Here is a 71,681-nt window from a genome sequence, read left to right as displayed (position 1 = left end):
TAACTAGGGATAAACTGCGGCGTCACATGCGTCAGTATTTTAGAAAGTCGGGTTATTGGCCAGTTAATAGTCTAAAATCTTAAGTTAGTGCTCAGTAATCGTAAGGGCGAAAGGCTGGTGTGGAGCCACGGACACGACGATGCAATCGATATCAGTTTCTTAGGCCCGTTTCACATGCGTCGGATTTTCGCCTGCGACACTGCGAATTCCGTCGGTCTGCGACCGGGGAGGGCCGTCGGTCTAGCCGCAGACGGCTTGCGATCGAGTTCCGTCCGGTTGGTACTCAGTAGTCAGCGTCGACGTGTTCGCTCTGCGACTGACCAATGGGGAGCGCCGAGACGGCGTGCGGTCACGTGGGAGCTGTTGCCGCGGTGGCAGCAAAACTGTTCATCCTGATCAAAACATACGGAATAATGCCTTGCATCTAAAAATACGCTGGTCATAAAATCATCAACACATTCTGTGTGATGTTTCTGCCGCGTTTAAGTTTAATCATGGTTTGCCTATGCAAACATCAAGAAACCTTGCCTGTTCCTCCGTTGTGTCGGTGTCGCATGTGAAAGCCCTGACCGAAAATCGCACTGCGGCCTCACCGACTACACCGGATATTTTCGGTCCAGTCGCAGCATGTGAAACGGGCCTTAAACGAAGAAAAATCTGTTCTCCGAAGTCTTGCACCGCCAGATAATTGAATTTTTAAAAATTAAAATTGACCGCATGAAGTGGTCAGGAAACGCCTTCAATGCGGTATCATGGCATTCTTGTTAGTTTTGGTCATTGAGCACTAACGACATGGATAACAATTAATAGAAAGATGAGCAATCTAATGTGTAAACCGTGGTATCAGTAACGCAGACAGTTCGAATTGGGCGCCGTCGGCACTGCCACAAATCACCAGTGGCAGCTCCGTTTACAATGAACATCTTGTGCTTTTCATGCGATTCGCTTCGGCATTGTGCGGGAAAAAAGTGCCAGATTTTCTCGAATTTTTTCCGTTTCTTCTGCGTACTGATTGCTGGTCTGGCAACATCTGATCGCTGACGTCAGAGGGGCATGCCCGCTCCGCGTCATCTGCTGCACGCTGTTGAGGTGCTTGCATGCACACCGTAGACAGCGGTCGCTCGAAAAGCTTTTTCTTTTAGCCTAACGAAATAAAACGCATTTTCAGTGATTTCTTTTCGGAAGCCGTCAGCTTACTACGCGACCTGAGTGATCCTTAAGAAAGCGGACTTGCTCGTGGCAACACTTTTCTGATTGTTGAGGAAACAGAAATCGATGGAGCCCTGCTTTATTACTCACGCTTAGAAGCATGCTGTTCGCATGTTATGAGTGTGGTCTCTTTTGAGCAGTCAAGTGCTCCCGTATGTGAAAAGCGGTACGTGCCGTACATGCCTTCGCCTATGTGCGCCGTGAAAGCCGCGGTGCTTTGTAGCTGGATACCAGTTTCTTGTCCGCAATTCATCGGCTCGATAATTACTCAAATTATCACAAGGTGGCACTAGAGTAACCTTGAGGCACGAAAGGAGCAGAGAAAAGTGCCGAATGAGACGACTTTCCCGCTGCATGTGAGCATTTGTAAGTCGAACATACATTCCCTTCGGCTCGTAGAACCCTGTTGCAGGAACCAAGCCGCTTGCAAAACCCTACGCGACTCGAATGCTTTCACTGCCCGCACCGATGAATAGTCGCTGCCGTCTAAATGAGTGCTTGAAAATAACAGTAGGTCATTTAGCGTTTACTGTGCGTGCGCTTTGTGGCCTAGGAATGCGACGATCACGACAACTGCAGCACCGCGCTGGGGTTGTTTACATAGCTGTGCGAAAACAGTACGGCTCGTTTGCTTGGCATAAAACGCAAGGCGGGCTCTCCTTGTTTTAAATATTACGTAGTATTCCGCACAAATTGTATTTTTACTCATTTACACAATATATGATAACACTGCAATAAGCGCCGCTGATCCTTATCGCCTGCTTGGGAAACGCTTCACGTAGGGCCGGCGCTTCCCACTAATTGTATCTACTTCCTCTTATGTTATCAGTATTTGATTTTAAAGCGCTCTAGCTAAAAATACGTTCGGACATTATTTTAATTAATGAAGACAACCAGACTTGTTGTCCACAGTCGACGCCGACGGCTGCTGCCGGCTGCCTTGAGCACATGCTGTGCAGACGGGGTCACATATCGGCACTTCCCCCTTATTGTACTCGCGCCCTGCGATGTAGGCAGTCGTCGCTTTGAGGGAACTGTGGCCAAAACTACGCTCGAAAGCTATTTTCAGGCGCAAAAAATAGCGAATTCGATGTCAGTAATCGCCGAAACCGCACACACGAATCCTGCGTACTCGCTAGGCCTCGTCACGAAAAGGGCCGGAGGTCCGCCGTCGGACGAAATTCAAGCATCTGGCAGGATTTCCCCGCTGAATACTAAAAAAGTGTGAAGATATGAAATGCAGCCGCTCGTTTCGGTTTTTTCGATAAGGATAAGGTACACAAGCGCAGTTTTTCGGGCCGTCTATTCACCGGGCGTTAAGCTTTCACTCGGCCGCACAAGCTGAAGAGACGGCGACGTGCGGCACCGTCGTGCGGCGTTTTCTGGCCGTGTCGCTCAATTGCCTCGCCGATAGGTTCTATGCGCAGGCACCGAATGAAAGCGCATATTCGCTGGTGCACGCACATCGCGTATGTCGCCGTGGCTAGCATCAGGTACAATAAGTTTTAATATTCTTAAGTTTATAGAATGTCATACCAACTAGCCTCCACCACATTTTACCGGTTCCCACTAAGTTCACTCTTTAGACTACTGCGATACGGGGTCGTTGGTCGTGCTGGCATCGCCGTCGGTCTAGCTTGATAGACCAGTGCGTCAGCGATGCATTTGCATACCGACCAGCCAACCGACCGCCGATCGCCGTCCCATCGGCCTAGTGTAACCGGACCTTATACCTATACTGAAGAATAACTGCGTTACTTGAATTGAATGTTATGGAGTTAGAGGCACAGCGTTACTCTTACTTAAATCTTACTTGTCCAATCGAAAACACTATGTCCAAATAAATGAATACAAGTCAACTCTTAGAACAGACACCTGCGGAATGCCCCAACGAAGTATCCTTGGACCATTGCTATACAACCTGTATATTAACGACATCATTAATGTGGACAATAACGTTCGCTTTATAATTTACGCTGATAACACCGGTTTGTTTTTATTCGACGGTTCTGGTAGTAAGTTACTGGAAAATGCAAACACACTCCTGGAAAAAATAAAGACATGGTCCGATAACAATCTTTCAGTTAATGCAACAAAATCTAAGGTAATACTCTTTCATCCAAAAAACAAAAAGTGCAGTGAATTCGCTGAGCTCCGTTAAAACCGAGATCAGATTGAGCTAATAAAGTCATTCAAATCGCTCGGTGTAATATTCACCGAAGATATACAATTGGACGACCACATAAATCATATAGCAATAAAGACATCTCGAGCCATAAAATTTATGACACGTTTTAAATGTTGTCTCCCACAAAAGGTAAAACTTCTTTTGTAGGGTGCATTATTTCGCTCACATATAAACTACTGCTCATTAGTATGGGGTACTGGACAAAAACGTGTCTGAAAAAACTTGCTGTTCTTGAAAATAGGGCCCTTAGAATTGTTCATAACTTGCCAAACAGATACTCAAATAAAAACCTACTTTCCAGGCACTAGATTATTAACGTTTTCAACCTCTGTGCTTACAGACTATTGCGCACCTATAAAACAGAACAAAGAAGATGCATAACAAATATATCTGACTTAGTCCCGATTCAGTTATTTCAGTGCACGTACCCACGCCGTCGCAAACCACACTGTGCAGTACCTGTAGTGAGAACATACTATGGACGCCGAATGGTAACATTCCAACTTTCCTCCCTCCTGAATATATTAATTGCGGCAAATATTTACATAGGCAAGATTAGTTGCTTTGACCTCCTCGACTACTTTATTTCTGAAGACACATTTGCCTAGTATTTTTTTTTCAAGTATTGGTTGCTCTTGTTATAATCTTTATAACGGCATTTTTTCATTTTTTGTTGCTTTTATTTTGTAATCGGAACGTTAATGACAGAAACAGTAGGAACAACAATGCTTCATCCCGTCAGTAACAAAAGAGGAAGTAAAGAAAGCCTTAGGAAGCAATGCAAAGGGAAAAAGCAGCTGGTGAAGATCCGATAACAGCAGATTACTAGGGTACTAGAAATTTGGAAGAACACTAACATTATATTGATTCAAAAGTAAGGAGAGGCCAATGACTTGGAAAATTACAGGCCAATCATCTTACTGCCCGCTGACTACAAGGTGTTTACTAAGGGAATCGCTAATGGAGTCAGGGCAACTTTAGACCTCAATCGGTCCCGTTTTAATAAGCTTTAAAAGCGTGCGTTGATACACCCACTGCACAAAGAAGCCTATATACTATATTGAGAACTTCTGGTTCAAATTTTTTTCTAGTGGGCAATTGTTTATAATTCGATGTCTCGCATGTGGTAAGACTGAAAAATATTAATCAATATATCCGCATATCCCCTCGGAATGGTTGGTTGTTCTTGATATTTATTGTTAAAAAAGGGCACGTATTCTATTGGTTCTCAATCGCAGTCTTAACGGACGCGAGCGCAGAACAAAATTAGAAAGCGAGTTTTTGCTATACGCCAGAAGAAAAGGTTATTACATCAATGAGTGAGTCAAAATTAGTCGCGAGCTGAAAAGAGTGAGTGGTCCTAGTTGAGTCGTGAGTCTGAGCGAGACGTCAGTCGCTAGCAGTTGACCCCGGCTGACGGGTGAGTCTGAGTGAGCTCAAGTGAGTTGTGAGTCTAAATGAGTTGAAGCTCATGCGTTCGATTGAACCCGAGCTCTTGTGAGTTTGACCAAGCCCGTAGGCTGATCACACTTTTCATTGCGTAACCAATTCGTTCAGCACTCTGCTAGCACCAGCTGCTTTAGAGTTTAGAGGGCACATAGCCATCGGTCACCGGTGTCTTCACGCTTAAACGGGTTAACGCAAGACTCTATCGTCAGCGTTTACCAGCACCAGTGGTCAGAAAAATCCCAGATCGCGTAACCGTGATATCAAGTTGTTAAGTGGAAGCCCACAGGGACGATGGGAACCCCCCCCCCCCCCCCCACCCTGCACCTGTTATCAGGAGCGGTCATGCCAGGGGGGGGGGGGGGGGGAATCGATGAATGTATGTCGAGGCGTGACGCCCGCGCTTAGGGTGAGCTGCGGCACTAATCCTTTCTGTTCCGGCGCCCAGTTATCCTTGTCCCGCGGAAGACATTCCTTTGCTGTCAACGGAGACGGCAGTTCCGATGCGTGGCAATCGGTGGAATGCGCATGCAGCGAGCTGCCTACGCGGAGTCACGCGCCCAGCACGTTCCAGGAGGAGCGAGGTCCACTGGGCTCGGACCGGCGAGCCCTGGGCTCCGCCCACTTGCACATACGGTTCCACTGCACTGCGGTTGGTTAAAATTGGGCGAGAGCTAGATTACTCAAGCTCCGCCCAATTATCGAAGGGGTTAAATCCCGTGGGAAACAACGTCTTGGGACGAGCGCGCCGAGTCTGAAGCTCGGCCGTTTTTAACAGCCTTTTTTATCAGCCTTTTTTAAACAGCCTTGTCATCACTGCCTTGTATTTCGGTCCCGTCTTTAATAAATAAGTTTTGCTTTGAGAAGTTGGAATTGCTGCCCCAACCAGCAACGTGTCGCCGGACGAAGACCTGAAGTGCTCTTCGTACTGCTAACCGCCGTTCCCATCCGTAGGAGGGCAGGAAAGTTTAACTGGTGCCGTGACCAGGATCGTCTGAGCGGCTTCCTGCAGAGCGGTTGGAGGCAGTACCTTCCGGATGGTTGACGGGAACAACATCTTGGTGAGAAACCCCGGGGACCAAGGTCAAAGCGAGGTGATACCCAGGTGTGAGGCCTCGGAGTCGAGGCTCCACGTCAGCGCTGACAGCGAGGAAGCGGACCGACGGAGCGAAGCGGGGCGACTTCGGCGGCATCTGTGGCTGGCGACTTCATCGGCCTGGAGGACGTGACGGGCACCGCAGTGGGCACCGGTGGGACTCCCACCCCTTCCGCCACCAGCTCAACGTGAACAGCGGAAAGACAGACACCGACCCAGCGCAGCACGATCAAGAAGTCTGCAGAACACAGGTGGGCCCTTTCCCGTTTTCTCCGGGAACGCGATGTCAGTCACTACCCGAGCACAGAAGCTGCGCGTGGGAAGTCAAAACGCTAGTGACACGGACTCTGCCGGGGAAGACACGGAGAACTGGACGATTATGGATGGGCAGAGCGCTAACACCCCGGCGAGTGACAGCAGCCAGGGTAGCGCGCGCTTGAGGGAGCAGGAGCTCGAGATTGAAGCTCTTAGGCTAAAAATTCAGCTCCAGACACTGATTCAGAGAGGTCAGGGCACCTCGGGAAATGGCAGCAGAAGGGAAAAATTGGGTCGGCACGCGGATGATCTAAGGGCAGTCCTCGCGCCAATGCCACAGTCGGAAGACCTCATTCCTGCATGGTTCAAAAGCGCCGAAAATATGATAAGGGCCTGCGAGATCCCGAATGACATCGCGGGGCCAATTATAATGCCCTTCCTGAATGAAAAAACTCGGGCACTCGTGGCTAACCAGTCGGTCGACACGGTAATGAGTTTCGAGGAAATTCGGGAGCTAATACTCGCGGAGCTCAGATTGACTGCTGAAGAATACAAGCGGAGGTTCTACACTTGTAGAAAAGATGCCGAAAGCTGGGGTCAGTTTGTCGCCCAATTGGACGTAACGCTTGGATACTACTTGCAAAGTAGGAAAGTGAGAACATTAGAGGACGTTCGGGCCTTAATGGTGGCAGACCGCGCTAAGCAGACTATGCCGGACAAAATGCGCGAGTACATTCTCCAACAGGAGACAGATAAGTGGTTGAAACCCAAGGAGCTTGCGCAACTTGCCGAACAATATGAAGACAGTAGGCGCGGGCGCCGTCAAGGGGCTGCAGAGGAGCCGAAAAAGTATGAGGCAAAGCCGCGCGAGCCACGGAACCAAGGAAATCGATCCAAGGACGAGCACAGGGAACCACCAAAATGCTATGGCTGTGGTAAATTCGGTCACGTGCAGTGGAACTGCCCACAGAAGAGGCCCAATGTAATGCCTGGTAATGAGCTAGGTCGTCACCAGCAGGACGCAAAGATGACAGCGAGAGCCACGGTCGAAAACGTAACGCGAGCTGATGTTATGTATGGGCGCATCCCTCAAGGCCCATTAAGCATCCTTCAAAAGACATGGACAGGGAACTGGACACCACCTACGGGCCTAAATAAGGCTACGTCAGAGTATCTTATCAAGCTGCGGCAGCAAATGGCTGAAGTAGCAGAGAGGGTAGATCACCAAATCAAGCAGCTGCAGAAAGCGTATGCGGAGAAATACAATCTAAGGGCACGGGCCAAAGGGTTCTGTGAGGGTGAGGAAGTCCTCGTGTTAGATACGAACCAGCAGAACAAGATGCGACCTAAATGGGTGGGCCCAGCAACGATTAAAGAGCATAGACGACCCGATAGCTTTGTTGTCAAGTTCAGAGATGGTTCTGAGCGGTGGGTGCACGCCAATAGGCTAAGAAAGTATTACGCCAGAGTGAACAACGTAGGCGTAATTTTTGAGTCTGACGGAGAGTTTGGAGATATAAAAGGTGTTCCGGAATGGCATAGTGGGAGTTACACCTTTGAATCCACACTACATGAGTCCACGCATCTGACCCAGGAACAAATCAGGGACCCGCCTGCGCTAGGTAGATGGATCACACATCGCGGGCCAAGGAACGTACGGGACGGTGGCCCAACCTGAGTGTGTGTGTGTGAGTGCTTGTGGACTGCCATCTCAAGTGAATTAATGATATGGACTCCTTGTGTGATGAGTGTTTCGACTGTTATTTGCTCGCAAAGAGAAAAATATGTATTTCTGAGTGTAGATGCATGTAACAAGATATCCTTGTGAACATACTCTTTTCGCTATTGCCATAAGTAGGATGTGAAGTGCCCCTCCTTGGTTTTTGTTTTTTTGTGCTGGTACAGCGGCCAGTGGGGGCCCGGACCCTTGTGCTTTCGCGCGTTTTGTATGTTGTTGAAGGCCGCATCCTTGGTGCTATTGTGGGCTTCGGTATGTTGTGTGTACAGCAAGTGTCCCCCCAACATTCTTGGTGGGAAGGTGTTAAGTGGAAGCCCACAGGGCCGTTGGGACCCCCCCCCCCCCCCCCCCCGCACCTGTTACCAGGAGCGGTCACGCCCGGGGGGGGGGGGGGAATCGAGGAATGTACGTCGAGGCGTGACGCCTGCGCTTAGGGTCAGCTGCGGCACTAATCCTTTCTGTTCCGGCGCCCAGTTATCCTTGTCCCGCGGAAGACATTCCTTTGCTGTCAACGGAGACGGCAGTTCCGATGCGTGGCAATCGGTGGAATGCGCATGCAGCGAGCTGCCTACGCGGAGTCACGCGCCCAGCACGTTCCAGGAGGAGCGAGGTCCACTGGGCTCGGACCGGCGAGCCCTGGGCTCCGCCCACTTGCACATACGGTGCCACTGCACTGCGGTTGGTTAAAATTGGGCGAGAGCTAGATTACTCAAACTCCGCCCAATTATCGAAGGGGTTAATAATAATAATAATAATTGGTTTTGTGGGAAAGGAAATGGCGCAGTATCTGTCTCATATATCGTTGGACACCTGAACCGCGCCGTAAGGGAAGGGATAAAGGAGGGAGTGAAAGAAGAAAGGAAGAACAGGTGCCGTAGTGGAGGGCTCCGGAATAATTTCGACCACCTGGGGATCTTTAACGTGCACTGACATCGCACAGCACACGGGCGCTCCGGGTTCGAACCCGACCGCGGCGGCTGCGTTTTTATGGAGGAAAAACGCTAAGGCGCCCGTGGGAAACGTCTTGGAACGAGCGCGCCGAGTCTCAAGCTCGGCCGTTTTTAACCGCCTTTTTTATCAGCCTTTTTTAAACAGCCTTGTCATCACTGCCTTGTATTTCGGTCCCGTCCTTAATAAATAAGTTTTGCTTTGAGAAGTTGGAATTGCTGCCCCAACCGGCAACGTGTCGCCGGACGAAGACCTGAAGTGCTCTTCGTACTGCTAACCGCCGTTCCCATCCGTAGGAGGGCAGGAAAGTTTAACTCAAGTTAAAATAAATTTTCTTCCGATGATATGGCGTACTGAACCCTGGATTTTCAGATTGCAAGGCGCACACGAAACCCCACTACAAACCGGCGTTGGTTCTTGGCGGACAAAGCTGAACCTACTACACGCGTTGGTTCTTACAAGTGTATGCTATTAAGTATAGGTGTGTAATCACAAGGAAATAAATTTTAGAAATAAAAAGAAATAAGTGTAAAGATAATGAAAGGTAAAATGTTGTTTTCGCATTAAAAGCACATAAAAAGTATTAAGTGTCCTTTGTAGTTTTGTATGCATCAAGGGGAAAATGGCAAGAGCCCACTGTGGGGGCACCTTTCCTTTACATCTCTCCTTCATGATGGTTCTCACGGTTGAATGAAATTTTAAAAAAAAGTAAGATGCCGGAGGGATGGGGAGAGATATTAGGCAAGCTGCAGCCTAGCGGCAGCTTGGATTTTGTGGTAATTACTATGCAGCCAGCAGTGTGAAGAAAACGAAGACGTTAGTGAGGCGCGTACTCGAACTCTGATGTTAGCGCAACGTTGCATTAACCGTCGTGGGGATCTTCAAACAAACCGTCCTTGCAAGGTGGCGTCCTGGTGCTGCACTGCTGAGGGCGAGCAACAGGACCTCTAACACCAGGAGCAGCTTTTGCGTGTTGAGGTCCACCATCTGCGGGAGCAGTCCCGACCGCCAGGACAGCTGCCACCGTTTGCTCTCGGCAGGTGGGACGCCTCTTTCATATCGAGCGCAAACATTCCTTCTCAAACTTTTCCCACGAATTGCAGTTGCCGTTCAAGAGAGTGAGGAGGAAAATGCAAGAAGAAGAACCAAGCAGCGGCCGCTCCTCGCGGATGGATGATATCAGTCCCAACATGGAGCTGCAGATGGAGGCAGAGCAGCTGCGTACAGAGAAACTGCTGAGGGAGGAGGAGCTGCAAGGGCTGGAGGCGGAGTTCCACCGCGTCCTGAACGCCTCGGAGGAGGCCTACCTGGCTGCCATGGACGAAATCATCAGGAAGAACGCTTTGCTGCAGCGCGTCCTCCAGGCCCTAGAAGCAGAGATCGACCTGGTGTCTGACCGCGCCGTGCTCATGCAGCTGCTGTGCAGCCTTCGTGCCGAAGTAGGTTCAGGGTTGGAAGCCACTTCTACTGGTGACACACCGCCCAATTCATAACCTGGCGGCGACCTCGTTACTCTCAAGATTTCCAGTGCTCCCTAGCATCGCTCTTTCAAGGTTGGCATGGTTCGCGTGGCCACAAATAAACCGCTTTTCAACGCTAGGAGAGACCTCCGGTCCGAAATATTTTTCTTTATAAGCCACTGTCGACACTTTTAGTTGGTAGATGCATAAGCGAGTTGATAACGCCGCTGTTTTGTTTGATTTATTTATTTATTCCTTCAATGCTCAATCGTATATGCTTTGATTATTTGTCGCGCTTGGCAGAACATTTAGGTGGCCCGCATTGCTTTGGATAATCACTAACACAAGGGTGTTCCAGTGAAGTCTTGAAAGATGTGAAGCACGGGGTCCTCTAAAAACAAAATATAATCACGGAGAAACCGGGCGTCACATAAGCGCCAGTTATTTATATATTCATAGCTATTAGCCAGCTGATATTTTCAAATTTTAAATTCGCAGACACTGGGGCTTAAGGACGGATGGTGAGTGCGTATATAGCCACGGACAAGACGATGCGATCGATATCACTTTCTGAAATGAAGAATAATCTGTAGCCCTACAGCGCGAGGAAATAAAATTTGGAAGCGAAAAGCTTCACTACGCTAGTCAACACCGCGCTTCGCGCGAGCCGGCGTATGTCGGAGTACGAGTGACGTCACGTACGGCGCAGGCGGCAGCTGGTGAGTTATGCGCATGCGCGAAAACGAGTGACGTCACGCACCGCGCAGGTGGTCGCTCCTCACCGCTGTCGCAGCCTTCGCCGCCGCCCACTCCGTAGCCTGACATTTCGGCGCAGCCGCGCGCTACTGCACATGTGCGTCATGTGCATGCGCAAGGAGGCTATATAATGCGCTTGCCAGAGAATAGGCGTGCGCACTCGACATGGAAGGGAAGGAGAGTGCAGCTGCTAGACTACGCAGAAAAGCTGAGATACGAAATTCGTCCGATCCAGAAGTACTCGCTTGGGAGTTTGCTGCACAATAGCGAAACCATAGAGACAGCCGCTTGCTACTACTCGAATCACCGGGATGTCTTTATGGCTGTAGAGAAACTGCAAGACAATGTGTAAAACAATAATAAAGAAGTTTAATACTGTCGCTTCTGTGTCTAACTCGTAAACATATGCCATTGAGTAAGCAAGTCTACGCCTATGGACCTCCTTCACCCCGCGACGTCACGAAGATGCGGTGGCGCTGATGTTAGCAGCGACTTTCGCATGGTAGGCAAAACAGGTTCCGCTTGCCCGTGCCTACCGCAGCTGCCGCAGCTACCGGCGGCTGCTTCAAGCCTGTGCACTGCAGAAGCAGCATATACTGACCAGCTGCGTCACTGCTGGATCCGCGCAGTAGCATAAAAAATATTAAATTAGCCTCGATAGGTTTCTCGCGCATAAATGCCGCATTAGGAAACTGGCTAACAGACATTGGGCCACGGTAGTAAAGCGCGAAGTCTGGGAGTCGATAGGCCCTGCCACTCAATGCACTTAATATCATGTAAGTTACTGCGTTCATTCACCTGAACTTCAGGATAGTAGGCTGACAATTGCTCAAGGAAAAAAGACATATGCAGCTGCACACGTACTTATCACCTTGAGCCGGAGTGCACGGGGCGCCGACAGGTTCACTCATCCCCAAGGAATGCGTTTTTTTTGTTAATAGCACCCCATGTTTTAATGGCGCGTTTTATGACATTTAATATTTACTTGAAACTGTTTCTTGATATGACGACGTAATTATTTCATTCGAGTAGAAAGAAGTCTGGTAAGTTGTGTCAATCTTGCGTGGTCGCGTTAGTGTGCTTAGAATAGCGTACCATAAGTGTGCTAAACGCCATATGCTTTTTCATTGCATCATGCATGTGTCATGTTTCATGAGGTAGTACATGATCGCGAAGCTTGTTTGGAAAGAAGCAGCCGCAGGCGTGCTACTAGCAGACACGTGGCAAGATTGAAAGGGGACGTGACAATGAAAAGTGTTTTCGTTATTCATGCATGCGATATGTAACTAAACTTGGTGCAAATATAAAATTCCTACGCTAGTTTCAGTAATTCCTTTTATTTATAGCTATACCTGGTGCAGTTCTGGGTAATTATAATTAACACCGTCAAGTCCCCCCAAGGTCTCAAATAATTGAGTAGATAGTGCGGCAGTTTTTTTATGCCAGCATGTACATAAAGCCCTGTTCTGTACGATGACGCGATAAGTTCTTTTTCTATATGACAGTACATATGCATGCATAGTTACATGAAAGCGTTTCTTACAAGAAATAACTAACACAGTACTGCACGTGTAGGGAAAAAAATCGAGATTTATTACGCTCCTCAAGGTCTCAGGAATAGTTTGCGACAAATGGAATCATTTGATTTTCATGCGAATTACGAAGGTGAGTGATCCAGTCGCAGAAAATGTGAGAGGTCACAAAACATACCTTAAAGTTTATGGCATCTTCGCTTTCGCTTTGGTCAAAGAAATGCGGCACTGAAATCAAATAAATTACCTCACAATTTTGGACGACCACACTTCTAAAAAGCGTAATTTATAAATTTGTACTCAATATTTTGCTATAATTTTTCGTCACGAAACGACTTCAGGGCTAGGAAAGAAATAATTTTAGAAATAAAAAATTTTCACCTAATCGACCAGCTTAACAAGAGGAAAAGTCGGCTTGGCTGGTGCGTGGTCATGCGGCTAAAAACAGCGCTAAGCGAGACAGGAGATCAGAGACACGACGCTGTCCCCACTTTTCGCACAGCGCGACACGTACGCATGCCAACAGATGATGAGCGCACGTCTGCTCCGACGAAACAAGGCCAGCACTTTCCCTCACTATTGTCCCGAAGTAAAATCATTCCGGCTAGTGCAGAGTGTCAAAACTGGTTTTATTCAATGCCTAGCGCATAAATAAACGGCAGGAACGCTTTCTACATGTTTACTACTAACCATATATACAATACAGTGGCAAACTATTTCTCTTTATAGGCCGCACGTGGCCAACGCGAGCTCGTGAACTTCAATGAATTACCAAGTTGGAAGCATCGACCATTGCTATGATTCGCAGAAACTGGAAACGCGCCTACAAGCCTTGAAAGCCCGCGCTCAACACCTATCCGCGACGCCACTCCCCGACCTTTTGCCTAACACGAGCTCGCTAGCGACTGCAGCGCCACCTCGTTTGTTTACAAACATGCAGGAGGTTCATAGATAAACAATGTACACAATACCAGCTAAGCTACGAAGCATAACCATGACGTCAAACCAAGCATAACTGAAGATTTTCGCTTGTATATCCAGGCTTAACCTGAGCTAATCCGCTGCCTAAATTTCTTATTTTTTTAACTGATATTGAGCGCATGAAGAGGTAGGGAAACGCCCGCGATGCGGTATCATGGTATGCATGTTCTTTTGGGCAGCCGTTTGCTGCAGTAAAAATGACATTCATCCCCAACGACATGATCACCAACTATTCGAGCGATATACAACGATAAAAACTAATGTGTAAGGCATTGGATTGTAAAACATTTTATTCGTCGTAAAGAGCTTGATGCTAAGAGGTGACGTTAAGTGCTCGATAGATCATAGCCCTCGACGACATTGTCAGCCCATTCTACCTCCAGGGAAATTAAGTAACACAGGTTGTTGGGCTAATTGGTGCATTATATTAAAAAATTGCCAGGCTTAGCTTGGTTAAGCCAAGAATGCGTTGCATATCTCGATGGAGTTCCGTGCTGCTCCGTTGACTCGATAGGCTATTGACTCGATCGCCATTGAAACTGCCCGTGTAGCAGCGCTCGATCGCCTCTGAGTCGATAGACTATCGGTTCGAGGGCCCTCGAAATGCCCGTGTGACAGGGGTATAAGACTGTCCCGGCGAAGGAGCGCAGCTCTTTTATACATATGCCGTGACGTCAATCATAGCGCAGCGCCCCTAGCGGGAGGAGCGAGAGTCAGGTGGCGGCCGCGCGCGACCGCGCCAGTTGGGGCCCAGCTTTTCCTCCGTGACGTCACGCGCCGGCGCAGCGCCCCTAGCGGGAGTCAGGTGGTGGCTGCGGCCGCGCGCGACCGCGCCAGTTGGGGCCCAGCTTTTCCTCCGTGACGTCATGCGCCGGCGCAGCGCCCCTAGCGGGAGGAGCGGGAGTCAGGTGGTGGCTGCGGCCACGCGCGACCGCGCGAGTTGGGGCCCAGCTTTTCCTGCGGCTGTCGTGACGTCACGTCACGTGGTTTGGTGGCTGCCCGGCCGCGCCCAAGGGCTGAACTGAGTGATTTCAATATGCAACGCATAAAAACTAAACCAGCCAAAAGACGCACAGAGGAAAACTGAGGAGAAGACAGGAAAAAGGATGGAATACCAACTATTTATTCGAAATTCTGGGGCTCAAATATACACATGGCACTTGAAAATGCGGGGTTGCAATGCTCTGTTGTGTCTGCCGTAACAGAGGCCCTATCACAAAAATTGAATTGGAAGAAAAGTGCCAGAGCCAAGCATCGACAATGGAGACCACAAGTGGTCCTTTGTACGCACCGTGTTGCCCACAGCCTAAAAAAGGTGGCTGTCAGGTGTGACGTGCTTGTGTTCTCAGCCCCAAGAAAGCTGAGCGGCTTGTGCGCATGTATCGGAAGAACCAAGAGGCCCCAGTGCGAAAAGAGGCATGGCAATCCCTTTGTTGAATGTGCTGTTGGTGTTGTATATGAAATACCACTGACTTGCGGCGCTGTCTATATAGGCCAAACGGGTCGTTGTATTAACGATACAACATGGGAGCACCCTAAATTTTTAGAAAAGGAGAATGGGTACAATTTTCCTCTTCATTGCAAATAGGGCAAATGTGAGCCGGTGCTTGACGGTATCGAAATTCTTGAAAGGAGTCGCGATAAGACAGCTCGGGAATCCCTAAAGGCTCTCTAGATTACTATGAAAGGAGACGCATGTTGTGGTGATTGCTCTGTTGCACTTCGGAGTAAGGAAATCGCTTTCATGGATTCAGTTTCATAATCGCCATGCCTTCACAGGGAATGTGTGTCTTCTAATATTCGAAAATTTCGTTCGGCATGTTTTTTTATTGTTTGATACTTATTCGGCGAGAGCGTTTTTTATTTTTCTCGTGTTCTTTTATTCTGTGTGACTGTTTTTGGCAATGATTATTATGACACTGCTTTTGCTAAGATGTTTTTGTACCAGAAGTAGCCACCGGTAACTGGGAGATCATTCGTAAGATAGAAGGTGTTGCCGTCACTGTAAATTTTGTTTCCATGCTGGAAGGTTGATGTGAAAGCTATTGTGAGTGGGTAATGTGACTGTGATTGAGTGTCCTTTATATACTTGAGTTGCGGACATTCTAATAAATATTTGGCAATCCATTCTCCTTCCTATCTTCTCAGTTTTCCTGTGTGCGTCTTTTGGGTGGCTTCTTTTTCTGAATTGAAAAATTAATATGCAGAAAACCAAATTATTGCTAAAAACCTTGAACGAAAACAGCAGTTCACAAGTGGCAGCGAGATGCAGGAAGTGGTAAGGGAATATGTTGACTTAGAGCAGGTGGTGGTCGCTGATCGGGATAGGCAAATAATTAGAAGGATAAAAATGGGGTGGAGCGCATTTGGCCGGTTCTCTCGGATCAGGAATGCCAGTATACGAATGTCCATCAAGCGAATTGTGTATAACAGCTGTATCTCTCCGGCACTCACCTATAGGGACGGAACGTGGAGGCTAATGTTCAGCTCAACTTAATTAAGGACAGCGGAGTTATAGCTAACCGCATTGATAGGCGTAGCATTAAAGGGTTCCTGAGAAGGGTGCTTGAGGTTGTCTACACAATGGTCACATTATGTAGAGTACACAGCAACGAGCGTTCATGCCGCGTACAAGACCTGAAAAGCGAGCCGATAATTTACAATACATGTTTTAAAACTCCCGCTTCCGCGCATAGCGGCAGCATGCGGTGCTGGGCTTGCGCCCCAATCAGCGCTCGGGACGCCACCATCCTCGCTCGTTACGTCATGTAGCGCTCATTACGTCATGTAGCGGAATGCTAGCATTGGTTCGCGCGCGTCGGCAGCCGGCGGTGAGGGCGAGTGCGAGGGAAGGGCGGTGGAACGCCGTCATTTTAGCGTGCAAAAAGTGCCGAGAGGAGAGGGAAAGGCGCGAAGACGCGGGAATTCAAATTTTGACTATACATAACTCAGCTTCCACGAAACACATCTAAAAAATTCTTGCTTGAGGATATTTGTGAAGGGGCGTCCTTTAGCATCCCAGGCACACCGCATCTTTGTTGAGACGACTTTTCACAGCCCCATTAAGAGACCGGCAGCGAGCAGAGTGGGTGAGGGAGCAAACGCGAGTTAATGACATCCTCGTCGAAATCAAGAGGAATAAATGCGCTTGATCAGTGCATCCAACGCGAAGGCCAGATAACCACTGGTCGTTAAGGGTAACGGAGTGGATTCCAAGAGAAGGCAAGCGTAGCAGGGGGCACCAGAAAGTTAGGTGGGCGGAGGAGATTAGGAAGCTCGCAGGCCTAGGGTTGGTGCAGCTGGCAAAGGGCAGCGTTAATTGGAGAGACATGGGAGAGGCCTTTGCCCTGCAGTGGGCGTAGTCCTTCTGATGATGATGATGATGGATGCTATCAGCTTATGTAGAATGGTATCTTCGCATGCGTTCCTGACCTAAGAAAAGCTAATTGCAAGCACTTTGTATTTTTGGACAACCTTTACCTAACCCAAGCGCATGTGGTCCTTGAAGTTGGGAATTCCCCTCTTGGGATCTGGAGAGTGAACTTAGTAATGCTACCAGCTCTGCTCGAACGGAAACTCTCTTCTTTATGGAAAATGATATGATTTCATAATTGTCACTGACGTAGGAAGCCTCCTCGCCATGTAAATAAAGCTAAGTCCGTAACAATGTCATAGTGCGCTTGGACGCTAAGTTTACTATAGCGCACTTACGAGGGCAACAGGTTACGCTTGTACTAAAGCCGTTGTTTTTTTTGAAATTTCTCTCCTAAAGTTGCATCAGGAGTCGCTGAAAACGAGGACATGAAGGGCTGTTTTTCTCACCATTTTTTTTTCTGCTGTGCCCAAATTGAGCAGGCCCCGGTCGGTGACACGAACCTGATTGCGCTTATTGCTGTCAGAAGGCTTTTCAGGCGCTATTTACTACTTGTTGTATTCCTATCTTTTTTTCTTTTTGAGAGGTAAGTTTCGTCATGAAAATCATCTGCACGGGCACTACTGAATCAGCATCGTGCCCGGCCGATCATTAGAAATTGACAGCGGGCCGCGGTCGCGTTCGCAGCCCGGGCGGAAGGGGCAACGAATAGTGCTGGGCCCAGTCCAGATACGGGGCCATGCAATCTTTTAGCGCCGGGTATAAAGATACGTTTTGTAACTTTGCTCGAATCTAAAGCCTGCGTTTTGCCATTTAACCATTCAAGTTAAGCGGTTGCGCTATTTATGCAGAACTTAACCAGCAACGCTTTCTTGTTATATAATCACAGCGTCCATGTTCCTTATTTATGTCTCGTAGAAGAAATGGACTGATTTGGTGGAAGGGGCATTCAAAATTTTCTCATGGGACCGGCAGTTTGAAGAAACTGAGTTGAGGGCGGTAGACGTTGCTTACTGTATTTTACTTTTTTTTATTAAAGATGGTCAGCTGATATGGAGTAGTTTTATGCATGCCGTCAAGGCGAAAGTCGCATCTATCACCGCGTGTCTGGCGCACGGTTGAAACGTTGGCAAGTCCGAGCAAGAGAAACATCCCGAAGAAAGCTTCTATAGTTTGCGCGCTGCCGACCCCTTGCCATCTCCGTCTCAATCATAAATTGACTCGATGCCAGAAAAGCAGGGGCTTGAAGTCAAATTGAACATAGCATACGTAGTATTTGCATTTTCTTTAGGAGAACTGCAGATTGGGCTATTTGTTGTCGATGCATAGTGGTGGTTCAACAGCGGAAACACACACAGACCAAGTAAGAGACGAGACACACAAACCAGCGCTGCACTTAAACTTGCGAAGTCACCGCCTTCTGCTTGCTCTGCGCCGGATTCTTAGTGACGCTCTCGAAGTTGTTCATAACTGCTTCATGGGCGTTTTCAGAAAACTGGTCCTCTGACATTATAACAAAGAAACCCTCTTTATCCTACTTTACTGTGCGCAAGCGGTTATCGTACAGATAGTGACTATAATGAACGAAACTGCTTAGACTTCCCTTTCGAACTAACGCGTCTAGAAACGGCATCAATGCACTCTGACTCGCTTTTTGGTCGATCTGCAGCTGGGGCTTGAGAAGACACATCTCGTGCAAGCGCCAACCTTTCGACAGTCATCATGCCCAATTTTAGGCAAAACTTCGGTCCAAGACGTAAATTGTGCATGCCTTGGATCCACGGCGATTTCTACAAGTACCAAAAGCTTCCCTCCCGCAGAAGAATGCCTCTTGGCTTTGGGAAGAGAAGGCCGGACGAAGTTCCACAGGAATTTTGTAAGCTTGTCTGTAGTACTACACCCATCACGAAAAGCCCGCTGGTTATGGCGAGGTGTCCCGCTTCTAGATGCGTTAGTTCGAAAGGGAAGTCTAAGCAGTTTCGTTCATTAGTCAATTATCTGTACGACAACCGCTTGCGCATAGTACAGTCGGATAAGCAGGGTTTCTTTGTAGTAATGTCAGAGGACCAGTATTCTGAAAAGGCCCATGAAGCAGTTATGAAGAACTTCAAAAGTGTCACTAAGAATCCGGCGCAGAGCAAGCAGAAGCCGGTGACTTTACTTCGGAAGTTTAAGTTCAGCGCTGGTTTGTGTCGTCTCTTACTTTGTCTGTGTGTGTGTGTTTGCGCATTTGAACCACCACTATACATTTTCTTTATTGCTGGCAGAGTGTAATTATGGCATCACTGTTCACTGAACATCGGATTCTACTGAGCCATTCTGTGGACGGAAAGAGGTTTCCTCGATCCCACGGCTCCCAGTGTTGCGTGTACTGTTCGTATCATTCGATGCCGACCGAACAGTACCGGAGAGGGCGGGGGGGGGGGGGGGGGTGGACGTTCGTCGCATGGTGTGTCCCCTTAACCTGAGCGAAGGAAGGAGAAGGGGGAAAAAGAACCTACCTGTCTATGGCGTGATTTAGTCCGCTGAATAACACGGACCTATGGTACACGGCATCGCTATATAGGGCGAACGCATCATATCGGAGGGGTAGAACTGTTACTCCTGTGTGCTTCAAGGACACCTGAAATGTTCAGCCTTTTGTTCAATATTTGTAGTTCCGTTGAAAACATTTGACTTTCGTCACCTTAGAGAAAGGTGTGGGAGGATGTAGCAAGGGCCTTTTTTTGTCTCTAAGTTCCCGAGGGGCACCGTACTAAAAGCGTTCCCAAAGCACCTGAAAACACAGAAGCCATCACGAGAGACATTATACAGGAACGACGAACTGTCGCCGCTGCAAAAGAGCCGAGCGCGGTCGACAGCCTCTGGCGACATTGTGAAACCTGATGGCGCTGCGGACAGGCAGCCCGGAGGTCTCCCAAAAATGTTCGAGTGGTCGCCTTCACTGTCTTGTCATTTGTAACGCCCCTTCGGTGGCCCCGAAAATACGCTGATGTCTTGAGATAAACAGCAGCTTGGGAATAGCCAGCTTGGTACTCAGTGCCTCCCGGCTTCAGGAATGGGCGCTTGTCATGGACGAGAATTTATGATCCTGATCATAGTATGAGCAATTGAGGTATGCCCTTAGATTGACAGTCGGCGGCCACTACACCTGTGGTTAGTGATGTCGGGGTAAACATCGGCGTCGTACACTGTGCATCGGGGTCACTTTGCATCCAGGCGGCGGGGAAGGTAAACTTCCGTGCCCGCTACACGCAGGCGTTACTCGTACGCGACACGTTTCTCCAACCCGTGGTGCAGAGTCGCAGACATGGAAGGGTTCGGGCGAAATAAACCACGGCAGAGCACGCTACGAAATAGTTCATTTTCCTAACGCGAGGTAAAGCACACTGCGGAAGGATGTTCTATCCAATTAAATCGAGCTTCGAAAAGCTCACCACGTCGTCGTGGTCGACCGGCGTTGGGTCCGTGGATCGGTGGACAGAAAGGGTTCCCTCGGGACAGGAGGGTAGCAGCAAGAGAGCGGTTTTCCTCCGCGAGCTTCTTTCTAACCACTCTTACATTGCCTAACTAGGAGCAATAGGTCACTCATAGGGATATACCCTTCCCTAACCAGCGCGCTGTCCTGACGTCACGTCAATGTCGGGAGCAGTCCAGTATAGGTTAGCGGACTCACTCATGAGTCGACTCACTCAGGCTCCCTCGGGCTGGATCATTTGAGATCATGACGTGAGTCGAGAATGATCCCGAAATTACGTTCACATCATGATTGGAGCAGTGGTGAGTGTGGGCTCCCTTTCAGATCGTGATGTCCTTATGGTCAATTCGGTAAACTGTAGTCGGATCAAATGAAATAAATCTATGATGTGATGTTGAACAATCCCATGATACCAAGTGAATGCACGATGCCCATTGGACGCAAGGTTGTAATGTACATAAACGCGTTTCCCGCTGGCCCGTAATAATGAACACGCTCTTGGCCGAAATTTTGAAGTAAATGCATTTCATTTTCGTGGTATGTCATTGTAGTGGCTCGCATCACCATGTTTTTAACAGCTTTTCTGGAGTTTTAAGAGGGTAACTTGGGCTGTTGGGCGTAAAACCATTAAGCTGTCGTATGTGTGACCTTGTAGGAGTACCAACTGAAGATGAGCCTGGATGGGCCATGAGTTAAATGTGCGAGCGAACGCGATTGAGTGAGCAAAGATGACTGGTAAGTCGAAATGAGCGAGTCCAAGTGAGTCGCGAGCCGAACCTCGTGAGCCCAAAACATTCGTGAGTCCAGGTGAGTTAAGAGTAGAAATGAGTGAGTCCAAATGAGTCGTGAGCTGAAATGAGTGGGTCCAAATGGGTCGCGAGTCTGAGGGAGACGTGAGTCGCTAGGAGTGGTTGACCGCGGATGACGGGTGAGTCTGAGTTAACTCAAGTGAGTTGTGAGCCTAAATGAGTTTTAGATCCAGTGTTCGAGTCAGCCCGAGCTTCTACGTTTGAGTTCGACGGAGCCCGCAGATTGACCATACTTTTGATTCCGTAACCAATTCGTTCAGCACTCTGCCAGCGCCAGATGCTTGTCGAGGACACAGAGATAACGGTCGCCTCTGTCTTCTTATAGAAGCGGGTTGGCGGAAGACTCTCTTCTGGCGGCGGTAGGTATGACTCGTCGGAAATAAAGCCTGCCACCACGCTGACCAGCAGCAGTGGTCAGAAAAATCCTAGATGACGTCACCATGGTAACGAATTAAATTTTTTCCGAAGGAGTGGGGTATTTAACTCCAGACTTGCAGATTGCAAGGCGCCCACGCAACCCTACCACAAAGCAGCCTTGGTTCTTGGCGAACAGAGGTGAGCCTACTAGATGCGTTGGTTGCTACAAGTGTATGCTAATGAGTAGCTCTGCAATTATAAATGATGAAAGAAATTGAGAAATAAATTGTAAATAAATGGATATGTAGAAAATAAAAGGCAAAATAATGCCTTCGCTTTAAAAGAGCATAAGTAGTATTGGGTGCCCTTTGTAGTTTTGTTTGCACCAAGCGAAAAATTACGTGGAACCGCTGTGGGAACACCTTTCCTTTACTTCTCTCCTTCACAATGGTTCTCACGATTGAACAAATGTTAAAAAAATAAAATGCGGAGTGGGAAAGAAATTAGGCAAGTGGGCAGACTAGCCGCATTTCTATTTCTTTATTCATAGTTAATATACCTATAATAATTGTTAAAAGGTTGGACTCTTCTTACTTCTGAAAGCATAATTAAAGTAAATTATAGGCCTTCTCGGCCTTCGGCTACAGCCTAGCGGCAGCTTAGATTTTGGGGTAATTACCATGCAGCCAGCAGTGTGAAGAAAACGAAGACGATAGTGAGGCGCGTGCTCGAACAGTGATGTTAGCGCAGCGTTGCATTAACCGTTGTGGGAATCTTCTATCTAACTGTCGTTTCAAGATGGCTTCCTGATGCTGCACTGCTGAGGGCAATCAACAGGACCTCTAACACCACGAGCAGCTTTTGCGTGTTGAAGTGCACCATCTGCGGCGGCAGTCCCAACCGTCAGGACAGCTGCCACCGTTTGCTCTCGGCAGGTGGGACGCCTCTTGCATTTCCACGGCAAGCATTCCTTCTCAAATTTTGCCCACGAATCGCAGTTGCACTCAAAGAAACTGAGGAGGAGTATGGAAGAAGAACCAACAAGCGGCCGCTCCTCCAGGACGGACGTGATCTATGTCGACTTGGAGCTGCTTTTGGAGGTAGAGCGGCGGCACATAGAACTGCTGCTGAAGGAGGAGGAGCTGAAAGAGCGGTACGTCCAGTTCCACCGCGTCATTAAGGCCTCGGAGCAGACATACTTGGCAGCCAGGGACGAAATCACCAGGAAGAAGGCCTTGCTGCTACGCGTCATCCAGGCCCTAGAAGCAGAGGTCGACCTGGTGTCTGGCTGCCCCAGGCTCATGCAGCTGCTGTGCAGCCTTCGTGGCGGAGGAGGAGGAGTAGGTCTGGAAGCCACGTCTGTTGGTGACACACCCTCCAGTCCATAACCTGGCGGCGTTCTCGTCAGGATGGTTGGATGGATGGTTGGAAGGTAAAAGCGTCGCCTTTTTAACGCAGTGATGGCGGTTGCCACAATGCTCAGCTTTCCTCGTTTATTTTTGTTTAACTTTGTTGTAATTTATTAAAATTCGCCATTTTTTTAAATGCGTCTCCCTACACTCTTATGTCACCTCTCTGATTTTGAGCCACCAATCTTCCAATGGCGTTTTACTAATTTATACCGCAGATTTATTTACATGACTATTGGTACTTCTAAAGCCTAGGGCGTCAGGAAGAGTGACTGTGCCTGCATCGACATCATGATGGATACCATCACATTTTAGCATAAGGTGTTCTATTGTTTCTACAGATTTACCACACGCAGCACATGTGCCATCTTCTTCGTTAAATTTCTTTTTATAGCTGCGCGTTGTAAGACCTCCTGACCTGGCTTCAAAGATTAGGGCACTGCCTGTTGAGTTATCATAAAACGCTTCCTTCCTGATCTGCCTTTCCCAGTATCGATATAGTTGTACACTATGCTTCGTTTTCATTGAATATATCCAAGTTTTACCTTCCGCGTTTTTAAGCTCACGTTTAAAGCACTTTCTTTCTCCGTCCTCGTGTCTGGCATACTTACTGGCTAGGTTCCTAGTTCTTTTCCGCCATTGTGAGTCAACGCTCGTTCTGTATAGGTATTTAAATACCTTAGCTGCGGACCTGTTATCGTCCACTTTCCTCAGGAGTTCTTCGTGTAGTATTTTACTCTGAGCTTCCGTGCTTCGAACGATGCCCAGCCCATGTCTTCTTGTACTGCCTTGTTTGTGGTTTTGCCGTGGGCACGTAGTGCTAGTCTTCCAAAAGCTCTCTGATTTTCTTCTAAACTCGACTGAACTTCTGCCCTAAAGCCCAGAACCGCATTCCCGAAAGTGAGCCTCGGCACCATTATTCTTTTCCAAATACCTCTCAGTACTTCACACCTGTTGTACCCCCACAATGCCCTTTATTTCATTATCCAGGCATCTCTTCGCCCTTTTGCTATTAGAGACTGTTCGTGCTTTTCCATGTACATCTGCCCTTCGTTTATCCACAGCCTAAGATATTTTTATTCGGCCACTCGCGGTATTTCATGGCCTTGTATTGTAAGCTCCTGATCAGGTTATGGTTGAAAATCATCACACCTGACTTAGTTGCACTAAAACTGAAACCTAGACTGTCTCCTTCGTCTTCACAGCAGTTAACCAGAGTTTGCGAATCTTCCTGTCTATCTTCTCACAGTGCAATATCGTCCGCATACATTAAACCCGGTAGTCGTTGCTTAACAACCCTTCCGCATAATCTGTATGACAGATTATAACCTAGATTGCTTCCTTGTAGCCTTCTTTCCATGCTTATCATATAAAGCATGAACAGCAGCGGTGATAGAGGACAACCTTGCCTTATTCATCTGTGCGCCTTGACAGTTGTCGTACTCTTATACACGCTAAACAATTCCTCACCCATAAGGGTGCAAATCAGCTGTCCCCAGACGAACACCCTTTTGGATGCTAAAAAGGGTGCAAAGATCAGCACCCTTCAGGAAGGGTGCACACCATGAAAGTTTAGAGGGTGCGCATCAAAGGCTTTTGCTTCAGTGGTGGATCAATGTGGAGCACCCTTCCAACTTGCATTCGTAGAGGTGTTACGGAAAAATAGTACCCTTTATTGAGGGTGCAACCATTACATTCTTTAAAGTATTATTAAGTGCACCCTTCCTTAAGGATGCTGATCTCTGCAACCTTTTTTAGCACCCAGCAATTGGAAATGGGTGTTCGTCTGGGGACACCTGATTTACATCCTTAAGGGTGAGAATTTGTTTAGTAAAAACAAATTTTCCCGATATATTTCTTGTGGAATATCAATAAAATGACGACCGATACCTTCAACCTTTAGTATCTTCCACAGGAGTTCCCTGTTCACGTTGTCGTATATACCGCTTATGTCCAGGAAGGCTAAATACAGAGGTCTGTTTTCCACCTTACCTATTTCTATGCACTGGGCAAGCCCGAACAGGCTATCATCTAAGCGCCTAGCACTTCTGAACCCGTTCTGAATTTCTCCGAGTATTCTATTACTTTCTACCCATGACTGCATTATCTTCACCGCCTGCATCGCCAGCCTGTATGTAACTGATGTTATCCTAATCGGTCGGATGGATTTTATGTTCGTCTTATCACCTTCCGCTCTAGAAATCAAATCCACTTTACTCGGTTTCCAGCAGTGTGGAATTTGCTTGATTTTTATGACTTCCTCCAATGCTTATATCAGCGTTTCCTTGCCTCATGCGCCAAGTTCATTAATTAATTTGATTGGAATTTCGTCTATTCCTACGGACGTGTATTTTAGAATATTTGCTTCCGCCTTTTTCTAGTTAAGATTGGACAGTCCTAAGCAGTTTTATGTTGCACTATACTGTGTTGCTCCCTCATTTGGGGCGATTACCCTATCGTCTTTCTCAAATGACTCAGCTATAACAGATGCAATGTAGTTCACAGCGTCATGTCCTCCTAAACCTTTTTCCTCGTCATCGTGAATCTGTTCCTGCTTTCAGTGATTCGCTTTACACAGCCAGCTTATATGGTTCCACAATTATCTCGACCCCCTTTTGTTGCATCGCGAACTTCAGGCAGCCAGCGATCCCAGTACTGCTTTATGTTAGCCTGGACTACGACCTGCACTTCCTGTTTCTTTTGTCGATAAGATGCTTGTCAATAAGATTCCCATTTTCGGCCTATTTCCTCTTCAGATAACTGGGCCCTCTTCCCTTCTCTGTGTTCCCGTGATGCCAACCATCGTTGTTTGATGGCCTCCCTAATTTCCTTATTCCACCAACTTCGTGGCTTCCTCTTTCCTCTTCAGCGGTTTACTCCTTTTACTTGTTTTATTTTTCTACTAATGAGTAGTTCTAACTTATTATAATCCCTCTTTTCCATGGGATGTGTCTCTATTGCTTCCTCTATGCCGGCCGCTATTTGCGCTATTTTTTCGTCATTTAATATTGCGTACTCTTTTTGACTTCCCGGCATTTCTCTTTTGAGCAGGGCTCCTAACTGTAGACTAATACGCTTATGATCACTTCCGAGGCTCTACTTCCCCTCTTCGTCTATTTACATTATTTCGAGCTTGCTATACACCCTCTGCGAGATTAAGCAGTATTCAATGGTCGTTTTCATGTTACGGTACTACCCCGTGATTTGTCCTTCACATTTTGTTTCTCTATTTACAGTCACTAAGTTCCGCGGCTCACCGAGTTCTAGCATCAACTTCCCATCACAATCTGTGTATCCATCCAGATCCTCGATGTTGCCATTCATGTCACCCAGCAGAATAACATCTGCGCCTCTCCAAACTGCTTTATCTCGTCATCAAGACACTTAACTCGATCCTTGTTTTCTTATCTGCATTTGTGCTGTGTCCCTAAATATACTACCTCTAGCCACGTTCTTTTACTGGCACTTGTAGCTGATACCCAGACATGTTCAGAATAACGGCTTGAGGGGCGAGTTGGTGCATGATGAAATGAACGGCGGCGCAAACAAGGACACTAACAAGAAAGAAACACCACATGCGCACACTACCAACTGTTTATTGCGCGGAAAGGTGGCATATTTAAACAGTTCCGCTCAAGCATGTGACATTGCATTATCGCTCTGAACCCTACACGTGGAAAAAAGCATCAACATCAGGAAACGAATAAGAAAAATTTTAACCTTGCAGAAAAAGTAAACGATTCTAATAAAAGGAATTAAAAAGTAAAAGGAGGAGGCCATCTCTTAGCCAAAGCAGTGTCACACAATCGTAGCAATAGCAGAGTCATACGTGAGAAGCAAAATGAGTGAGACAGTAAAAAACCAAACACAAATAACAATCGCAGCAAACGCAGTCAAACAAATGAAGCAAAAGCAGTCAGAAACCGAAAAACAACAAATACTAAAAAGATAAAACGAATAACGAAAATTCTCCTACAAAAGCACACAACAGACGGCCGCTAGAAAAGGAGGACTGAAAAATTGCACTGAGCATGATGTCACAAAAAACTATCAAGAAATGAAACTTCATTTCTACGGAAGAATACCGAAGAGTCGCTAAGAGAAGTGCTTCTCTTCTTTTTAATCATAAAAGCCTCAAAAATTTCACATGCCACCTGATCGCGACTCCTGCCCAGAATCCTTATTCTATTAAGCTTACATCTACAACGAATTAACTAAGAGCATTGTATTAATTCAGTCACGAGCTGATTTACAGCCCAGTCCCGAACCACAAGCTGGCTCCTCGCGGGATGTTATTCAAGATTCTTCACTCACCGTCAATAACACACCCTAGGAATACGAGAGGGGAAGTAGGAAATTGTCTCCGTCCCGCAGCATATCTGTCTTACAAGCTAATGTAAGAAGCATTATTAACAAGCGTGACACTTTGCATTCCCTTATTGACACATGTAATGCCGACATCATCGCGCTCACCGAAACATGGCTTCATTATAACATCACGACAGCGAAGTAATAACTGATTTATCGCAGTTTTCCGTTTTCCGTTGCGACCACACGCAACGCCGAGGTGGTGGTGTTGTGCTGGCTATTTCTACAATTCTAAGAATATTGGGTCATATCCGATACACATTGATACCAACCTTGAAACCATCTGGGCATGCGTTAAAATCCACCACCGTAAAATAATCCTTGGTCTATGTTATCGCCCCCCGAACTTCACATCAAACTTCTGCGAACAGTTGCACGATGCTAATAGCGCCTACTTCCGGCATCCTAATGCTGATATTTTTTACTCGGTGACTTTAACTTCCCGAACATTCCCTGGTCTTCCAGTTCGCCTACTCTTAATCCGTTCTCTTCTGTCAGTAACGATTTCTTAAATCTTTGCTCAGTCTTTTCGTTATCTCAGTTATTCACTCAACCTACTAGGTTAACGCAAGCTACCGCAAACACACTGGATTTAATACTAACATCACGCCCCGATCTCGTCCCGCATGTACTATACATTCCCGGGTTAAGTGACCGTTTAGCTATTCATTTTGAAATATGTGCCCCACCCCTTGAAACTAACAGGATAAAAAAAGTGATCAGGGACTACAACAAAGCTAATTTCGAGGTCATTAACAATGAGCTGTCTCTATTCCTTGACACGTTCCTTGATGGTTTCGAAAACCGGTCAGTAGAAAACAATTGGAGCATCTTCAGTAACAAAATCCAAAAACTAATCGATAAGCACATTCCCCTACGAACCATTTCTTGCAACTCAAACGCACCTTGGTATAACCTTCACCTCAAAAGATTATCGAACAAAAAAAAAAACGCCTGTTAACGGAGTGCTTCACGATCCCCTTCAGACGCCCGATGGAGCGCCTATACGGCAGCTAAAAACGCATATGTAACCGCACTCAAGAACGCCAGAACCAAATTCCTCAATAACACCTTACCCTCTATGCTTACGAATGATCCCCGTAAGTTCCGGCGCGCAGTTAACCCAAGAAAAGTCGACTCAATTCATTTAACAGATCCTGACGGACTCCGTATACCGGATGCAGACTGCCCCGATGTATTAAACAAAACTTTCAGTAATAACTTTGTTTATTTTTTTATCACAGCATTACCACCCTCTCAGTCATATGCGTACCCAATAATGGACCCCGTCTGCACTGATCCTAGCGGCATCATGAAATTAATTGACAACCTTAAAACATCATCTAGCCCTGGCACTGACCTAATTAAAAGCAAATTTTTGAAATGCAACCGAACGTACTCATCACTTATGCTTTGCAAGATTTTTCAGCAGTCCATCGACTCCTGCACTCTTCCTGCTGACTGGAAAGTCGGAAAGGTGGTCCTGGTCCACGAATCAGGTAGCAAAAGTTCTCCTCTCAACTACCGCCCAATTTCATTAACCAATATTCCCTGCAAATTACGAGAGCACATCCTGTACTCCCATATCGCTAACTTGCTGGAAACTAACTCGTTCTTCAACAGCGCCCAGCACGATTTCCGAAAATTTCTTTCAAGTGAAACGCAATAAGCATCATTCACTCACAATCTTCATATTATCATTGATAAAGGCTGAATAGCTGACTGCATATTTCTTGATTTCAAGAAAGCTTTTGAAAAAGTTTGTCATTGACTCCTCCTCTTCAATCTAGCCAAAATAAACCTTGAACCTAACATCCTACTTCGGCTTGAACAATTTCTTTTAAACCGTTCACAGTTTGTATCATCTAACAATCGCAATACATCACTATGTTCCGTTGGTTCTGGCGTGCCTCAGGGCTGTGTGTTAGGTCCTCTACTGTTCGTAATATACATTAATGACCTACCTGACTGTGTATCCTCTAACATTCAATTATCTGCTTATGATTCTGTTGTCTTTCGGGAAATTAACCGTTCTGACGTTACTAATGTCTTGCAACATGATATGGGTGCTATTACTAATTGGTGGGACTTGTGGAAAATGGACCTTAATACATCTAAATGTAAAGCCTTACGTGTCTCTAGAAATTCCTGCAGTCCTAGCGTCTATTACCTAAATAACAGTGCGCTCGAAACTCACTTCCTATCGTTATCTCGGCATCGAAATCTCTTCTATCTTACTTGGTCCCTTCACATTTACACCATAATTAACAATGCTAATCGCATGCTTGGTTATCTTCGCCGTAATCTTTCTTCTACCCCCTGCTCACCTAAACTCCTCCTGTACAAGACACTAATCCGTAGCAAATTAAAATACGCTTTATCCATTTGGTACCCTAGCTGTGCGAACCTAACCTATGCCCTGGAGCTTGTCTAGAATAACTCCGTTTCATTCTGCATAACTACCATCGTACTGCTGGCATATCATCAATGAAACGCATGTTAGACCTTCCTTCATTAGCTTCTCGTCGGAAATTTTCTCGAATTTGCTTATTCCATAAAAATTTTTCATATTTGTCCCAAGATTCGTAGCGCACTCATCCCTCCGCCTTCGTACATCTCATCTCGTCTGGACCACGCACACAAGGTTGGAAGTGCTCCACTCAGGACGAAAACATGCAGCAACTCCTTTTTTTCGCGATGCGGTATTGCAAAATGATCCACTGAAAGGTATAAACAAAATATGCGAGCAGATGATTGTACCTTTTTTTTAGAATCCACTAACGAAAACGCATTTTCGCAGTATTTTTCAGTCTTTGAATAACTGCAGAGCTTATGATAGAGAGAATATTCAAATTACACCCATAAAATACGTCATTGATTGCACAGCTCCAATCCTCACCCATGTTTATAACCTGACTTTAGCCACTGGTGTTTGTCCGAAATTGATGCAAGTATCAAAAGTTATTGTTATCAATAAAAAAGGAGACAGAAATAATGTGTCTATCATCTACCTGATTTCAGTTATACCGGCCTTCTCTAAAGGATTAAAAAGAAGTTATCTACAAAAGACTGATGAACAGCTTGAAATTCAGGCATTCCTCTCTCACAGCATGTTTTTCAATATGGCAAATCCACCGATACAGCATTACTAACTGAAAAAAATTAACATTAGATGCAATTGAATATCAAGATGTCTGCTTTGAAACCTTTTTGGACTATTAAAAGGCTTCTGATAGCCTCAGTGACTCAGTTTTGGAAGGTGGGACTATATGGTTTACGTGGCATGCCACTAAGCTTAATAAAGTTTTATCTTCAATACCGGTTGCAAACAGTGAAAACAGGGTCCCACCTGTCGTCACTTCAACCTGCTACTGTTGGCGTACCCCAAGGCAGGTGCATGCCATGTGTTAATATTGCTGGTTGGCTTTGTTAAAATGAGGCGATTAACCTCCCGCTGCATGCACGTAGGGTTTTTTCGGACTATTGCGATTTTATGATTTGGGCTTTTGTGTTTTTGCTCTTTGTTTCGGTTGGTGTTTTTGGCGCCTATATAACTAACCCTTCTAGAAATAAAAGTTAAGTTGTTAGATAGCACTCGTGTCGCCTCTTGTTTGTTCCACTACGTCCTGTGTTTCGCGCTGCTTAATGGTGAATCCCCTCTTATCAAATAACCATGTTATGGAATAAATGAGCTGCGAGAAATTCTCGATGCTTTAACAAGAAGAAATTACTGTGCATTTGAAAGCGGTTTTTATGTGCATGTATGCAAGATTTGGTGTGAATATGCTTTATATTGTATAAAATGTGTTACCCCTTGAAAAATCTCCTGAACGTTCAATAATATATGTTGTATGCCCTGTAGAAGGGACCGCCGCGGTGGCTAAATGGTTATGGCGCTCGGCTGCTGACCCCAAAAGACGCGGGTTCGATCCCGGCCGCGGCGGTCGAATTTCGATGGAGCCTAAATTCTAGAGGCCCGTGTATTTTGAAATTTTAGTGAACGTTAAAGAACACCAGGTGGTCGAAATTTTCGGAGCCCTTCACCACAGCGTCCCTCATACCCTGAGTCGTTTTGGGACGTTAAACCCCCCTTAAACTAACCCAAACCAAACCTTGTAAAAGCAGGGTTCGAGGGTTCCCCAAGTGATCTATGATCACTTTTCACCTGGACTTATCCACATCTATACGAATAAATCTGAATCTCAATGTTAAAAAAGGGCACCCCATTGGTTTTCTATGGCAGTCTCAGCTAGTGGATGCGAGCGCAGATGTAACTTTAAAAGTGAGATTTTGCTACACGTCAGACAATTAAACTATTCCCTCCATAAGTGAACCGAAGCGAGTCGTGAGTTGAAATGTGTAAGCGAGCCTGGATGAGTCGTGAGTCTGAGTGAGACGTAATTCGCTATGAGTGGTTGACGCTTGATGACGGGAGATTCTGAGTGAGCCCAACTGGGTTGTTAGCGTAAATGATTTTGAGCTCATGTGTTCGAGTGAGCCCGAGGTTCTCTGAGTAAGTTTGGGTGAGCCCGTGGGTTCGCAAGAATTTTGATTCCGTTACTAATTCGTTCAGCGCTCTGCCAGCACCAACTGCTGGTCGAGCCCACAAAGCTGACGTTCACCTCTGTCTTCGCACAGAAATGGGTTGGCGGAAGACTCTATCGTCGGCTCATGGCGGCGGCACGTATGGCTCATCGGAGACAGAACCCGCCGACCACGCTGGCCAGCACCAGTGGTCAGAAAGATCCCAGATGACGTCACCGTGGTATCAAATTAAAACAAAACTTCTTCCGAAGGTGTGCGGTATTGAACTCTGGACTTTCAGATTGCAAGGCGGCCACTCAACCCGACCACGAACCGGCGTTGGTTCTTGGCGGACAAAGGTGAACCTACTACACGCGTTGCCTTACCAGTGTATGCTAATTAGTTGGTGTGTAATTAGAAAGGAAGATAGAAATTGAAAAATAAATTGAAAACAAATATAAAGATGATAACAGGAAAATGCTTTCGCTTTAAAAGCACATAAGTAGTATTAAGTGCCCTTTGTAGTTTTGTTTGCATCAAAGAAAAAATTACGTGGAACCGCTGTGGGAACACCTTTCCTTTACATCTCTCCTTCATAAAGGTTCTCACGGCTCAACGAATATTTAAAAAAAAAAAGATGCGGGGTGGGAAAGAAATTAGGCAAGTAGGCAGACTAGCCACATTTCGATTTCTTTATTCAAGTTAATATATCTCTAATAAGTGTTAAAAGGTTGAAATTTTGATTTCTGAAAGCATAATTTAAGTAACAGATAGGCCTTCTCAGCCTTCGGCTACAGCCTAGCGGCAGCTTGGATTTTGTGGTCATTACCATGCAGCCAGCAGTGTGAAGAAAACGAAGACGGTAGTGAGGCGCGTGCTCGAACGCTGATGTTAGCGGAACGTTGCATTAACCGTGGCGGGAATCTTCACCTGGTGTTGCGCAGCTGAGGACAATCAACAGAACCACTAACACCAAGAGAAGTTCTTGCGTGCTTACATCAGCCATCTGCGGCGGCAGTCACGACCGCCAGGAGAGCTGCCACCGTTTGCTCTCGGCAGGTGGGACGGCTCTTTCATTTCTGCCGCAACAACCAAGAAGTGGCCTCTCCTCCTGGTCTGATGTCATCAGTGCCAAACTGGAGCTGCTTATGGAAGCAGAGCGGCTCCGCACAGAGCTGCTGCTGAAGGAGGAGGAGCTGCGAGAGCTGGAGGCGAAGTTCCATCGCGTCCATAAAGCCTCGGAGCAGGTCTCCCTGGCTGCCATGGACGAAATCATCTGGAAGAACACTTTGCTGCGGCTCGTCCTCCAGGCCCTAGAAGCAGAGGTCGACCTGGTGTCTGGCTGCCTCGTGCTCATGCAGCTGCTTTTGCAACCTTCGTGCCGAAGTAGGCTCAGGGCTGGAAGCCAGGTCTACTCTTGACACACCACCCAGTCCATAACCTGGCGGTGACCTCGTCAGTGTCGCGATTTGCACCGCTTTCTAGCATCGCAACTTCAACGTTGGCATGGTTCGCGTGGCCCCGAATAAAGCGCTTTTCGACGCCAGGAGAGAACTCTGGTCCGAAATATTGTCCTTTATAAGCCCGTGTCAACAGTTTTATTTGGTAGATGCATAAGCGAGGTGATAACGACGCCGTTTTAATTGTTTTATTTCTATTTATTTTTCAATGCTGAAACGTATATGCTTTGACCCTTTGTGGTGCTTGGCTAAAGCTTCAGGTAACCCGCACAGCTTTGGATAACCACCAACACAAGTGTGTTTCAGTGAAGGGTGTTTCAATGTAGGGTGTTTCAATGTAGTTTCGAAAGTTGTGAAGAATTGGTGGTCTAAAATGAAAATATATTTAGAGAGAAACGTCGGCGCAGCAAACGCCAGTTATAAAATTAGTTATTAGCCAGATGATATTTTCAAGTTTTAAGTTAGCACACACTGGTGCTAAGCACGGATGGCGCGTGCTTATAAAACCACGGACAAGACGATGCGATTGATACCAGTTTCTGAAACAAAGAAAAATCCTTTCTTCGAAGCCCTACAGCGCCATGAAATGGAATCTTCAACGCTACAAATTTCAGGAGCTCGTGTCACAGAAAAGCCGGTGTAAGCGTTATTGGCGTTGTAACACGAAAACCTCCAAATAAAAAAAATCTTGTGGATATACGGGAAATCGAAACCAGGTCTTTCAAACTGCAAGGCGAACACGTCCAGCACATGCTACGAAGGCTCGTTGGTTGGAATTGAATAAAAGTAGACCTAATGAATTCCTTGTGGTCTGTGACATGCTTTCTACTAAAACAAATATATTGGTCTATAATTCTCTTTTCTATCCACACGTCAACTATTGCCAACTTGTTCTGGGGCACAACTACTTTCTCTAACACACAAAAAATATTCCATATGCAAAAACGGTATCTACGCCACGTGTATAATGCTGGTTATAATGCAACCACTGCAGAATTCTTTCACAGGGCACATGTTATTACAGCTCACAAGCTATACCGCTACCGTTTGAGTGCTAGGTTTAAATATGAACTGAAAAAAATATTTATAGCCTCGATGCATTGGCACATTTAGAAAGAAATGAGAAATGTTATAATACTAGACTTGGAGAAAACTGGAAGGTTGCTGTACCACGCTTGAATTCTGGTATGGAGCGTTTGTTTTTTTCTCTGCCATCTCTTTTTAACTATTATCAGTCACCGAATTTTTATTTATTTAGTTGCTCCACTGTTTGGTCATTGACTAACGTGATTTCATCTATTCTGGTGTTTGTTTTATCTAGTTCAGGACTTTTTCTTTTCTTCTGCATATATAAAGTGTCTTGACATGCTTATCGCTTGTTCATTCTTTTGTGCTGACGGTGTTTGATTGATCTGGCCCGGGATTCCTTCTTTTATTTTGCTTTCATCAAGTGTCTTGATTTGTTTATCGCTTGTTTATGCTCTGGTGCTGTCTAGACGCTGCCTTATATATGGGTCTGCGGACTCGTCAAGCTGCCAAGTGGCAGCTTTTTTTTTCCGTAGTCCCTCCATCTGTAGCACCTGATGGAAAATAAAGATTTGATTTGACTTCGTGAAGTGTCTTTGTGGTCTAATGCGTACATGAGTAATACCCTGACAGCATTGCCTGTCACGTTCAGCTTAAAGTCGAAGCTTAAGCGTCGTCCAATTTTTTTTGTAGCGTGAGCTACACTGGCCGTGGTTGAGCAGTTTCGCGTGGCTCCTGGAGAGCCGTGCTGTGCATGCGTGAGGAGCAGTGACGCCACACGGCGCACAGCTGGCGCGCCGGAGCAACACCCTCTAAATACTTTCTTCAGGCCTCTCCAGGCCCTCCTTTCCACACGCGCTACGTCACGCCAAGTGTCCGGTCAGGCTGCTCACCAAGCGCGGCTCCGCTCCGCTCGGTTGTCTCCCTCGATGTGCTCGCGCTTGCCCGGGCAAGCACAGACACGAACGCAGTCTTGCAGTGAGCGTCTAGCTGCTGCTTGAGTCTTTCAGCCTGGCGTTGGGTGCATTTCCGTTCGCTCCTCGCACGGCTGTGTCTGTTTCGTGTGGCCGTTTCTTGTGTGGCGTGCGTACCTGTGCTAGCGCACGAATGGGAAACTGATTGCCTGCCGTGTAGCGAGTGCAACTTCGTGAAACATGGGCCGGTGCTGTGTTCCCGGGTGCCGCGGGAACTACCAGAATGGTCCCAAAGTACGTGTTTATTGCTTCCCAAGAGACGAAGTACGAAGAAAAGCCTGGTTGCGAGCCATTCCACGGAAGGATTTCACACCTACAGAGCATTCGAGGGTAAGACTCTGAAATATTGCTTAATAGGCGCTGGTAATTATCTTAGTTGTGAGCTGTCGCTCCCGGAAAGGCATGCTGTCTTTGTAGGCAATGATATCACTTCTTACACTTATGTATGAATTGTCCAGGAAGCATTTAGTTCTGTGGATGTGCATAAGGCTTGTGTAAAAGCTGTGTAAATATGTAAAAGCTGTTCACTATTCAGACTCTTTTTACTTAGTGTTTTAGGCAATGGAGAGTCATGGCGAATGGCCTTGCTTCATTTTCTCGTGCAGGTGTGTGAACTGCACTTCCACGCAGGCGACTTCATTACGACGTTGTCACACCAAGATGAACTGACAGGGAAAATAATAGAGGTGAAGCGTGACAGGCTACAGTTGAAGATTGATGCTGCGCCTTCTGTTTTTCCAAACTGCCCAAAATACTTGTCCTCAACGCCTGGACGGAGTGAATCGCCAGAGACGAAAAAAGCAAGAAGGGAAAACGCTGCTTTGCAGGAGGCTATGAGGAAGTCACTTCAGTCTAATGAGCTTGAACAGAAAAGAAACAAAGTTTCATCTTACGAGGAGTTCAAATCTAAGTTGCCTGGAATCTGCAACACGAAATTCTGGACCGTTTCTGTCGATGAGCAGTGCGTTAGGTTCCTTCTCATCGAGAATGATCCTTCACCTAATGTGAAATGCGCCTTGGTAGTTCTCCCTGATCTGTCACTTTCTGTTTTCTTGAATGGAGTGAAGCTTCTGTCGCTTCCTTCAGGCAGGATTCTGCCAGCTCAAGTATGCGACACCTCCAGCCTGTCCTTGCTGCTAGAAGAACTCGAGATAGGCTTGCATAATATACCTGAGGTGACGAAAGAGTCGAAACATACTAAAGTATTGCAGTTTGTCGGTTCACTGCTTGCAGACCTCATTGAGGACAGTGATACGACGAAAGAACAGTCTTCTTTGCTGAAATTTCTGGTTGAGCAGATAGAGCTTCTCCTCGCGAAACAGCATGTGTATAGCGCAGAGCTGCTGGTATTCGCCAGTATTTTGAATTCAATTTCTCCTCACGCATATCACTTCACAAGAGCTGCATCAAGAATCATTCTGCCCCATCCTTCCACACTGCGCCGTGTTTGCTCAAATTACAAAGCTGACCCTCTTGTGGAGCAAAATCAACCGCACTGTCTCTCCTACATCCGAGAACGAGTCAAATCAATGAAAGACCACGAGAAGACAGTGACCCTGATGATCGATGAGATCCACATAAAACCATACTTCGACTACAAAGGGGGCACAATAGTAGGATCGTCGGTTCATTCAACGGAACCAGCAACAACAGCCCATGTGTTCATGGTACAATCACTCCTTTCTGCAAACAAGGACGTCATTCACATATTACCTGTGAGCAAACTGAGCGCAGAAATTTTGCACGAGCATGCTAAGAACATAATCATTAATGTTGAGAAAATGGGGCTCAAAATTATCGCTGTGATAACGGACAACAATGCTCTGAACCGCAAGATGATGTCGTTATTTGCTACAAGTCCTCAGGTGAGCATTGTCTATCCCCATCCAGCCGATAACGCTCGCCCTCTTTTCTACGTGGTCGATCCTGTGCATCTCTTGAAGTGCATTAGGAACAATTGGATTAACCAGAAAAACCCTGGAACATGCCTCTATTTCCCTGAAATGGACTTGAGTGGAGCAATGCCCGAAGGGCCTCCTCGTATGAAAGCTGCTTCTTTCGCAGCTGTGCGGCAGCTTTATTCTTCAGAGAAGACGTCGCTTGTGAAGGCTGCTTACAGACTGAACGCAAAAGCCGTGAATCCAACCTCAATGGAGCGGCAAAATGTAAAGCTCGCTCTCGACGTCATTAATCAGTTTGTTTCAAATGCCCTCAGGACACATGGTTCCGCGTTCAAGATTCCTCAAGCTGAGTCGACTGCTCTTTTCATTGACGTTATCCTCACATGGTGGCAAATAGTCAATGTTAAGACCCCTTGCAAAGGCCAGAGGCTAAGGGACAGCATGCAAGACCCTGTAAGGTCTGTTGATGACACACAGTTAGCTTTCCTGAGCGGCGTTGTGGACTGGTTGGACGCTTGGGCAAGAATAAACATCACCAGTGGCTCGCTGACGAAAGAGACTCACAGTGCTTTGCGACTGACATGATATTCTCTGGTAGAACTCTCGCGCTACTGCTTAGAAGAACTTCACTTCAAGTACGTACTGCTGGGCAAATTTCAGACGGATGCGCTAGAAGACCGGTTCGGCCGTTACCGCCAGCTGGCAGGATCACAGTACCACATTTCCGTGCGTCAGCTCTACGAATGTGAGAAGAAGCTTCGTCTTCAAAAACTTTTGACATTTCCACGCGAGGAAACAGAGTTTGAAGACGTAAGTGAGGATCTTGTCCCATGCAACTTTTCTGTGGCTGTCAGCGACGACGATATTACACACGCCCACTCTGACATGGATGCTATTGTCTACATTGCAGGATACGCTGCTCATGCTGCTTTAAAGAAGCTTTCATGTTCTGCTTGCTTCAGCACATTGGTGATTGAAAATCGAGAGATCGAAGCGGAAAATACTGCCATGATAGCTAACCTGTCGAGAGGAGGGCTGAAGTTTCCCCAGCCATGCACAGTTCACATGGTACTGATGACTAAACTAGTTGCAGAGAAGTTGTCTTTTGGAGCAACCGCGGAAGATTTTCTCTCCTGTAGAAATCAACGTGGTGTCGTGATTTCACAGGCGATTTCCCTCCTGGACGAACACGACATTGAGGCATGTGAAAATGGCCACACTGCACAAACTCTCCTGCGCTTGGTAGTACGCGTTGCAACCAACGTTGTTCTAAACAACTTTTGCAAACTAAGAAATGATGCCATACAAGACAATGCGCAGCAGAAGGCCGCAGCCCGGAAAGCAGCAACGCTTAAGAAGAAGTAAGTTTTATTCCCAAGCAATAAAAATGCTTTGCGCACACTTCATTGCTGGTGTCTCGTCGTTTTTTATTGTAAGGGTCAGATTAGCTGTACAAATACTCAACAGCGCAACATTATTGTGAGTGTCATTATTGCTGTGTGTGAAAGCTTTAAGCAAAACACAATACAGAATAAAACTAACACAATGCGCAGTAGACGGTGTTTTTTTTTTCAATGTTCACGAACTTCTACTTTAACAACTAGATATACGCATGTGCGGTCTGTGCGGATGGATTTTACCGCACGGCAGACATCATGTACGTGATAGAACCTAATAATTAGATGATTAATTGAAATTAACTAATCAATTTTTTATTATAATGACCAATAATGCGAAATTGGCGGCCGTATGCTAAATTGTTTATTATAAAAAACTGTATTAGCAGCTCGAACTTTCTTGACAATAAGGTGTTCTGCAATAAAAAAAATATATAAAGCAGATAAAATGATAGCCTAAGGCGCGCACAAACTAGCGAATTTCTTTTCTGCAGCAACGACAAAAATGAAAATGAAGGAATCACTTATAAGGCAGCTACGTACGGCAGTACCCGAATAGTGCAGACGGGCGCGGCGCGCTGAAATCGCGGAGCGCGGGGCCTGCACGGTCCCTTGGCGTGACGTCACGCGGCCGGTGGAGAGGCCTTAGCATTGAGAGGGTGTTGGCCGGAGCCGCCGCGCACGCCTCGCCGGTCTGCGCATGAGTAGTGCGTCATTGCCGCGGCAGACGCGCTGGCGCCAGTGCGTGCTCAGCTGTGCGCCTCCGTTGCGCAGTAGCCAAGTCTGACTCTGCGCCGGAGCTGCTTGATGGCTCCTCTCATTTTGTGCGCATGCGCCAGTGTTGTATGGCCATGGAGAAGGGGAGCGAAATTGCTGCTCAGCGGCTATTGATGCTCAGCGGCTCAGCGTAGCTCACGCTACGTATATCCTGGCATAGCCGAGCTAAGCCACTGCTAATTTTTTAAAACTGAAACTGAGTGCATGAAGTGGTCGGGAAACGCCTCCGATGCGGCATCATGACATGGATGTTCTTTTAGCTCGTCGTTTGGTGTAGTAAAAAGTAGCGTCATCACCAACGGCATCAATACCAGTTAACAGAGTGATAAACTAACTAATACGTAAAACTTCGTATCAATAGCGCAGGCATTTCGAATTGGGCGCCGTCGGCACTGCGACAATATCACCAGCGGCCGCAGCGTTTGCATTGAACATGCTGCGCCTTTCACGCGCTTCTTTTCGGCACTGTAGGGAAAAAACGGCCCAATTTTCTCGCAGTGCAGGGCCTTCGGGAACGAGTTTTTTTCCGTCTCAGCACCTAATACGGCAGGTCTTGTGCGTGGCTATGAACTCGCCATTGGGCCAAACCACCGGCGGGTGCTGAAGGAACAGGTAATTAATATAGCATAGTTTATTACCTCGTTAATTATCATGCTATTTTAAATTACTGAAGCCCGGCGTGCCTCACGGTGTGCTCCTGAAGTTACGTTTTTTCTATTTGAAACACCCCGTTATACTTTAAAAGCGTGCGCTGATACACCCGGTCTACACAGAAGCGTATATGCTATATTCAAAAATTTTCGCCAAAAGATTTTTTTCAAATCGGAAATCGTTTATACACTCAGTTGGGTTTATGGTGGTATAGTGTTCCAAAGATACTCAGGCTATGAGGGACGCTTTAAACTCGACTTCTCGCATATGATAAGACTGAACAATAACAATCAATACATCCGCACATACCCTCGGAATACTTGGATGTTTTTTGCTATTTATTCTTAAAAAGGTCACCCTATTGGTTCTTTATGGCGGTCTTAACTACTGGATGTGAGCGCTTGAGAAACTTTAAAAGCGACATGTTGCTATACATAAGAAAATTAGACTATTTCCTCAATATGTTCATCGCAGTATCTAAAATCCACCAGTCGCCTCCCAACAAATAAAAGTGATCTCCAAGGGAGCTGAGTTTATGTTTTTAAAAAAATGAATATGTGTTCTGCAAACACGTTTCCCAATACAGATATTTGAGGACAGACTGGTGTATTTATTTATTTTATTACCTATCTTATTTGCAAATACTGTTGGCCATGGGGCCGTAACAGCGGTGAGGCGTGACATTTGAGAAGTAACATGTTCCCTTGTGGTTATTCAAAAATACAAAGTTCATCTTCATCTACACCATCACATTTCTTGCAGCGTAATGATTTTGTTTTACACAAGCGGTGTTCATAAATATTCACTTCGAACTCAATTAATTCAGGCAGAAAATAAGAAAGGAAGAACATTTCTTCATTTATGGTCTTCACCTTAAGCGAGATGCACTTACCAAGAGATGAGGTGTATATATTGCATTGATAAAACATTTTAGTGCGAAGTGGAGATCGCTTTACCAAGCTTTGTTTATGTACTGGACTTCAAACGAGATGCTGATAAATCATTGCATTATGCTATCGTTCTCGCAAAGGGCAAAGTAAGAGTTAGCGTACATATTGATGCGTAGGTTTGGGGCTTGCTAACGGTATTAATTGCTTGCTCTCAGGTGCCTAAGTTGCTTGGGGACCAAGTAATAAAAACTATTGATATTTAAGGAATTTCTTGAAAGCTGAAATAAAACTTTTAATCTGGTCGTTCGGTGACGTTGGGCAAGAGGTGGCAAATTAAGAAGACGCAGCATCTCTGTTACAGAGTCAGCACGCGTATATCTGGACATTATATATCGAGCTGCACTTCTTAGCACATTTTCAAGTTTCTTTTATTAAACCACTTTCCAGAGGATCCCATATAATACAGGCATATTCTAATGTTGGTCGCGCACAAGTTAAATAGGCAGATAATTAGGCAGATTTTGAGTCCAGTTTTAATGTTTGAAGCAAAAACCAGAGCTTCTTTTCGGTGGCTGAAAAAAATTTTAGCGCATGATTTTTCCAGCTTAGATCTCTAGAAATGAGGACTCTCAGGCTTTCAGGTATTTCTCTTGTGGTAAATGCGGTAGATCCTAGCATATAACAGTACTCATGGGCATGTTTGGTCGTGTTCGTGACACTAAAATACTGTTTTCTCTACATTGATCTTAAATTTCCAGCCTTGGCACCATTCTTCGACCGCTACGAGAGCATCATTAAGTGCTTTTTGATTATCTGTATTATTTATACTACAGTAGAGCAGGCAGTGGTCAGTGAAAAGTCTCACAGTAAAATCTTTATTATTATCAGAAGCAATGTCATTAATATAGATTAAAAATAAAACGGGATCCAAGGAAGACCCCTGAGGTACACCGGTGGTTACGCTTAATATTTCTGATTTACTACCATTGATTTCGACAATGCAAGGAAATGGGTGCATTAAGTGTAAAATACAGAGACTTGAGAAATATGAGTCGTGGAAAATTACTTCTTCATTCATCCACTTAAATAATGCTCGCATTAAGTCATTTTGGCCACCCTCATTTTATTCCAGCAAAACGTAACCAAGTTAGCATGCTTAGCACATAATTTTACAAACCTTCCAGACGGAACATTGATGCACCACATACAAGACGACGTCTCCCAATGATTTACATGCATTTCTCCATTTTAGTACTCTTCTGCAGAGTGAGTACTATTCCATTATTATTCAATAGAGTGAAAACTGGCGGCTCTGCCTTTCATCCACGATGGACGCCCGAGGCATGCCAGGTGGACGCCGATTTCGAATTGATATCTGGAGGATTGTTGAATTTACAGCGGATAGGATTTTTTTAGGTTGTTCTGTTTCGTTTTCACAAATGTGGTTTTCACAAATGTCTTGTGCTCTTTTTGCTGCCGTAGTTATCCAGCTACGCACGCAGTTCATTTGAGATCAGACGCATCCGAAGGCGCTAGAAGCACAGTGTCTGGTGCCTGCTAGGCCTGAATACGCCGGTTTAGCCCATTGCTTGAAGCCATTTACGCAGCAAGCTGGCTTTATCCAGCAGAACCCTCTACTACCTCTGCATTGAGAGGCCAAAGAAGAGAAAAAAAAAGCTTTTTGGATTGAGAACCCAGCAGTCTGCTGCTGTGACCACTCTGCACAAGTGGCGTAAATTCACGCAAGTTTCTGGGGGGAAGCAGGAAGAGGATAACCCGAAGCGGGCAGAGTGGGTGAAGAAACAAACGCGGGTTAACGACATCCTAGTCAAAATCAAGATTAAGAAATGGGCCGGGGAAGAGCACGCAATTAGAAGGCAACATAACCTCTGGCCCTTAAGGGTAACGGTGTGAATTCCAAGAGAAGGCAAGCGAAACAGAGGGCGGCAGAAAGTTAGGTGGGCGGATGAGATTAAGAAGTTTGCAGGCATACGGTGTCTAGAGCTGACAAAAGACAAAAGTTTAATCGGAGGGACATAATAGAGGTCATTGTCCTGCAGGGGGCGTAGTCAGGCTGATGTTGTTGTTGTTGTTGTTGTTGTTGTTGACGATGATGATGATGATGGTGATGTATTTGCATGCAGTCCACATATAAACCAAAAAAGAATATTTACGGCAATACTTTGCGGTTGTTTTTTCTAAGTAGTTTTCTGAAAATGCGTGATAACTTTGATGCCAATTTCAGGCACCTTGACTAGTGCAAAATGAACGAGAACAAAGTGAATAAGTACAGGGTACAGACCCAGAGACATAATGCTCTTTGTGGTCAACGCCACTTGAGGGTATGCGCTATCCCCAACGGCACAAACTAATAAATGCCCTTGCCTATAACGACACAGGGCACAGTTCCCTTGTCTAGTTTTGGCAGTTACCATTAATGGCCGTTTAAGTTGTGCTGTGAGTGCGGACTGAAGGTTCCGTTCTTATCACGTGTATCTGGACAGAGAGCCGCAGCATGGCTGCTCAAATTGACACCGAACCCCTAGTGTGAATTTTGGGGCGTTTCTCCGGAGTCTTGGCTCCATTAAAATGAACACTTAGTAAATGGTACAAAGCGGATCGTCAGCGCGACAGGCGGCACACTAACTGTCCAAACTACTTTTAATGCGTGCGAGCTAGATTGCGCGAAGAATAGCTTCGTGGCGGAACGGATCAAACGTCAAAGAATATTATGCTCCCACTTAAGCTCCGTCTTGTGGGTATGACGCGATAGCTTTGATAGTTTTTCTGAGGCTCCGCTTCATTTAAAGCTAGCTTCAACCAATATCTTTAAAAGCAAAATTTTTATTGGGCATTAAAGGTCGCGGACCCTTCACGGAAGTGAGAGTTGTGAGCCCAGTACTTCAGCGTTTCCGTGGTTTGAACAGAATCACTGGTGCGGGAACACAACAGAGAGAGAGAGAGACAAAGAGAAGCGTTTAATGCATAGAATGGTTGGTTTGGCCCTCATTCCAGAAGCCCATTGGCTTTTGCCGCCGCTCTTGCCCGGTTCGCCAGCGAAAGCTGGTCCTCCGAATTTGAGCTGGACACCGCCGCCTCCCAGTCCTCAGTTGTTGAGTTATTGATACTTGGTATAGCTGGGTTTTTCTGTCATGCCCATACCTTGTGTTATAAGGTAGCCACTTCACCGCAGAAGGTGCAGTGCGGATCGTAAGAATTTGGAAACACATATATCCGAATTTGACGGGATTTATGTAAGTATTCGATTGCAATTTTCTTGGAACGACCCCTTCCTGTTTAGATTTCTGTGCGGTTCGGTGTATACTTTCCTCTCTATTCTCAAATGCGGAAACAAATCCCTGTAGCTTAATAGCGGTTCTGAATATTTATGTTCCTGTGGATGTTGGAAGACACGGGGTAATAGAGCGTGGGCAGCGGTGTAAGCGCCTTCGTTACCAACTTCCGCTGACCTTCCCGGGGACCATATGACTATGGATTTAAAGTCTATACTTTATTTAGTTCTTAATGCTGTGTTTGCGTGCTTACCAATCCTTCGTCTGGCATAGCTAGGACATGCAGTCTGAGAGTCCGTAATTTCACACTCAACAGCAGGCCTTGCTTGCAGCGGCGGTGGTCACATCGAGGACAAAGAAGAGGAGGACGACAGCAGCAGAGCGGCGTTCCTGCCGCTGCCGCCGTGCGATGTAAGGAACCAGGAGGCGACAAGGCACCAGGAGTCCGGGAGGCCGCGCTCCTCCCCCGTACCCGCGAGCTCGTCTCGCCTGGGCCGAAAACCAGCCACCAACAAGACCGAGAGCACGAGCAAGAACAAAAACCCGTAACAGCACCATCGCCGCCACCTGGGCAGGCACGCGGGCTCCGGCTGCCAACAGTGACGGCCGTCATCCACCATGAAGACCACCAGCACTGTGGCCAACTTCGAGAACATCAACCTCAAGGAATTGCGCATCACGCCGGCGTCGCTGCGCCTACGCCGGATCGTCATCGGTCTGTCAGTGGGCTACATATTCGTCTTCACGCCCGTCCTGGGGTACTTCATCTGGAACTACATGATGGCTGAGCCAAGCTTGGGGAGCCGAGGCGTCGACTCCGGCGCCGCGGCCAAGCCCTGTGCCAACCGCCGCCTGCCTTCTCTCCACTTCGCCCTGCACAAAGGGGGCCGAAGGGGGGCTGCAGCCAGCAACTCGTCTTCACTGGCACCGCCGCACGGAGACGCCTTGCACGAGGAACCTACGGAGAAGCACATGGACTTCGGGGCCGATCTGCCCGGAGGACACGCTTCAGGGGTGAGATGGGCTCAAGTGTCGGAGTGCGGTAATTTTGCCGGAGCTGTAGGGTAACGCTTTTGACGTCTTTAGAGCTTATGAAAGGGGGAGAGAAATTTCTAAACTTTGCTCATCCGGAAGAGATGTGTGTTCTTAGTCTGGGCGCTTTCACTTAATTCCTAAAATCCAACACGCGCCGCCTACGAGTTACTAGGATCTACAGGCTGGTGCGCAAGCTAGGCGGGACCAAGCGGAATGGGCAGCTTAAAAGGAAAAATGGGTAGCGCAAGTTGTACGGCGGGACAGCCCCATACTTTCGCCAGATCCGGCTTACGTTGTGATGAACATCTGTCTTTTATGGCGTTTAAAAAATGCACCAGTTCTACAGTTCAAGTGCCAGAATTCAGAGAAAATTCACTTTGCGAGAATTTTGTACTATTACTGGCGCTCTTAGCCGCCTTGCAAGTTGGTTGCTTTGTCTCAATCATCTTGCTGTGTATAGCGGCCAGATACCTATCAAGTTTCTTTCACTTCATCGTGCGACTGTTTGGAATTATTCTAGGGCGTTTAGCTATATATGCATAATAAGACGTTCGTGCTTGTTTCTTATAGTATAGGGACCCGTAGCAGAGAGCATGGAGGAAAAAATACTGGATGTACATGTGCAAAATTTGTTGCGTACGTTCGTGGGGGCACTCTGGCTTGAGAAATATATTTATATTACCGATAACACACCGAGTCACTGTTGAGGTCTGGAAATTTGACATGTGTACTTTTTGAGTGACCGGCGCAGTGAAGACAGGCGGGAGGATCTGAGCAGGAGGAAAGGACGACACAAGAGAAGGGAGCAATGTTGGTTTGTGTCTATTGGAGCAGGACGGGGCGTGGGGCTTATTTCGACTGGACCCAGTCTCTGCATGACCACTGAGCTGAGACCCTGCCGGAGCACTATCGCATTTCAGGTGTTGTTCCTACTCGTATGTATGACGGTTGGCTACCAACTTCTAATTTGCCACGAGAAATTGTAATCACGGCCAGGCTACAGCGGAAACACATGTACCGCACCACCTTTCATTGCGGGTGCTCCATCGACCATGATATGCTGTTTCAATGGCAAAGCCTAGATCACACGAGACAGCGAAAGTAGGAGACAGGCAAAGCTGGCTCGCGAAGACGACGGCGGCGGCGGCAGAATACAGAAGCTTCTGTTAGCAGTAGGTAGGAATATTTTTATGCAGTGCTTGCACCCTGTGTTTCTTGGGTGTATTTGCAATTTTTACTTTTATGTATTTTTAGGCTTTCATTCTGTTACACATAACTACATTGTGCACTACCCATGACAGCACAAGTGAGCCATAACGCCTTCGATGCTAGCCCAGGTTGGGCGCGTCCACTGAACGTGACTGCTGTACCTCAATGCGGTAATTAGCACTTTTTGTGTTGCGTTAGGTACGAATTGTGCAGCTGCGAACACATAAAATGACTATGCCGATCAGGTTCTGTAAATAGCATAACAGCACCGCAGTAATCTTCGCGTAAGTCCTGCTAAAGCTCTTCAGAGAGCTGTAGCGGAGCGACAATCTTAACTCGCCAAAGCGTCTGGAAACTTTAAGCCACGGCGAACGCACGAAACATTAATAACTATGAAGACGCTTAAGTCGCTTTAGAAGTAGAATGCAGCAGCATTATATTTCAGATTTGTCGCAGCTTCTGTTGCTAGTTCTATGTGTGTTTGTGTTAGTTTCTGTGCAGTCGTGACTCAATCAACCTCATCATTCGGATTGTTAGCGGCGGTGACAGGTATCCTCTATGCTGTGACAGTGTCGGCATTTGCATGCATAACATTTTTTTCTGATTTTTTATTCCGATTATTCATCTAGGTTTCGTCTAGAAACTAGGTTGCTCACAACCTGATGGGAAAGTTGTGATGACGTCTCAAGGTCACGTCACCTCTTTCGGCCAAATAATAATTTAACTAAAACCTGACATGGTGAGCAGGTTGCTCAAAATCAGATGGCCAGGCTGCCACCTACCATAGTCGACAGGTTGCGATGATATTACATTATCATGTGACCTCTCTTGACCAATGAGAGTAGCCCATCAGGGCAAGTTGTGACATCACAAGGTTACATGGCCTCTCTCGACCAATAACGGGGATCCATCAGGACAAGTTATGATAACGTCACAAGCTCACGGGGCCTCTCTCGACCAATCAGCAAATTTCGTGACACGGGATATCGGCGGGATTTCGGCATCACGACAATTGTAATGCTATTTCATTAAAGAAAGGACTTGAGATTTTTTTTGCTCCAGATTCAGACGAAGATGAGAACCATATATAGTTCGGCCATATCTTCTTCCTACCCTTCTCCGAACCTCTGGAGCAGAAGGGGAATGGTGCGTGTAATTTTTCGCCGTATTTTTTCATTTTAAAAGAGTTGCATCACGTCTAAGGTGACTGTGCATTCCTCCTAGCGGCACAGAATGTGTTTAAAGTAGTAATCATCCCATCATCAGCCCATTATCCACTTCAGGGCAAAGAAGGAATCTCCCATACCTCTTCAATTAATCCTGTCCTCTGTCAACTGTGGCCACCTTATCCTTGCAAACTTCGTATCTTCTTCGCTCGCCTAAATTTCGCCCGTCTCATGCTACGCTGCTTTCGCATAACATGCCCTGCCCATGCGTATTTCCTTCTCTTGATGTCAGCTAGGATTCCGTTAACCCGCGTTAGTTACCTGACTCGCTTCGTTCTCTTCATTTCGCTTAAAATTGCACCTTATTTTCCTTTCAGTAACACGCTGCGCTGTGCCCGATTTTAATCTTAAGCATTTTGTCGTTAAGTTTTTTCCAAAAGGTGAGTGCTGGAGTGATACAACTTTTCCTTGCACCGAGATAAAAATAAACCCATTATTATTATTATTATTACGCAATCTTCACTTTCATCGCCTCCGCGGTGGCTCAGTGGTTGCGGTGCTCGGCTGTTAACCCGAAAGACGCAGGTTCGATTCCGTCCTCGGCGGTCGCATTTCGATGGAGGCGGAATGCTAGAAGCCCGTGTACTGGGCAATGTCGGTTAAAGAACCGGAAGTGGTCGAAATTACCCAGAGGCCTCCACTACGGTGCCCCTCGTAGCCTGAGTTGTTTTGCGACCTTAAACCTCATATAGCAAAAAAACATAAAACCAATCTTCAGATATTCACTACAGTCGCTATCAGATTCACTAGACTCTAGTTAAATCAAGGCCGTCTCGAACAGGTGCAAGGTCTAGTCAATGAAGGCGAAGGCTGCAGGATGTGCCAAGGCGAAGAAGACATCCTGGTCCTTAAGGCGGGCTCATAGGCCAAATTGTCGCGAAGTTCCATTCAGCAGTTGGTTGATGAATTGATTTAAGAAGAAATGTCCACGGAATAGATCACGCATCCAGCCCCCCGATCATTCATGTACCGATCGCTCAGTCCCTAAGTAAACTCAAGGCACTTCGAAGTTTCTGAAAACAGACTCGAAGGTAGTTGTCGGTAAATCGTGATTATCAAGGGAACCTAGAGGGTGTGTGTTTCGAAAGGAAGGTTAGCGGCCGTCATTTACACGCATCTTATGTTACAAGGAAGGCCTAGTATAATTTTTTTGCTTTAAGAATGTTGCCAAACCCAAGTCCAGGAAATATCGACATATGCTTCTAGTTCTCACGACTGTCAATGCGTGACGCGTGGCACTGCACAGGCAGAATCACCACGGGACTACCAAATTTTCGGTGCATCCCATTGAGTTTGTACGGCCATCAGAAGTAGTTCGCGTGAGCATAGGAAGCAATTTATAGGTCAGGTCTTGCAGCGATGAGAAAGCATCGGCCTTGATAATTACCATGCTCGCTCAGAATCTCTCGTGACTGAATAGTTTTCTCAAAATACCGCAGCGGTGGCCAAGTAGTTGAGCATCCTCCTCGCATGCGGGAGGTGCGGGGTTCGATCCCCAGTGCCACCGGGTACCCACCGGTGATACAATATGTACAAGCTTTCCTCGGGTCTTACGCACGGCTTATTTAGGGTGAAATGCTTGAGAAATGGATCTTTGACCCCACCTCGAGAAATGGAAATTACCTTGTCCCATGGCGCGCTTTGGCCGTAGGTGCCCTTGCGCCATAAAAATTCATCATCATATCATCATCATCATGTTTTCTCAAAATTACAAGTTTAATATATCCCTTTCAGTTACGCGGCATTCGCTACAGGTGGCCAACCGATGGCGCTAGTTGCTGAATGTCTAGGAGAGCTGGCACGATTGTTCTCGACATCGCATGCATTCACCAAGGGAGGATCTGCGCAGGGAAGTCGTTGAGGTCACGTGACCGCTTTGTACCAAAAGCGGCAGGAGCAAAAAGCCGCTTTTGATTGGAAAGAGGCAGACACCGAGCAGTCGCACGTTGTTCGCTTAGCCACGCATATGTGACCGCCGCGGTGTCTCAGTGGTCGTTGCGTCCGCTTGCTGAGCACAACTTCGCCGGACCGAAACCCAGCCACGGCGGTTGCACGAGTCGATGAGGGCTGAAGTGCGAAATACTCCCGTATCCTGTGTGATATCAGTGCACGTTAAATGACCCCAGGTGGTAGAGATTAATCAGCAGGCCTCCATTACGGCGTCGCTTGCTCTATTCCTTCTTACACTCTCTCTCTTCACAATGAAGCGAATGAGTACAAACTGCGCGAACAAGACGGGACGTAAGGCAACCAAATGGACCGACAAGGCACTTCATAATGAACTAACCAGCCTGCCAGAACGTCCTTTCGTCACTATTCCTCACCTTACTGCGTGGTTGAGGTTCCAACTGTAAATGAGGAAATTACTGCGCCTTCCCATTTCTCATCAAATCTTTTCCCTTTCGTTTTACTGCCCTGCTACCTAAATCTCGCAAAAGCGATGAATCAGTCAGTGCCACCTGGGAGGTAACGGAACAACTGTTCGATACCAGACTGCTCATTACCGGCAACGTCATAACAAGGCTAAAAGACACGGGGTAATAGACGAGGAATAAGATTATGAGCGAAGCCGTAGTGGTGGGCTCCTCATAATTTCGACCTCCTTGAATTCTTTAACCAGCACTGACGTCCCACAGTGCACAAAAATTGTGGCTTCAATCCCTCCCGCGGTGGTTGTATTTATATGGACGTGAAATATTAGAGGCCCATGCACTGTGCGATGTCAGCGCATGAAATGATCCCCAGGTGGTAGAAATCTAGTACATTCCTCATAGCCCGCGTTGCTATGGGGCGTTAATCCTGTAAAAGGGAAACAAAATGCACCATGATCCTATCTGCTGACCCGTACAAATCTATGCACATATTCCAAAAGGGATGTGATTAGCCTAATTTGTATTTTATCTTCCCTTTTCTTCGCTTTTCCCAATGTAACTCTGGTCTGTGTTATATCAAGAACCTCCTCGCGGCAGCTGCCTGCATCTACTCACGTACTGTTGGCATCGTCACACTCTATAATAAAGTTTTCTTCATAACTCTTCGGCAACAAATCGCATGGCCACTTAATTTTCATTAAATTACCCTCGTCATCATGCATATGTGGCGTGTTTCTTACGAAACTGTTCCAATTGCTTTCAGATGGTTCCAGAGCTTTCTGCGTTCATGATGAAATGATGAAAAAAATATAGCGCAATAGGAACACGAGAAACGGAAAGGCAACCACGCAGACAAGCGCTAACTCGCAACAGGGGTTTATTGCTGAAACGCGCAATTTATACACGTCACATTGAAAAAAAACATCGTGTTCCTTCGTGTTCTCGTGTTCCTTTTGTGCTATATTTATTTTAATCAAGAACGCTATCCGACTCGCCTAACTTTCGGCTCTGCTTAAAGGGGCTCTGAATGGGGCTCTAATTAAGTTGCGGAATGTCTGGGTTGTTAAAGCATGTCGCTTCACGAATATCGCCAAGCAAAAATTTTTAATGCGCTTTGTGGAAGCTAAATTATTTGTAGTGAAATTTTGAATTTTAACGTCTTCGCGCCCTTTCCTCTCCTCTCATCGCTTTTTGCACGCTGGAAAGTCGGCCCTCCTCTCCCAGCCCTACCTCCGGGAGCGGAGCTTCCTTCCCTGAACGCTTATTGGTCGTGGCCATGGTAGCTGCCTGACCTCTCAATGAATCTAGCCAATAGTCGCCTCTCAACTTGTCTACGCAGGTGCGAGCGACGGAGGAGGCCAGCATGAAAAAGTCGCCAGGAAGGGCTCACTAACTTTGGCGCATGATTCTGTGTTCTCCGCTGCGTGTAGAAGTGAATTGTTTGGCTCAGGTTTTCGTGACAACAAAATGCAGTCATTGAGCAAGTTGATGTTCTCTTCTCGGAAGGTGTTTCGGAGCCCCTTTAAAGCTTTCTGCGTACCTGCTGATGATCCTGTGTAGCCCTGTCCTTCACTGCTTTCTGCCTCTCTTCTACGGCAGCTGTGCCGTTTCTTTCATCCTGCAGATGTCTGCCTAATTGACTAACTTGTTCATACATTTTGTTATGCTGCTTTTTTATTGCTTCCATTTTTTACTACATGCCACACTGTCTACAAAAGGTATCTGGCCTCATCCTCTCGGTATCAAACTTCGGCCACACTCTTCGCGCTTCATCCTAATCATTTCCACTGATATTGCTACCCTTCACCTTCGAGGCTAGCGCACCGATTCTAACTTCAGATTTTAACACACAGAAACAAGCAAAAAGGCAACCATAACCCAATACGTGTTCATCGCTGTGAACACGTGATCAACCTTATCGCCGCTGGCATGACCAAATCTGCTAGCCGCAAAATCCAAGCCTTTACGCAAAAAGGAAAGACTAAGTAACGAAAGAGACAACTTGCTCCTAACGCTGAAGTGCCAAGTTGGGGGTCTGAAAAACACGGCTAGGAAAAACTTCTAAAATTGCTGACAATCCTGTATGTATAACTACACATAAGAAAAGAAATAAAAGGACTCATCCATTAGGTGGGTGCAGCGATGTCGCTTCCGATGCACTCCATCCTGGTGGAAAGAGAAAGAAATCCTCCTCGCTGAAAAACGCTAGAAACCCAGGGCGCCGAGCAAGATCAAGAGAGAGAATAAACAATTAATTTTAAAAAGACCGGAGCGTAGTGTGGGTGGGGTCCTCAGTCCAAGACTCCAGAGACTTTCGCCGACGCTTTGGCGATGACGACTAACCAGCGTCACGTCCCACTGCTCCAGCGCCACGTTGTGTGGCTTTAAGTGGTTGGGTTTATCTGAGCATGTACATGTAATGTACGTGAATGTGGGAATTTCGCCACACCAAGCACCAAGCGGTGTAGGTGGTGAAGATTGGGCAAAGTTAGTGTTTGGATGTGTCTAAGGTGGTAGGAGTCCTCCGGGAAACTTTCTTATGTGGCGGGGGTAGAGACGCCTATTTAGGCGGAGGGTCTCTAGGCAGATTGAAAAATGGGTTGAGAGGGGGTAGAGAGTAGAGTCAGTGTGCCCCGCTCGGTTGGTGCAATGTCGAGCTAGGACATCAGCCCTAATATTGCCACCCAGACCTGCGTGTCCTGGGAACCAGGTGATGATGTGATCATACTGGAGATGGCCGCCCAGTACGCGGAGAGCCGTGCGCGGGACACGTCCACTCGTATAGGCTCTACAGGCGGCTTGGGAGTCTGTAAAATATCAGTGCCGTGGTGTTGCCTACTGCTCATTTTGATGGGGATGGCTATTGCAGTGGCTTCTGCGGCCACCGGATCCTGTGCCTTGAAGGACGCTCCAAAAAGGGGTGTTGGCGTGATTGACAGCAGCGCAAGCATATTTGTGGGGCTGTGCATAGGAAGGCACATCCACATACATAGCCGAGTTGTCTTGGCCGTATTGCCTACGGAGGCTACGAAGACGGGCCTGACGGCGCGGGGCCTGTGACTCGTGGTTCATATGGTGAGGGATGCGGTCCATGTAAAGGCGTGGGCGGACAGCATTTGGAAGAACTCGGGGTCAGGACCATGGTCCTGGTGGCTTGCTGGTCACCTATCCTTGAAAGAATGGCCCTACCCGCCGAGGTGGTGAGGAGACGAGTCTGTTGGGAGTTCAGAACAGCCTCCTGGATTTCCGCAAACGTGTTGTGAATACCAAGTGCAAGCAGTCTAGTGATGGATGTACACATGGGAAAGACCAGAGCTATTTTAATGAGGGTACGAATAACGATATCGATCCTACTCTCGGTGGTGTGATCAATATTGTGGTATGGGATACCATACTGGATTCGACTCATGGCCAGGGCCATGACGAGACGGATGGTGTCATCGTCGAGCATGCCCTTACGATGTCCAGTGATGCGTCGTAACATACGTGCGATATTGAGCACAGACGTGCGTAGAGTGGCAGTGGTGTGGGTAGGGTTGCCGTCATGCTAAACCCAAAGGAAAAGCACTCGGATGAGTGATTTTTCTTCTATAGGGTGGTTGTAAATTTTGAGCATAATTTTGCCGGGTGAACAATAACGGAGACCATGAACACGGATGATTTCGGATTTGTCCGGCACACACTGCATAGCGCTGGTCTGAACAAAATGCTCGACCACACCGATGGCTGTTTCTAAGGCTTGCTCTTAGGCGGCGAGGGATCCTCGGGTTGGCCAGATGGTGATGTAATCCGCATAGATGGTATATCCGATGTAGGAGAGTGCAGAGAGCTTGTGGGCGAGAGAGGCCATGGCTATCTTGATCAGTAGTGGTGATAGGACAGCACCTTGTGGAGGCCCCTTGGCAGGTGTTTGGAAGAGAGACGATCTAGTAGATCCGATACCTATCGTGGTTGTGCGGGCAGTCAGGAAGGTGCAGATATATTAAGACCTTCTACGATTGCAGAATAGGAAAGGTTGTCGAATGCGCTCGTAATGTCAATTGTTAGAAGAATGTGCTCACCGCCAGGAGGTATCCTCGTGAGGACTTCGTGTTGCGTCTTGCGTAGAAAGACCTGGCCGAAAGCCGAGCATAAAAGGGGGAAAGAAATTATGATCTTCAATATAGTTTTGCAGGCGTGTCTGGATGACTCCCTCGTATAGCTTGACCAAGCAGGAGGTGAGCGATATGGGCCTGAGAGCAGAGAGGGATTGCGGCTTGTTGGGCAGCACGATCCAGAGAAGCACGAAGGAACCGTCCTCGCCGCAGGAGCGCAAACCGTGAAGTTAGCAGATTACCACGCCACCTGAGGTGTTCAGACGGACTATTCAACGCTGTCTGAAACGCGAACATAGTGGAGAAAGAGAAGTGTCAGGCCGCCACCGATAGGTGCCTGTCCAACTCGTAGAATGCGCACTCGTCTGTTGAGTCCCAGAGGCAGGCATTTGGCCTCAAAAATCTGGACCTCACCTCAACCTCAAAAAGAATTTTTCGACCTCACTCAACCTCATTAGTTGAAGCTGAGGTCTCCTTAGACGCCCTCATCTCACTTTTCCCGAGGCCACTGCTGACCTCACTCAACCTCACCTCAACCTCAAATTGTGAATTTGAGGTCTGCTGCTCGACCTGAGAAAACAAACTAAATACAAAACAAAAAGTGGTTAAGAAGTTTCTCAGTTAAAAAAATTTTGAGAATCATGTGATACAGGAAAACCTAAATGATGACGGTGCACTATTGCTGTGCACGCAATAGGAGAAGCTTATAATCTGGGATGAACCCTCAGAGAGTATATGGCCTGCGGGCAGGGGTTTCTCATACGCTTTTACCACCAGTGTGTCGGTGAGTACTTTGTATGTGTGAATATTTGGCAACCTGCTTCGTGTATACTTGTTTGTATTCGAAGCCTCTCGCTCATTCACGCACGAACCGGCGATTGACAAACAGAGCCCTTCTACACCATCTACCAGAAATTGGGAGGAGGGGGGAGGTATTCGCGATACTCTTTTCAGGCTTGAGAATAGATACCGAATATAAAAAAACTGGTCGTCGATGTACTTTCCTATCCGACTGTTATTGAGACGCATATCAGTATATTTCGATTTTCTAGCGCTATCCGGCATAGCGAGAATGCCCTTTTTAGTCCTGTGTATGTTGCCTTCGAAAACACTCAACAAGCTGCGACTGTAGTACACGAACAGACGCACGTTGTATTTATGTCTGCGCAGAAGCGAGTGGCTTCTTTTATTAATGCTAAAACATTAGATGGCTCACTTTCAAGGTCATATCCGCAAGAAAATGTCCGCAAGAAACGGCGCCATGCGACGTCATGAGCCGACGAGTCACGCGACGAAGATGATGAGGTCATATAATTAATACTAATCAATATAATTAGGTAGCGCTAAGACTAATTATTGTTATTAGTGATGATATGTGAGTGACATCATACCAGGTCCCGTGACGGCGATGTAATGTGCCATCAAATCTAATCGCGTAATGGCACGGTAATATGACATCACACCTGCTCACGTGACAACGATGTAATTTCTCGTCATACCAGGCGCCCATCCACATCTTTTCCACCCCAATATCAAGATCAATATGGATCCCACATTACTACACATTCGCGCATGACGCATTACAAAGAGTTCCCACAACCCGGTCCACATTTATAATGACATTCGGATTGCCCAGCAGGTAAAAGCGCCAGTACTCATGTATGACGTACTGCAAAGTTCATGCAACGACACATGCCTTTGACTTTCGAGATGATGGCGATGATGATGATGCTAATAGTGTATCCTAATGAGCCCAGGGAAGCCTGATATACCGCTACCAATTTAAAAGTTTCCAGAATGTAGATTAAATATTGTACATTACTCAGCAACCGAAGACAATTATTGTGCGGGAAAATAGGAATATCTGCAGCTAATAATGAAGGATGATGATGTTGATGTTCCTGGGAACTCAAGACCCTTCCCCATTTCCGCCACTTCCCTCCAAGTGGCGATGGTAATGGTTTCGAAATCCTGGGAATTCTTCGATGATTCGGTGAACCAGCGGCATTTTGAAAGAAAGGGCTAGATTACGTCTTCGAACACTGTGCCAACTATTGAAGCCACACGGGTCAAAATAAGTGGCCTAGAGTGTGCAGCGTGAACCACTTTCTCTGTCAAGAGCACCATGGCTCTCTTCTCAAATTTCCCCGCAGCGAAATCTTTTTCCGACCCCCGCCCCCTCTCTCCCGGCCCCCCCACACTCCCACTCCCCACCCCGGGGAAAACAAACCGCCCAAGTACTCGTACGCCTGAACAGAATTCTGGGTACCGTTTCGTCAACCAGTCTGAGACAAGCTGCTTTAGGTCGATCACTTGTTTTCCTTCAAAAGTGAACTAATCAATGGTACGCTAGCATCCTCGACGTTTATTTACCCACGAGCACCGGGTGAGCATTCTGCGAAGCCGTTTAAGGTGAACGATGGGTCTCTGCAAAATAGTTAAAGGAAAGATAACGTGTAGTATCTCGTTGTAGTATCTCCTCGTTGTCTGCAAGAAGGCCGCCAACCTAACTGATCCCATACGAGAAAAGAAAAAAAAATCAAGAGAATGATTAGAAACGTAGAAACAAAAATCGCACACTAGAAACAGAAGCGAACAACAGTGTGCCCCCTTAATCGTCATAGTAGAAGGTTTGAAACAGCGACTCAGCAGCACAGCGTGAGCATGTAATGAGTTCCATTCACATGTCTTCATTAAAAAAGGGAAGACGAATCAGCTGCCACATCTCCATGCATTCATTATAGTTTTGCATTTTTTCGCCGCTAAAACACCGCTATGCTGGTGCGTTCGCCTCGTGTTTCGGTATTTCGGCATAATAAGCAAATTTCAGAGAAGGAGCAAGGAACAGGAGACCAAAGGCAGGTTGTTCGGAAGGATAAAAAAGTGAAATTATATTTGCATCTGCTTGCATTACGGAACGGGACTATGCAGAAGTAGTGTGAGATTATGAAGGGGCAGTCACCGATCAAAAGCTTCGACGCTGTTACGCAGGTTTTTCTGGCTTCGTGCTTATTTTTTCAAATCAGCAGGCGTCCTTGTTAGGAACCACCTGAATCACATTCTCTCGCCTGTGCCGACTACTCCAGTTTCTGTTAAGTCAGCTTGTAATGTACAGCAGGATCCCCTTTATTCGACTGCAAGGCAAGAGCCATGACGTCAGCGCCGGCAACGAGCAGGAGCACGAAGAAGTCTTGCTTGGGGCCATCCGCGCTGCGACGAATTTACTGCGTGCTTGTTGAACAGAACTTATTTGTTTGGGACATCAAACAAAGCTACCGCGGGTGAACGTGAGTTACGTGCTTTGCGCGCTCCCGGGAGTTTGAGCCGACAGGCCGGCAGCCCGGTGCTGCCCCAGCGAGGCAAGAGGGATGGAGAATGGCCTGCTGTGACAGTAACACTCCTTCCGGGAAGCTCAGATGGGTGCGTCTTCCTCTAGGCTCGGACTGAACGGACATTACGGCGCAGCACCGGAAGCTAAGAAGGAACTGTGGCATCCGGTTGTCCAAACAGGGGAAACCGAACACCAGGCGTCATTGCATGAACACTGCGGTGATGCGCTGCAACTCCGCTTCGGAAGCGGCACTCGTCGGAGTAAGACGCAGCAACTTCAAAAAGTCTCGACCTCAAAATTTCGACCTCACTGAATGACGACCTTACTCAACCTCAAACTCACGCGGAGGTTGAGGTCTGATTTGCTGACATAACTCACAAAAATTCGAGCTGTCACCGACCTCACCTCACGACGTGAGGTTGAGGTCGACCTCATGAGTTCGAAACCTCATGAGTTTGCCCACTTCTGCTGTTGACATCTACGAAGTGACCTCGGGGAATAATTAATTGGGCTTAGAAGCGGAGTTTCCCAACTGTCACTATTAAACAATTCTGAGTTAACCTGTATGGTTTGGTTTAGGGGGTTTAACGTCCCAAAGCGACTTAGGCTATGAGGGGCACCGTATTGAAGAGCTCTGAAAATTTCGACCACCGGGGGTTCTTTAACGTGAACTGACATCGCACAATCGCACAGTACACGGGCCTCTAGAACGTCGCCTCCATCGAAATTTGACCTCTGCGGCCGGGATCGAACCCGTGTCTTTTGGGTCAGCAGCCGAGTGCCATAACCACTGAGCCACAGCGCGGCTCATCCTGTATGATATTCTCAGTGGCCAGCCTATGAAGGCGGCAAGTTTCGGTTTAAATACATTACAACACAGGCTCAACTAAGGCGGAGAGAAGTCCACCATATAAGTATTGCTGTGAAAATTAACCATGCCTGACTGCATGTCGCTGTCATCGCCATCATCAATCTCATCATCAGCCCGACTATACGTCAACTGCTAGTCAAAAGCCTCTTCTAAACTGCAATTAGTAGCGTAGTTCTGCGCCTACAGCCAACACCCTCTAAATACTTTCTTCAGGCCTCTCCAGGCCCTCCTTTCCACACGCGCTACGTCACGCCAAGTGTCCGGTCAGGCTGCTCACCAAGCGCGGCTCCGCTCCGCTCGGTTGTCTCCCTCGATGTGCTCGCGCTTGCCCGGGCAAGCACAGACACGAACGCAGTCTTGCAGTGAGCGTCTAGCTGCTGCTTGAGTCTTTCAGCCTGGCGTTGGGTGCATTTCCGTTCGCTCCTCGCACGGCTGTGTCTGTTTCGTGTGGCCGTTTCTTGTGTGGCGTGCGTACCTGTGCTAGCGCACGAATGGGAAACTGATTGCCTGCCGTGTAGCGAGTGCAACTTCGTGAAACATGGGCCGGTGCTGTGTTCCCGGGTGCCGCGGGAACTACCAGAATGGTCCCAAAGTACGTGTTTATTGCTTCCCAAGAGACGAAGTACGAAGAAAAGCCTGGTTGCGAGCCATTCCACGGAAGGATTTCACACCTACAGAGCATTCGAGGGTAAGACTCTGAAATATTGCTTAATAGGCGCTGGTAATTATCTTAGTTGTGAGCTGTCGCTCCCGGAAAGGCATGCTGTCTTTGTAGGCAATGATATCACTTCTTACACTTATGTATGAATTGTCCAGGAAGCATTTAGTTCTGTGGATGTGCATAAGGCTTGTGTAAAAGCTGTGTAAATATGTAAAAGCTGTTCACTATTCAGACTCTTTTTACTTAGTGTTTTAGGCAATGGAGAGTCATGGCGAATGGCCTTGCTTCATTTTCTCGTGCAGGTGTGTGAACTGCACTTCCACGCAGGCGACTTCATTACGACGTTGTCACACCAAGATGAACTGACAGGGAAAATAATAGAGGTGAAGCGTGACAGGCTACAGTTGAAGATTGATGCTGCGCCTTCTGTTTTTCCAAACTGCCCAAAATACTTGTCCTCAACGCCTGGACGGAGTGAATCGCCAGAGACGAAAAAAGCAAGAAGGGAAAACGCTGCTTTGCAGGAGGCTATGAGGAAGTCACTTCAGTCTAATGAGCTTGAACAGAAAAGAAACAAAGTTTCATCTTACGAGGAGTTCAAATCTAAGTTGCCTGGAATCTGCAACACGAAATTCTGGACCGTTTCTGTCGATGAGCAGTGCGTTAGGTTCCTTCTCATCGAGAATGATCCTTCACCTAATGTGAAATGCGCCTTGGTAGTTCTCCCTGATCTGTCACTTTCTGTTTTCTTGAATGGAGTGAAGCTTCTGTCGCTTCCTTCAGGCAGGATTCTGCCAGCTCAAGTATGCGACACCTCCAGCCTGTCCTTGCTGCTAGAAGAACTCGAGATAGGCTTGCATAATATACCTGAGGTGACGAAAGAGTCGAAACATACTAAAGTATTGCAGTTTGTCGGTTCACTGCTTGCAGACCTCATTGAGGACAGTGATACGACGAAAGAACAGTCTTCTTTGCTGAAATTTCTGGTTGAGCAGATAGAGCTTCTCCTCGCGAAACAGCATGTGTATAGCGCAGAGCTGCTGGTATTCGCCAGTATTTTGAATTCAATTTCTCCTCACGCATATCACTTCACAAGAGCTGCATCAAGAATCATTCTGCCCCATCCTTCCACACTGCGCCGTGTTTGCTCAAATTACAAAGCTGACCCTCTTGTGGAGCAAAATCAACCGCACTGTCTCTCCTACATCCGAGAACGAGTCAAATCAATGAAAGACCACGAGAAGACAGTGACCCTGATGATCGATGAGATCCACATAAAACCATACTTCGACTACAAAGGGGGCACAATAGTAGGATCGTCGGTTCATTCAACGGAACCAGCAACAACAGCCCATGTGTTCATGGTACAATCACTCCTTTCTGCAAACAAGGACGTCATTCACATATTACCTGTGAGCAAACTGAGCGCAGAAATTTTGCACGAGCATGCTAAGAACATAATCATTAATGTTGAGAAAATGGGGCTCAAAATTATCGCTGTGATAACGGACAACAATGCTCTGAACCGCAAGATGATGTCGTTATTTGCTACAAGTCCTCAGGTGAGCATTGTCTATCCCCATCCAGCCGATAACGCTCGCCCTCTTTTCTACGTGGTCGATCCTGTGCATCTCTTGAAGTGCATTAGGAACAATTGGATTAACCAGAAAAACCCTGGAACATGCCTCTATTTCCCTGAAATGGACTTGAGTGGAGCAATGCCCGAAGGGCCTCCTCGTATGAAAGCTGCTTCTTTCGCAGCTGTGCGGCAGCTTTATTCTTCAGAGAAGACGTCGCTTGTGAAGGCTGCTTACAGACTGAACGCAAAAGCCGTGAATCCAACCTCAATGGAGCGGCAAAATGTAAAGCTCGCTCTCGACGTCATTAATCAGTTTGTTTCAAATGCCCTCAGGACACATGGTTCCGCGTTCAAGATTCCTCAAGCTGAGTCGACTGCTCTTTTCATTGACGTTATCCTCACATGGTGGCAAATAGTCAATGTTAAGACCCCTTGCAAAGGCCAGAGGCTAAGGGACAGCATGCAAGACCCTGTAAGGTCTGTTGATGACACACAGTTAGCTTTCCTGAGCGGCGTTGTGGACTGGTTGGACGCTTGGGCAAGAATAAACATCACCAGTGGCTCGCTGACGAAAGAGACTCACAGTGCTTTGCGACTGACATGATATTCTCTGGTAGAACTCTCGCGCTACTGCTTAGAAGAACTTCACTTCAAGTACGTACTGCTGGGCAAATTTCAGACGGATGCGCTAGAAGACCGGTTCGGCCGTTACCGCCAGCTGGCAGGATCACAGTACCACATTTCCGTGCGTCAGCTCTACGAATGTGAGAAGAAGCTTCGTCTTCAAAAACTTTTGACATTTCCACGCGAGGAAACAGAGTTTGAAGACGTAAGTGAGGATCTTGTCCCATGCAACTTTTCTGTGGCTGTCAGCGACGACGATATTACACACGCCCACTCTGACATGGATGCTATTGTCTACATTGCAGGATACGCTGCTCATGCTGCTTTAAAGAAGCTTTCATGTTCTGCTTGCTTCAGCACATTGGTGATTGAAAATCGAGAGATCGAAGCGGAAAATACTGCCATGATAGCTAACCTGTCGAGAGGAGGGCTGAAGTTTCCCCAGCCATGCACAGTTCACATGGTACTGATGACTAAACTAGTTGCAGAGAAGTTGTCTTTTGGAGCAACCGCGGAAGATTTTCTCTCCTGTAGAAATCAACGTGGTGTCGTGATTTCACAGGCGATTTCCCTCCTGGACGAACACGACATTGAGGCATGTGAAAATGGCCACACTGCACAAACTCTCCTGCGCTTGGTAGTACGCGTTGCAACCAACGTTGTTCTAAACAACTTTTGCAAACTAAGAAATGATGCCATACAAGACAATGCGCAGCAGAAGGCCGCAGCCCGGAAAGCAGCAACGCTTAAGAAGAAGTAAGTTTTATTCCCAAGCAATAAAAATGCTTTGCGCACACTTCATTGCTGGTGTCTCGTCGTTTTTTATTGTAAGGGTCAGATTAGCTGTACAAATACTCAACAGCGCAACATTATTGTGAGTGTCATTATTGCTGTGTGTGAAAGCTTTAAGCAAAACACAATACAGAATAAAACTAACACAATGCGCAGTAGACGGTGTTTTTTTTTTCAATGTTCACGAACTTCTACTTTAACAACTAGATATACGCATGTGCGGTCTGTGCGGATGGATTTTACCGCACGGCAGACATCATGTACGTGATAGAACCTAATAATTAGATGATTAATTGAAATTAACTAATCAATTTTTTATTATAATGACCAATAATGCGAAATTGGCGGCCGTATGCTAAATTGTTTATTATAAAAAACTGTATTAGCAGCTCGAACTTTCTTGACAATAAGGTGTTCTGCAATAAAAAAAATATATAAAGCAGATAAAATGATAGCCTAAGGCGCGCACAAACTAGCGAATTTCTTTTCTGCAGCAACGACAAAAATGAAAATGAAGGAATCACTTATAAGGCAGCTACGTACGGCAGTACCCGAATAGTGCAGACGGGCGCGGCGCGCTGAAATCGCGGAGCGCGGGGCCTGCACGGTCCCTTGGCGTGACGTCACGCGGCCGGTGGAGAGGCCTTAGCATTGAGAGGGTGTTGCTACAGCGGCCACCTGAAATTTTGTTATCAGCCCGCCTGACTCTCTGTCGCACCTTGCTAAATTTTTCTCCCTTGAAATCCACTCCGGTGTTCCAAAGGGCCATCAGACTCGTATTCTTTTCTTCGTATTGCATTCCCTATGCCCATGCACATTTATTCTTGATTTCAGCTTGGTTGGCCGTAAGGTGCTTTTGTACCCATAGCCGTGCTGCCCTCTTATTGTATATCAATGTTACACCTATCAATTTCCTCTCCATAGCTTCTGGCGCTGACTTCAATTTAACTACAAGCCCTTCGCACGCACTGTTAGTTTTTCAAAGTTCTACAGACAAATTATTGCCTCCCACATGATGCAGAGGTTGGTTTGAGAATACCACGTTTAGAAATTTAAGAGATTTGACGTGACGACTATTTTGAGACGGACCCGCGGAGAGCAAGCCAAGGCCCGCTACTGATTGGCGGCGATTGCGGCAATGCGCACATAATCGGATGTGGCTTGGCTTTCAGCCGCTGATGAAGCACTCCTGAATGCGCCATAGCCAAAACAGGAACTTGAAAAGCCAGCCTAGCTATCTAGTCAGAGCGTTGTACCGTCGTTCACACACCTTTCTAGAGTGCTCCAACGGCGCGTTCTATTGTGCGTTTGTGACAATCACTGCTGCTTGATGGGCCCGATATAGTATTTTTAGACGTGAGGAGTTAAACGCGATCGATGGGCATACGCATACACAATAGGGTCTAGTTTTAGGCCTTAGACGACTCGCTGATGACGCAAGTGTAATTAAAGTTGGAGCGCTTTAGACAGGTGTGTGGGCGACTATAGAACTGGCCAGAGATGACTTCAGCGCTTGCCGTCCGAACAAAACGCCGTGCATGTCGACGTGACAGAGTGCGGCAACGAAAAATAAGAGCAACAAAAATGATCACATGGGTCAGTACCAAAACGGTCATTACCCATGTAACCATTTTGCTGCTCTTACCTGATCACAAGAGCTCTCACCCCGTGGCCATACTTTTTAAGATACTCCTTTTCCAGGAGCATCACGGTATAGTTTTCGGCCAACCAAATTAAAGCATTACAAAGATCCCATTAACAGGTACACCGGTGTAAAAAAATATTTCTTTCTAGCTTACTAATGGCGCATCGTTACCACTACGGGGCCATTCCTCTTGATTCACCTGCGCACGGTAAACGCTGCAGTGTAATTTAAGACGCAAAAATCATGACAATTAATGCCTTCTACGTTATTTTTATGCACTTTCGAAAAGTTTATTTCTACCAGAACTTTTGTTCGCGTGTGAAAAAATCCACACGCGTGGAAGCTAAAGTGCATGTTGACAGAGTGCCGGCCATTAAAGAGGCCTTTCCTTTTCTTTCTCGCGCAGGCCAACTCGACGCGCGTGGGCACTCACTCGGCTCCCGCGGTCGTCGCGCGTCAACAAGCCTCCGAGAAAGAGGCTCCGGGTTATCGGACGCCGCCGCAAGCTGCGCTAATCCGCGCGAAGGTCAGCGGCGACAGCAGCAGCGGGCGCGTTCCCACGAAAGGACCACCGCTTCGGCGTCTAATGCAGCCGCGTCAGCAGCAGGAACAACCGAGAGAGCCGGGTAAACAGCCAGAAGAAACCGGCAACGGTCAAGTCGAGCCCCAGAGCACGAGCCGGAGGGATTATCCGCCGGCGCCGCTGCCAGCCGGGATTAACCAGCTGCCCGTGCGAATCGGACTCCAGGAAATGGCAGCCCGAGACGGCCGGGAGGATGAAAGCGCGCTCGACGGAGACGGAGTTCGTGGAAGGCTACGGTCCGGAGCTGGAACGGGTGACGAGGAAAGTGGCACAGGGGCGCTCGATTCCGGCGGCCGCGCAAATGGCGGCAGAAGTGGGCTCTTATCTGACGTTGGCGACGTTGGAGTTCCGGCGTTGGCCCCGGAGAAGGCGGACGCTAATCGTGGCGAGGAAGAAATGGACTTCCAACTTGGCGTCTTTGGCGGAAAAGTCAGAAAGGGGAAGCTGCAGCAGACTGCTCTAGACGAGTCATCTGACCAGGGCGGGAGTGGCCAAGTAGTGAACATCAGTGTCGATAAGGCAATCATGAAGAGCTCGAAATCGAAACTACGCTCGCATTCCCTCTCAAGCCGACAGAGAATAGACCAGACAGGCGCGTTTTATGAAGTAGAAAGTAGCAAGGAGATGGCTCCTTACGCCGATACGGTAAAGCTGACAGCTTCCGACCAGGACGGCCTGGACAGGAAGCGTGCGCTTCCGACGAAAATCCAAAACATAACAGCAGCACAGCTTTGGCAATTGCGCTCAGAAAAGCTCAAGCTCTTGCTTAGAAAGCAGCGAAAAATGGCAAAACGGCTAAAGGAATCTGAGTCGAAGCAAGTTGTCGCCAATGGCGGCAGTGTCCAAAATGAGCCCAGTGAGAAGGCAAGCCGAGTGGACATCGGTTTCCAGAAGGAAGTAGCCCAGTTGACGTCCGCAAAGAAATGGAGCAGTGGAATCTGGACTAACCGAAAAGGACGTGGCTCAGTTGTGCCTTCGGAGCAGAACAGTGACGAACAGAGGATGATTAAGGGAATTCCGCCGTCCATCAAAGAGGACAACGAAGTCCTCTCGTTCTCCGAGTTCTTCAAGAATCACCTCTCGCCAAAACAGCGGCATTCCATGGTTCGTGACGGCCTTAAGAATGTCCACGGGCCCAGGCTCATGATCGACTACACGTCAAACAGGAAAGGAAAGGAGGCTCTCGTCGAAGGCTTCGAAGCTGGGGGATGGCCCGAAAAGCCCGAAGAACCACCGCCCACTAAGTACACGCTGGATCCGTTTCATCCTTACATAGCGAGGCGAGGTGCCGGCTGGGATTTCTATAATCCTCTCAAGCCGGCTACAGAGCGCAACAATGCTAGAGAGCTTGCCGAACAGGAATTCTACTCACCGGAACAGCCGTCCTTCGGCGTGCAAAGCCGACTTTCACGGCGATTTTGGGCTGCTCCAGCCGTTACATCTGCACCGTTCTTCCAACTGAATGGAACTTCGATAAGCCCAAGGAACAACACTCTAGGACATGCTCGGGTTGCCGGACTTCAACCGGCAGTCTCCGCTGCGGTTCGGAACGCTGTTCCCAGCTTCAAGACATGGCCTAAAGGCAACATCGAAGAGTCTCCTCAGAACAACCCGTCGCTTACGCTGCTCGGTCACTACGAGGTGACAAACGAGACTGTTGATGCCGGTTCCCAAGGGATAGCTGTACCTGTTAGACAAGCTTCGAACATATGGCGACGTTCAAAGAAGATAGGTGGAAATGATGGTATTGAGAATCACAGGTCCGTCGACCTACATGAAACAGAGCGTCAGAATTCAAGCAGAGCTACTTCGGCTTCCAATCAAACGGACGACGAAGAATATCCATTTGGGAGGCTGAGTCGGGATGAAGCACCTCGCAGCAAGGTTTCCTCATCGGATGTCGGCACCCCAGTCAACCATACCGCGACAACTGCCGACAAGAGCGGCACTCAGACAGGCACCTACCGCGAAAGGACAGACTCACATCCTGAAGCCACGGGTGAAGACCAGAAAAGAATACCGAGAATTGAAACCAATACAAGCGATGCTGCTTTGAAGGGGGGCGGAGGAAGCGTTCCAATACCAAGCGGAGAAATTTCGCAAAACAATGAGGCTGACATAGCTTCACGTGAAGTAGGATCGCAGAAAATGCCAGGTAACTCAGATATCGCTCCGTCTCGCCAGCGTGCTACAATTCAGGAGTTTGAAGGAAATGGCAACGCAGCAGCTCCATTACCTGCAGGCCATCCAGTCGTTGACAAAAACAAAATCTCTGCTTCTGATCCAAGAAACACCAGTGGCCGAGTGGCAGACAACAGCATAGGCATGGAAAACCCGGGAGGTAAAGGACTCATGAACATAGAACCGATCCCTATTGAGGGCCCCGAGTTCAATCTAAGCGCAGAAGTCAATGCCGCCAACGTAACCACACCTGACGCGACTACCGATTCGGTTTCCCAAAAGACTGGGCCCTGGAACTACGAAGACATCGTGCCAGAAGAAGACCGCAACATACTTTCATCGACTTTGCACCGTGAGTATAGCGGGAATGCGACCCGCTTCAGAGAAGAGTTTGGAGAAAATAGTTCATCGACCGGTCTGCCATCGTCGCGACTCAAGGAGACTTCCAATTCGACGCAAAATTTTGAGCCCGAGGCGATGCATCTAACACCACCAAAGGTAGGCTTGGCGAGTCCAGTGAAACGGGCTTTTACGCGTTCTCGTCGTGGCATGTCAACTCCACGGCCTCCCCAATCTTCAGTACCAGCAACTAACTTGTCAAAGGACGAAAAAGACAATGATTTTGACGACTTCCATAATGCTGAAGACACGTACCTTCGTATCGACGTCAGGACTGTCAAGAAATTGGAAGTGCCAACCGAACCGTCGAATGTGGACATTGGGATCCAAAATAAGGTTAACAAATTAGATAAGTCAACGGCAAGTGTTCCCGTGGCCTGGAACGAAGTAGCGCCCAGAGGTGTCATAAAAATCGTGAACGGCAAACGCACTTCGCCTCCAGGGGCCATCCCGAAGGAACAGTCAAGCACCCAGTCTTCTGAAAAAGAACAGCCGACGCTCCAGACACTTGCCCCTATTCGAGTCCCCAAAGCAACAAACACTTCTGATACCGCTCGGGAAACAAAGTCGGAGTACACTCGCAGTTCCTCTCCTCTATTTACGGAGTCCAGGACCTCTTGGAGCGAAAGGGTAGCGCTTAAAATCGTGGACACATTGCCGGTGGACCACACAAGCTATGTTTTGAAATCTTCACGACCTGCGGAGAAGAGTCTGAAAGATGAACCAAAGAAGGAACCAAAGCCGCCCTTTATGGATACCGCCGCAACACGGGAAACTCACCCTCCTGAATCTTTCGGTTCCCGAGATGTGTCCATTTCAGCACCGAGGCTCCGTTCGGAGCATCCGGCAAGCCGCTCTGAGCAGAACACTACACTCGGGGCTGCAAACGGCATAACTATTGATATCCTGAGGAAAAACAACGGTTTAGAAAACGTTTTCGACATCAACAAGAGACATGAGGAGACACGATCTACTGTGCACGGTGTGCCCTTTGTAAGGATCGCAGTCAAAAACGCTAGTCACACAGCCTCTAGAGCTCATATTTCCAGTCGAGCGTTTAGCAAAAGGGCGCTGGTTGAGGAAGTGACGACCTTTACGCCCCCGTCTCAGAGCAGTGAAACCATAGCGAAGAAACATACTGAAATCATTGTTCCTGCCACGCGGTCTACGGTGCGGCCTGTACCTTTCGTTAGAATTGCTGTAAAAAACTCCAGTCGCACAACAGATCACGTTACTAGTCCAGCGTCTAACAAAAATGGGCTAGTTGAGGAAGTGACAACAGTTACACCTCTGTCTCATAGCCGTGGCACTATACAGGGGAAGCATACTCAAAGCACAAGTCCACCGAGAAAGCCTGCTCTGAAAGACAAGCTGCCAGACCATTTCACAGAGCCTCCCTCACCTGTCGAGGATAAGAAAAATCTCTCCCTTAGAGAGACACATACAACCAAAGGCAAAGTGTCTGCAAGCCGGACAACGGGTGTGCGAAAATATTCCCTAGACATCAACACGTCAGCGCGGCATGTAGTAGATGAGAAAAACCCCTCATCAGCCTCCAGCGCAAACATCTCTATGGACTTCCATATTCCTGAAAGAGCACATGAAGATGGGAAAACATCTACTCTAAGGAGAATTACCCTGGTTGTAGAGAAAACGAGCGCAGAAAAGAAGACTGCGACTTCGACAATGACCACCGCCAACAAGCGCAGGCTCATCAAAGAAGAAATGTCTACGTCAGATACAAGAACTGTGGAAACAGAGCTAACAAATAAGAGAACGGACTGGACGAGCACGTCACTATCAACGGCCTCTGCAGCAAAAGCGGGACCCATCGAATTTACGAGTGGAGCTGTGAAACACCCAAAGCGCTCACATAGAGAGGAAAACGGAAACCATGAAAATGTTTCCACCAGTAAACCTGGAACGCCAAGCAGTCATACAGCCGCATCGAAAGGCCACTCAAAGTTTTTGTCGTCAACTAGCAACATTCTCCGAAAGGGCCAGAACTTTGTTACATCCGGTTACACCACCAAGCCATCGAAACCCTTCATTTCTTTCAGTGAGCCTTCCCAGCATCAGAGTGGCACAGCAACAAGTACAGTGCGTGAACCGAAAGAAAACAAAGCTAAGACGTTCGTCTCCAAGAGCGGCACTTCTTCGCCTGCAACTTCTTCCTCCAGCAGACCTTCATCTGCAAAGTCAGTTTCCACGGCAAGCACCACTTTACCGCCATCAAGCGACACACCGATACCCGACTTGGGCTTCGGCGACGACATGCTCGGCAGGTTCGGCGACGGGATCAAGGCGCCTAACTCAACGTTGGGCGCGAAAAAGCCGAAAGAACAGGCAACACCAGAAACACCAGCACCAAATAAACAGCCCGTCCAAGCATGGACAGTAGCCAAGCCGCGTATCGAGGTTGTCCCTCTGACGACACTAAAGGAAGAGACATCATCCAAGACATCCAGGCCAGCTGTACCAGAGCAACCACACACCCAACCTCAGGAAACCACCACAGCGGCCACCGAACCGACAGCCATGGTGTTCGACGTCAATGATGACGATGACGAAGAGGACGAGGCACGCCTTCACTTTCCCATGATGAAGATCAGGCGCCGACCCAGCACCACTCGCCGGAGGCCGGCCATCATGGACCTGTTCGGCCGGGGCCTCCCCACTAGCTCTCGGCCGACGACGCTGCGGCCTGTATTGCAGCACCACATCGCCGTGAGACGGGGTCGCCCCGAGCGTGCACCGACCCTGCGACCTAGATTGCAGCATGACATCGCAATGAAACGCCGTCACCACCGCAGCCAGCGGCCTAGGCCGTACCGCATGACGCTGTTCCACGACGAACCCCTGCAGGCTGTTCGCATCCCAGTCAAGAGGATGGGCTGACCTGGGCTCTACCCTTATGCCTCCCACTGGTGCCACCCGATCAGGATACCGCTATTAATTGGGCCTTAATTATTCATATATACCACAAATTTAGTCGCTATGGTGCGCTGAGTCTGTCGGTTAGTCTCAGCTTGGGTGAATTGTTTACATTTATAATCTGACTCTAACATTGCCTCTAAGTTTCCCTTCAGTACCTACCCTTCTGCTGGAGAAATGTTAGTAAGAAAAAAAGAAACTGGTTCTAGTTACTGCTGCTGGGCACTAGCTAGTGCGGCCGAACCGATAACTCATTGTCGAGCAGGTATGGCGGTCGGCTAGCGTCATTGCTACTGCTATGGGGTTGTTCAGGATGCAGCTACTTGTGACCGGAACCTCTGCGGCGACTCTGCAGTGGTAACATAACAGATTGGCTTTTAGGAAAAAAAATCCCAGACGCGTCTTTTATTCATATACAAATGCACTTCACTCGGTTCCAAATTAATGTTTAACTCGTTGCTTCTGTACTGCATGGCTGGTAGGTGACTTCGCTGCAAGAGAACGCTAAGCCTAGTGTTTTACTATATTTTAAACACATGTAGTCTTCTCAAGCTGCCATGACTGAGCAAGGACTCTTCTTTTGGAAGGGATGAGCGAAGCCTACGTATTGGCTGTGACTGTGTGCCGCAACTGCTGCTGTGATCGGTCAGCAGAGCGCGCTAGACGTCCGAACATCGCTAAACAAGCAGTTTCGACTTACGTGCCTCTAGAAGACCAAGATGTGGTACCTAAAGAAAATTCGCCTCTCAGCTGAAGCTGTGCATCTACGTTCACCTCATCTTACTCGGACACACTAATGTTCATGAACGTTTTCATTTCATAGTTTTGGTTTTGTTTCTCTTCAGTTAAAAGCAAAACTTGTGTGTGCGAGCGCATGTTAGTGAACTAGGAAGCGACGTGTCTGGATCTTTGAGAGAATTGTATTTCACCATCACTTTAGTTTTTGTCTGTGCTTCTAGTCAACCCTTTCACTATTTTTTTCCCTAGAGGACTCATAGTTCTTATAAATTACATCAAAAGACTTCAAGCAGTCATAATGCTGTTTTTGCATGCAAGAGATACCTGCTTGCTTGACGGCGTGAGTAGAAGTGCAGGGCCTTTAATACTCAAACATGAATGCTGATGGGCCCAAGTTTTACTCGAGAAATAAATACTTTTGCCTGCTTAATTTCCAACCTCCTTCAGCTATTTATTAAAATAGTCAAGTCGCTCATCAGGGTTCCTTTTCGGCGTATCATCGAGTGAACGACTTCAAAAAAATAGGTATGTGGGAGGCACCCAGTCATGAATCGCAGCTTTGCCTACCACAGTTTTAATGGGCGGACAGAAGAGCCCTACTGCAAACTGCAGTTGGAAGGCTCCATGGGCAACCCGTAAAGCGTGGCTCATCAGAAGGCGTGACGTCAAAACACGGAGCCGCGTACCGTGGAAAACAGGTCATTCCTTGCGTACATTCCACAACCGTCTTTGTGCAGTCGGCAGAGTAAATCTAACGCAGGGTGCGGCGGTTTATTTGAAAGCCACTTCGTATGAAAGGGAGTTCCGAGCTGTCAAGGCCAGACAGACGCAGAGCTATCTTTTTTTTTTATTCCTTCTTTGTTGCCACGTGCTGAATGTAAAATACTACAGTGCATGCATATTTGAAACTAAGGCAGAGTAAAATGTCCGTATATTACATTTGGCGAACAGAAGCACTGCCTGCCTAGACGGGTTTACCGCATGTATTGATATAATATAAAGTCTGTTAAGTTTGTTATAAAGGACAGGGTTAATTGGAGAGGCATGGTAGAGGCCTTTCCCTTGCAGTGGGTGTAGTCAGGCTGATCATGATGATGATGACTGTCTGTAC

At 47.3% G+C, this 71,681-nt stretch overlaps 3 protein-coding genes across 4 annotated transcripts; all 3 read left to right on the top strand.

The window, feature by feature from the left end:
* The first annotated feature begins 9,713 nt into the window (after positions 1–9,713).
* On the top strand, positions 9,714–10,560 carry LOC144111014 (uncharacterized). Its single transcript, XM_077644100.1, has 2 exons — positions 9,714–9,920; positions 9,984–10,560. Exon 2 carries the CDS (start codon positions 10,011–10,013, stop codon positions 10,371–10,373), a length of 363 nt encoding a protein of 120 aa, XP_077500226.1. The 5' UTR covers positions 9,714–9,920; positions 9,984–10,010; the 3' UTR covers positions 10,374–10,560.
* Positions 10,561–22,347: 11,787 nt separating this feature from the next.
* On the top strand, positions 22,348–32,214 carry LOC144110437 (uncharacterized). Of its 2 annotated transcripts, XR_013309839.1 has the most exons (4): positions 22,348–22,561; positions 22,625–23,058; positions 28,824–28,902; positions 32,042–32,214. XR_013309839.1 is itself a non-coding variant. In XM_077643335.1 (3 exons), exon 2 carries the CDS (start codon positions 22,652–22,654, stop codon positions 23,012–23,014), a length of 363 nt encoding a protein of 120 aa, XP_077499461.1. In that variant the 5' UTR covers positions 22,348–22,561; positions 22,625–22,651; the 3' UTR covers positions 23,015–23,058; positions 32,042–32,214. The 2 variants fall into 2 exon arrangements, 1 of the variants encoding a protein (XP_077499461.1); XM_077643335.1 differs by lacking the exon at positions 28,824–28,902.
* Positions 32,215–44,641: 12,427 nt separating this feature from the next.
* On the top strand, positions 44,642–70,986 carry LOC144110215 (uncharacterized). Its single transcript, XM_077643053.1, has 2 exons — positions 44,642–45,310; positions 64,142–70,986. The coding sequence occupies exons 1-2, from the start codon at positions 44,915–44,917 to the stop codon at positions 69,794–69,796; spliced, it is 6,051 nt and encodes a 2,016-aa protein (XP_077499179.1). The 5' UTR covers positions 44,642–44,914; the 3' UTR covers positions 69,797–70,986.
* Positions 70,987–71,681: the final 695 nt, after the last annotated feature.

This window comes from Amblyomma americanum, chromosome 11 (assembly GCF_052857255.1).
Source record: "Amblyomma americanum isolate KBUSLIRL-KWMA chromosome 11, ASM5285725v1, whole genome shotgun sequence".
Taxonomy (NCBI): domain Eukaryota; kingdom Metazoa; phylum Arthropoda; class Arachnida; order Ixodida; family Ixodidae; genus Amblyomma; species Amblyomma americanum.
Note: the sequence above shows the minus strand (reverse complement) of the source record. Positions and strands in the feature narration are given on the sequence as shown.

Bases quoted from the DNA above. Each gene is read 5' to 3' on its own strand.
- LOC144111014 (XM_077644100.1), top strand. From the start codon at position 10,011: ATGCAAGAAGAAGAACCAAGCAGCGGCCGCTCCTCGCGGATGGATGAT.
- LOC144110215 (XM_077643053.1), top strand. From the start codon at position 44,915: ATGAAGACCACCAGCACTGTGGCCAACTTCGAGAACATCAACCTCAAG. The intron at 45,311-64,141 runs GTGAGATGGGCT...TTTCTCGCGCAG, and splicing joins CCGGAGGACACGCTTCAGGG to GCCAACTCGACGCGCGTGGG.
- LOC144110437 (XM_077643335.1), top strand. From the start codon at position 22,652: ATGGAAGAAGAACCAACAAGCGGCCGCTCCTCCAGGACGGACGTGATC.